The sequence below is a fragment of the Castanea sativa genome, chromosome 1 (genome assembly GCF_040712315.1).
Source record: "Castanea sativa cultivar Marrone di Chiusa Pesio chromosome 1, ASM4071231v1".
NCBI lineage: Eukaryota > Viridiplantae > Streptophyta > Magnoliopsida > Fagales > Fagaceae > Castanea > Castanea sativa.
The window spans coordinates 6,196,908-6,268,996 of record NC_134013.1 but is presented as its reverse complement, the minus strand read 5'-3'; the positions used below and the strand labels follow the sequence as shown (position 1 = coordinate 6,268,996).

The window sequence follows — 72,089 nt, the reverse complement described above, 5'->3', positions numbered from 1 at the left end:
TGAATTTTAGCCCATACCTTTAACACCTCTCCAAACTCATTTCTTACATAGTAAGACTATATAGCAGGGAAGTCTGTTTTGTACCGTACCGGCCGGTACGGCCGGTATTTACCGCTCCGGCACCTTGGCCGGTACAGAAACAAAGTTGTTTCGTACCAGAAAATATACCGGCTATATCAGGTCATTTCGGCCATTCCGGAGGAAAATTTCAGATGCCGGCCGGTAAATGCATATCGGACCGGCAAAAAAACTATGTTTTTTTGTCACTCTCACCTTCCACCAGCGAGGCGGCGACAATCTCGACATTCTTGACCTCAGGTCGGGATCGTGGACTGATTTGGCTGCTGCTGCTCCTACATCTTCATCATCTTCTTCTTCTTCTTCTTCTTCTTCTCCTCTCTCTTTCTCTGGCGTCTCTTTCTCTCTCTCTTTCTCGGTTTTCATTTTGTTTTTTGAAACTTTCCTTTTTTCAAACCTGCCGGTCTGCCCAAGAAAGTCTTCATAGCATTGATATTTTCAAGCACCAGATGGTAGGTTGGCATTTATTGAGTGGGTGGGTTTTGAGGTTTTTTTTTTTTTTTTTTTTTTTTCTTCTCACTTTTATATTAATGATGATAACTCAAAAAATATATATATAAAAAATTGTCAAAATAATATATTGAGTTTTTAGAAATATAATTTTGTATATTATATAAAATAATAAAAAATAGCGGTAAATTCGAAACTGTACACCGGTATTGACCGGTATCCGAAATATATCGTACCGTAGACCAAACCGGTACAACCTCCGGTACGGTATTGACTTCCTTGCTATATAGTCTTACTCTATTGCATATTCATAGACTTAGCGTTTAATAGATTGGGTCCAAGACTCCAAATATTGCTTAAGTGTGTGTGTATGTGTGCATATATATATAGATATATGTGTGTGTGTGTATATATATGTATGTATGCATGTATGCATGTATGTATGTATGTATATAGTATGACTATATAGTCTTAGTATATTGTATATTCATAGACTTAATGGGTCCCTTAATATTTTAATTAAATATAAAAAGGATGAAATTATGCTATTCGCAACAAATTGACTGTAAGGTTTGAAATTTGGACTCATTGTTGACTGATGTGCGAAATGAAAGTTATCATGTTAGGATATTCGAATTTGTAAACTTTTTTATCTTATCTTTAATTGCAAATTTGCAATTCTTCAAAAATTATTTTATTTTATTAAGATGCATCTAATTTGCATATAGAAACAAACATGATGTTTATTTAAGTTGAAGATTCAGCCTGGATTAAAAAGCTTCATTAGAGTTTAAAGTATTTTCTTTTCTCTTTTTAATATTTTGAGTTTTTGACCAATTGTCGAATACCCAAAGAAATATTATATACATATCCACACGGTTGGAGAATGAGGACACGGTGAACTACATGAATCATCAAAAGTGGTCGGTCTAAAATATTCTTCCTACGCAATTCTTAGTTCCTTCTTCCATTTGTTGGCCAACCAATGCATATTTTAAATTGAGTTGAAAAAAACTATGGGTATTAGTCATGGTTAATTAACTTAATTTCCACTGTGACGCGTTATTCATATAAATAGCAATTTCCATTTTGATAGTGATCGGGGAAGGGATGGGGTGTCATTAAAGAAAGCTAGAGTTTAGAGACACAACATATTTTACAATTTTTTCACAATTTAATAAGGGAGTAAATTGTGGTTAATGGAAATATGGATCCACCATATCATCATTTATTCGTCCACTAATTAAAACTTGCAACCTTAACAAGTTTTGAAAAAGTAATGTGTACATAGATTTACTCGGAACCATCAGCACATTACTTGTTCTACTTTTGTTATAAGACATGAGAAGTAGAACCACATTTTTTGTTATCCAAGTATACAGCTTGGTCTTTTACATTCATGTTCCTAGAAGCTTCTATGTTTTTTTTTTATTGGGTAAAGAGAGAAGTTTCTATGTTGCTAAGTAGACTTTTGCTTGTATTTTCTATGGACCAATTCTTATATACTTCTCTCTCAAGCTGGCTCTTTGACCATGAAGATAGAGGTAGTCCTGGCCAGAAGTTTCTTTTGGTTTCTGCCCTTTTGGCTAATAAAACTGGTTTCACTTTTTTCAGGAAAAAGAAGAAGGAAGTTGTACCACAGCTTTGGAAATTCAATAAGTTTATAATGTTCAATGCGAGTTGGGTCCAATTATGAGTTTGATTTTTATTTTTATTTTTATGTTTTTAGCCTACCTATTTTAGAGTTGCATTGCTCCTATGCAATTAGCCCTTTTGCAATGTGTTCGAACTCCAAACATACAATGAACAAAGAACAGAGATAATAAAGTGATAGTCATGTAATGTAGGCCATTAGGATTAACAAATATCTCTTACGACACTGACTCAGTATTAATAATTATCTCATGCATCAAACATACACATCAATTTTCTTATAATATGTTAATTCGATAATCATTCATTAATAATTAGAATCCTACATGATTGTGATTTGTGCTAGAGATAATGCATGTATTCGATATATAAAAAATATTTTATTTCACTTGAAACATAGATTTCAAGTAGCATTTCTCATCATTATTGGTGGAGGCATATAGCTATAAGGCTATTTTTGCCTCCTCAAGCTACAAGATATTGTGCACATTGGTGGTGTCATAGCCAGAAAAATTTTGTGACATGCTACTGTAAACAAGTACTAGTACCTGTTTATTGTAGCAAGAAGCCAAATGCCTTTGATATTTTTTAATTATTTTCTCTACTTTTTTTTTTCTTTCTTTTTTTTCCTTTCAACTCCTCTCTCTCTCTCTCTCTCTCTCTCTCTCTCAGATTCACAGACCATATCAAATGTCCTCTCTCTCTCATCCTTCTCTGCCCAGCTTCGCCGACCCAAGCCCCAAGCCTTCATTGTCGTCCATCTCTCTTCTCTCTTTTCGATGATTTGGTTTTTTGTGTGTTTTCATATGGTTTGGTGGTTGTGGTGGTGGCGGTGGTCGTGGTTGATTTTGGCTATGGCAGTGGTGGTGAATGATTTTGGCTTTGGTAGTGGGTTTTGTGGATTTTGGTTATGGGTTTCGTGGTTTATAGTTATGGATGTGGCTGTGGCAATGGGTTGTGGTTGTGGTTTTGTTTTTTTTTGTTTTTTGTTTTTTTTTTTTCCTGTGTTGTGCTGTGGTTGCTAGAGTAGAGTAGTGGTTGTGGCCGTTGGTGGAGATGGCTCTGGTATTTGGTTTTTATTGTTTTATTGTATTGTTTATGTTATTTTATTGTGTTGAAACCTAAAATAAAATTATTGATATTGAGGTATTTTGTAAAATAAGATGATAAAATAAATAAACTAACTTTTGGTGGAGCCAAATTGCTATATTTATGGCTCCACCAATATGGCTCCACCAATGGGAATGCTTAACAGAGAGAAGATATCTACTAGGCTCATTCCAGGCCACTGGCTGTAATGGTTAATGCTTAGCTCCAAATTCTTCAATTGTGGTTGAAAACTTGTAGTGGCCCACTACTTGATATGATGGATTTGGTGTCCATTTAATGGGTTTTTGGGCCATGGCCTTTTAGGTCCGCTAAGAACAAGGACATCATCGACAAAAGTCACAAAACCATTAATTTGATCTTCTTTAATTTTTTTTTTCCCCGATCAATTTATCATATTTTATAAACGGGTTGACTCCACATTTCGTTCAAAGTGCTCATATCCGAAAAGGTTGGATATAAGATCTAATTAGCACATAATTAAATGTGCTAATTAGCCATTATAGTCAAAGTGTTTTCCTTGAACCAATAATTATGTGCTAATTAGTCATTATAGTTAAATGTGCTAATTAGCCATTATAGTCAGAGGACTAATTAGCACTTTGACTAATTAATTAAGGATAAATATAAAGAGTGAGAGTATTGCTAGAAATATAAACTTTTTTACAAATTATTGATGCAGTGAGTGGTTATTGGTAAATAATAAAATGATATTAATAGTGGGCCTAAATGAAAACTAATAAAAAGTTAACCATATCAATAGTTATAAAAATGTTGTAAAATAGTTTGTGACTTTAGTATTACTCTAAAGAATGGTGATCTAACTATGTGACTATAATGACTAATTAGCTCATAATTAAATTAAATTGTCATTGGGGAAAATAAAATCTTCTATATTGTATTAGTCAATCCAGCTACATGGTTGAAATTAATTAGGGAACTTATAGCTTGTTTGGATGGGGGAGAGTAGAGTAGAGGGAGGGAGAATAAGTTAAATTATCTTATTTGGATATTTTGTAAGGTAGGGGAAAAATAGATTGGGAGGGATTCTAACTACTTCTAACCTCTCATTTTTAATTCTCCCAAATTAGAGAGATTTGGAGGGAGAGTAGCGCATAGAAATGTTTAACCAAATGAATTACCAAATTTACCCTTAACATATTAATAAAATTACAAATTAAGAAAATGCTAATTATTCCCCTTCTCCTTATTTAATTTTAAAAACATCTAAACAAAGTGAAGGACAACTATTCCTCTTTTCTCTCCTCTCCCTCCAAACTTCTAAATATAGCATTAAGATCTAACACCACTAAAATTGTATCTAAATGTTGTCCCTCAACTTTAGCCCATTAGAGATTTTAGTCCTTGAAATTTAAAGTATCACTTTTATTGAGTAATAAACTTAGAATCATCACTTTTTACTTTGTAGTTTGGCTACATGTCATCATTCCCCTTGAGATTGAATAGATTTTGACAGAAACTAAAAGTGATCACTCGAAGTTTACTGAGTACTAAAAACAATCATTTCAAACTTCAAGTATTTAAATCACTCATAAAGAACCTTGTAGTTAGGGATCAACAATGTATTTTTCTCATAAACAAATTTAGTCATTAAAGTTTAAAATGATTTATTTTAGTCCATAACAAATTTAAAGTGATCACTTTTGCCACAATAAAAATAACATGAATAAAATCAATGAATCAAATAAGGAATCAAACGCCATCTATTTAATTTCATACTAGATAATCATTATGCATAGCTTCAAACTTGAGTTGCTCCTATGAACATGCTTAAGTCAGCTAGCTGCCTGATCATAGACCAAGATGACATTGAAAACCTGTCAAATTTCTATTTCATGCATAGTGATTTCATTTTTGAAGTATTGGTTTTCATTTTATAAAACAATTTTTTTATATTTCAAAATTCTAACTGAAAAGTAGGCTCATTGGACCCAAAAAAGAAAAAGAAAAAAGAAGAAGTTATTTATTGAATAACAGCGAAAGGAACTCTGAAAATTACTTGAAGCACAAGAAATTCTAAATATTTCAAATTTCTAACCCTCATTGATAAACGATTAAATTGTAGATAGTAATATACCACCATCAGTGTGCCTATATGCTTTAAGTAAATTTAACTCCTTGACTTTGATATTTTGAGGTGACATTAAATTGCTTTAATAAATCCCCTGCCATTAGAAAAGACAGCTCAAAGTCTAATTGCTAAAAGTGCAATTCTAAAGAACCTTATAACTTGTGATAAAGTTACCAACAATGAAATTTTATATGACAAATTTCATTTTTTTTTTTTTTTTTGAGGGGGGACAAATTTCAAATTCTTTATTGTATAAAACAACCCAAACAAAGACTTTTAAAATCAATGGATTTAAAATCAAGGTATTTTAAATCAATTGATTTAAATTTAAATTTTGCAATCCAAACACAATCTTAGGATAATTTAGGCAATGTGGAACTGAGTTCATATATAGATATTGTTGCAAAATTTAAAGCAAGAATATAAATTCCTATTATTTCCTAAATTTGGTGTGATGTGGATTTTCATTTGCCAACAATGAATGAATGTGCCAGGTGATGAGGACAGTACAGCTTCCCTCGTGCAAATGTCCCAAGCTATTTAGAATTGCAACTAATTCTAATAGATATTTGGCATGGATTTGGAACAGCATGTAATAAAGTCCATAACTATAAATTTGGTTCGACCATCAATACTCCAGAGCTTTGTGCCTCTGCAATTTTGGGCAAGACTCGTTTTTGCTGGAAGCAAAATTTAATGTCCCCTTAAACACTATTCCAATTGCAGGTGCACTTGTTTGAAGCCAAAAAAAAAAAAAATGTAGGTGCAATTCTTCTAGTTCTTTGAAACCACACTTTTTAAAATATATATATAACCCTTTATAATCTCTCTTTTACTTTTACTTTTATTTTTTAGGTACAAATATTTTCAAATAGCCTATTTTTAAAAGGTGGAAAAATAAGATACCAATAAGTCTTATTTCCCTTGCATTTCTAGCAATATGATCATTCATTGTATTATAAAACTGGCATGTTTACTTCTAGCATACTAGTGCACTGGAATTTGGATGTGATACAGACACAACATTTATTTAAAAATGGTTATTTATTGGTCTTGTATCTCATTTAGCACATTGAATTAAAATTGTCTTGACTTGCGTCTAGTGTTCTAATGCACTAAAGTAAATGTGATACTAACACAACACATGTTTAAAAATTGTCACTTATCGGTCTCGTGTCTTGTTCAGCACATTGAAAACACTTAATGAAAGTGTTACCTACCTTATAAAACTATACATTTATTTGTCAAATTTTAATGCTCACACAGTCACACTTACCTTGGAGCTTTTTTGTTTTTGTTTTGTTTTTTGGTTGTTTTTAAATTGTTTTTTGGGCAAGTAAAAGTAACTTACTACGAACTTCACATAGTTAAGCAAGACATATGAACCTTAAACTTCGTTCAAAAGAACAAAATCAATGAACAATGTTCAAAAACGCATGCTAACCAAATATAATTCTGGTTATGTAATTTTGAAAAGCAGTTCAACAAAAAACAGTAAAGGCAGGCGGTTAATTTCACACTTTAACAAAGTAATAAAAATGATAAACATGAAGAAAGTAGTTATTATTACGGTGATATATCAAATCTCTCTCACAAAGTAGTGGAAGAGATTTGATATTTCACAAGGATTTGATATATTACTGTGAGATAAAATAACAACCGAGGAGAAAACAAGAGACTACAAAGCCATGGGAAATATTCCTTTCCTTTAATCATTGAACAAGCAATAAGCTTGAGGAAATGATTTTATATAGTTTTTTTTTTAAGGCTTAATTAGTTTACAATATAAACCTAGAAGAAAACATAATTCTACGAAAAAACTATAGGCAGGTGGTTAATTTCACATTGGCAAAGCAATAAAAATGGTAAACATAGTGGGAAACCATGAGACTAATTTCCTGTAATCATTGAACAAGCAAAAATCTAGAGGAAATTGTTTTATGTAATTTAACCCAAAAAAAAGCTTAATAATTTTACAAAATATACCTAGAAAGGAACACAAAATTAATTAATTCTAATGACCCCTTACAAAGAAAATACTCAATTCTGGCCCTGCTGCACCATCTGGATTTATCATGTACAAAGATTCAGAATCCTTTGATCCAACAACTCTTTCGAATCTAGCCCTTATGTATGTCAATTCCCCATCTGCTATGTCTTTCTCTGACTGACTTGGAAGAACCCCAGCACCCATTGACACACCTCGCAAATGTTGCATCACATAAAGTTCATCATCTGACATTTGTTTCCTCCTAATAGAGTACCCCATCTTTCTTCCATTACAGTAAACTGCCCAAACAAACTCCTCCAACAGTTTCTTCTTGTGAGTTTTTGTTTCGCTCTCTAGCGCAATTCTGACTATATCTGACCCCATTTCCTTGTGAAAAACACTTGTGTGCATTGGTAGCTCTATCACAAACATTGGCATGCATTGAGGGTCTTCTTGTATTGCTAGAGTTACTCTTCCTTTACGAAAACCGAAAAGAGTCCCTGTTGTTGCATTGTCTTTGAGCAAAGGCTTTCGAGGTCTTCCCAATAGTGCTACCATTTTGCACCCTGAGGTTAACATGGGGAAGAGCTTGAACATTTTCAAGAGACCCCCAGAAGACTTTGTGCGTTTCTCATTTCCTGGAGTAGTTGTGTGCCGGAGCAATGATAGTATTGCTTGGTTTTCCATTTGAAAGAACGGGCTAGAGTGAACAGGAGGCATTATTGGAATACTGGGCTTTGCTTGTGGTGTTGGTTCAAGGAAAGCATTAAAGGGTTTGTTGGGGATGATTGTCAAGAAGTTAAGGATTAATATAGAGAGTGGTACGGGGTGTTTAAAGTAGGGTAGGGAATTCATCCAAATATATTAATAAAGAAAAAAGAAGAGAAAAGAGAGAGAGAATAATAGTGGGAACACAATATTCCTCGAATTGCCGACAAGATTTATTGTAATTAAAGTAACATCACATCACTTTCTCGAGCTTATCACTAACCTTATTTTCATGGTTTGGCCAACACAATCTATCGTGATTGAAGCAACATCACCTCGCTTTAAGTCTATCCCTAACACCATGTAGATGGTTTGAGTGTAGGGCTGTAAACGAGCCAAGTTTTGCCGAGTAGTGCGTGTTTGAGCTTGGCTTATCAATAAAAATCAAACACTTAAACTTGACTCGAGCTCAAGACAAGCCTAAAAACAATGTTTGAACTCGAGCTCATGAGAATGCCAAAAAGCTTGAGTTCGGCTTGGCTTGACTTGACTTAATTAATTATTTAAGCCAAGCTTGAGCTTAATATCAAGCTCAAACACGAGCTCAACTCAAGTGTTTTAGCTTGGGATAAAAAAAAATGCATTATCAAATGCTTATATCACCAAAAATAAGTAATCTAAAAGAATAATAATATATAATATACTAATTTTATTATGCTTCTAATTCTACCTGTGATTAGAAATCGTTCAAATTACAACTTTATATAATTAAATTCATCAATTCATCATTCATTGGCAATAGCTTGAGTAATTAAAACAAAATGTAACTTAAGTTTAAAAGTGTTCCATGGTTAGTTTAGAGGGAGTGTTAAAACAAATTAGAGGAAAAAAGAAAAATTAATGGGTAGTGGTAAGTGGTCTCATGTGGACTATGTTATCATCAAGATATGTGTAATGTCATAATAATAAGTTTATTTAGTAAACATATATCAAGCTATAAATAAGCTAAAACTCGGCATGTTTTGTATCAAGCCCTATTGTACATAAGCTTGTTCATGAACAATTGTTTTTGCTTGGGTTCAGCTTGTTTATCAAACAAGCCTAAAACGAAGGCTTAAGCTTGACTTATTTATAAACAAACGAACATGAACGAGCTTTTTATCAAGCCAAACCCGAGTTGTTCATGAACAACTTGATTCATTTATAGCCCTATTTAGGTGGGGAAATTTATTTTATTTCAGAAGAATGGGTTGAAATGAAATGAATAGGAAGACTTCATCAATTCTTATGTTTGGAAGTTTAACCAAAGAGAATAAACTAATTTCATTCAATTCCCAATAAGCATTCCTCTCAAAAATGGAAGGAACTCTCATTCTTTCTAATAAAATTGATGTGAAATATCAATTTTATTTTCATTTTATGAAAAAATAAATAAAGTATGAATGAGTACATTAATAAAAAAATTTATATTTATTAAAGGATTTTTTTTTCTGATGTGTTTGGAAGTTACTAAAATTTTTATATTTATCTCATTTGCATTCCATTCCTCATTTTAGTAACTTCCAAACACATCAGGGAAAAAAAAAATTCCTTTAATAAAATGGATGTGAAATACCAAAAAAAAAATTTTCATCTTGTGAAAATATAAATAAATATGAATGGTATATTAATAAAAAATTCATATTTATTTAATTTCCATTCCTCTTTTTAGCAACTTCTAAACACATTAGAAAAAAAATACAACATGTTCCATTTCATTCAAATTTTTTTTTTTTTTGAACTCGATCTCAAACATAGTATTATTATGCACTAATCACAATAGATTATGTCAATAATTGTGAAAAAAAAAAAATTATGCGTTGGATTTATTTGTTATAGTAGGAAGTTGGTTGGTCACTACTTGGTTGGGCTGTCCTTTGGAATCTTTTTGAGGTGGGGATGGAACTAAAACACACCAAGTTGGTTAAGAGAAAGAGAAATGGGGACTATAAAAAGTTTGATGTGACCAAGTTTAGTGATGAAAAGAAAAAAAAAATGAGTTGAATGAATGTGATAAGATAAGGGAGGTCGGACCACACAAGAAGGTAGGGAAGGCAAAGAAGAAAAACTCAAAAAAGAAGAGATAAAAGGACTGTGGAAACGTTGGTTTGGCATGTGCTTCTCTGATCATCACATATGGTATCAACATCACACCTCTTTTTGCTTTTTTCCCCAAACCCATCTAATTATTGAGGTTCAGCTCATCTTTCCTCCAAAAACGTATCTACTACTATTTATCCATGGAATTTTTTCTTGCTTGCAAATCACTCTCTCTTTCTCTTATTAATTCACAAAGAGTCTTATTCAGTAGCATGTTAGAAAAAGAGGGTCAATTATATTCATTTCATTAGTACTAGTACTACTTTTGTTTAGAGAGTCATTGATAATTTGATAACAACACTCTATTTTAGTGTAAACAGCTGGCGATGATATTTTCCTATTTAAATTATATTCTCAGCACACTAAAATGTAAAAATTGTCCTATTTATTGTAACAATGTGATGTGTTCCGGTTCAGATAATCTTTATATTAGAGATTATTACATTTGCATTGTTAATGTGATTTTTATTTCAGGTTGTTTGAATAAGGATTTAGATGAATATTTATGCTTATGCCCCATCAACTAGTATTAGCTATAGGATTTGTTGATTGATCAGGCTATTTATATTTGACCAATTATTAGGTTATAAATAGATGAGAATTATTATTTCAAGAGAATCAAAACACAAGTCTAGAAGCTTGTCTTGGAGTCTTTGTTTTTCCCTCAAAGTAAACTCTTTTTCTTATGTGCCAGTGCTACCATTATTTGTTCTTATAAACACCACACCATAATGTCCAAAACCAAATTCCAAAGGAAAGGGTCTTTATTTTCTTTGCGTAACCTACAATTATTGCTGATGAATAAAAAAAAAAAATTAAAAAAAAAAAAAGGTATGACATGACTAATAAAAGGAAGTAGGCAAGGTTGGCATCACCATGGTACCGTGAACCATGGACAGGTTGAATTTTTTGTTATGTTAGGCACATTTGGCACACTCAAATCTGATTTTTGGGTTCTGGGCTTACCAGACTTTTGACATTTCTTACTGCACGATGGTTTCTAAAGTTTAACCTACTCATTTTAGGCTAACAAAATTAAGAAAAAACCTATAAAAAATCCCAGGCTTGTCATCATAAATGTATTGGTTATGATAATAGTTGAGTGTATATACAAAAGAATTATCGAATAGAGTATTAATGGATTATATATAAAACTTAACATAGAATTAACATATATTTTGTATTAATAGATAAACTGTTAAGATTAGATAGGTATGGCTATGGCATCATATACTTTGATATTGTTCAACTGTACAGGATAGTTACATATGAAAGACAATGGTAATTGGCTTGTTTATCTATCATTATCTAATCCAATAAAAAGCTTTAGGGATGATCTTTATTTAGACCATCTTCTGAAATGGCTATTGAGGCACCATATCAACAATGCCCTTGTAATGTTTAGATTAAAAAAAAAAAAAAAAAAAAAAAAAAACCCTACTCATAGAGTTCATTTCACATCGATGCAACATGAAGTATCAATCCTAAATGCACATGTCATATTATGACTAAAACTGTAATACACAATGACAAAGATCAAATTTATTGATAGAGGGATCCATAAACTCCCTAGATATTTGAGTTGATTGAACAACATTAACAGAGAGCATGAATTCGGATAGTATAGAATGATGTGTGGTCGACCTTCATTAGTTGGAATCAAAGGCATGCTTGTTATTGTTATAGAATTTGAATGAATGAATGAAACTAATATTTTGGGTTTAGAAAATTAAGGGACTCTTTTGATAATTCAGGATGATGAACACTCACCCATTGCTTTTCTCATTCTCTGCCTGCTTTTGAAATCACTGTTTTAAGATTTGAAATTATTTTAAGCAATAGAAAAAGGAGCTTCAAAGCCTTCAACTGACAAAGTGATCTAAAATGATTCTCCAATATAAGCTGCATTTGTCGTTTGCCTTAGAATTATTGTCCCTGTGATGGGAACGTCAAGCCCACTTCACTTTTTACCACTTCCATCATGTGTGACCCAAAATGCCACTGGTTTTCCATATTAAAGCACAGCTTTGGAAAGAATTTGACCTTTATATTGATTGTCAATTGTCAAACTATGAATGACAAAGACCAAAAACACTTTGAGAGAAAACCTCTATCTTGTCAAGCAATGATTGATATGGATTAGTACTTGATAAGTTTTAGCCATTTCTAACAAGTATTTTAAAAATGCCTAATCACGAGTTGCCTAATCACGACAGCACACAATACTTCATGATTTGAGTGATTAGAGCTCGGACAAGTTGTGTAGCAATTAGCAATTGGGTCTTCTCACTTTCTGCATCTGATATTTTCTTTCATGTATAATCTCAAAAGTAAAGACAGAATGGGCAGGTGCATATAATCTTCTTCGCTTTGCGTTTGGATTATATTACATTAAATATATAATGAGGTCTTTTTCTACAAGACATTAGCAAATTGCAAATGGGTTCTGCTACTTGCCTACTAATTCAGGCCCCGATTACCTGAATCTAGCTCTCTTTTTTTGCTTCTGTACTTGTTTATTAGACTACTCTAGGTTGTATAAAAAATGTGAAAAGAATCTCATCCGGCTTCATGATTGGCATTGATACATACTAATATTGAATGACTTTCTTTCTAGATATTTTAGTTATTATTGTTCTTTAAGATAATGGGAACATATAAATCAATTAAAAAAGAAACTCTCTTAAACCAAAAGCTTTCTTTAAGCACAGAGTAGGATAAGCCGCAACCCAGCAAAGTGATTCAATATAATTGTGGCACTTAATTGGCATCTGCAGGGCCCTCTTTATTTAAAGTCTGGGCATAGGGTAATTGTATATTATTGGCATTGCTGCCAATTCTATGTCAGCCATGCTCAGAGTCTTGAGTCAAAAGAAATGATAATTAAATATGGCCCCCTGCTGCAAGGTCAGAGCAATTGGTACCAATTGCTCGCAGATTATATGAGATATACATGTATATATAAAGGCTAAAGATGAAGCTTGTGGCGCCCTTGTGCAATGATAATTGAGAAGTACTTATAATTGTATTGTTGATTTGGAAGATATTCTAGAGAAGAAGCCAACAGTGACTTGATGGAAGCTTCTATGGTATGAAATGATAAGCATATATATTTTCAAGCATGCTTTTATTTGTGGGTTGGCTTTGAAAAATATATTTAGAATACCAAATAATGATATGTGGAGTGCTCTTATGATAGGAGAATTTGGAAGCTCCAATCAAAATAGAATGTTTATATGCATCATTTAGAGAATTCCTTGTTCTTGTTTTTGATGCTGACAATTAAGAATGGTGCTATTGTTGTTTTAAATTCTGGCTTGTAGCTTTTTAGATGCTTGTGTTTGTATTGTACTATGGTGTTGTTGTAGTTGTAGGTTTGTGGTTCGCATCTTCTAGTTGCTTGAGGTTGTATTATGCTGTCAAACTTTTTTTGATTAACTTTGTAGTTTGTAACCTACCTATGATTGAATGAAACCTTTCTTATTCATCAAAAAATATATAATTAGTTTCTTCTGGAAGCAAAGTTATTGGAAAAAGAAAAGGCAATAGTGATGCTTTGGATCTTACAATTTTATATTTACAAACTAATGTGCACCATTTATAAAAATAATAAATCTGCATATTCATAAAATTTGATGACTACTCAGGTAGCAAATTGTTACTAGTAAGTAAAAAAATGATATCAGTAGTAGGTTTAGATTAAAAACTTGTCAACTCAATTATTGTGAAAATTGTTGTGATTGTAGATTTTTTTTTTATATAAAATAAATCCACCTATTATATTTATTGTCACATCACTTGGTAAATATTATGTTAATTTGTAGATGTTATGTAGTAAACTCTATAATATCTTAAATATTTTCTAAAAGGAGTAACAATAAGCAATCTTTTCTAACGTTCGATCATTTTCATGTCTCTCTTTTCACAACTTGGGATCTCAAATACTTTACTATTAGGGGTATGTGGATTTGGGAGTAATGACTTTCACAAGTTTGCAAGACATTTTCTATTTTAATCCTAACAGGAGTTGAGTTGGATGGTACCTCTTCATACCTTAAGTACATGGAAAAATGCAAAAGCCTAGATTCGAGGGCCGGGGGAGAAAGGGGTATTTATAAGTATTTATGTAGTATTTCTAATCAGTTTTTTTTTTTTTTTTTAATGTTAGCATCATTTATTTATTAAAAAGAGAGAGAGAGAGAGAGAGAGAGAGAGAGAGAGAGAGAGAGAGGATGACCCTAACCAGTGCGAGACTCGGCCTGCTAAATGCTGTTTTGGGCCTAAAATAACAGTCCTTGATGAAGCCCGAAAAGAAAATAATTGGGCTAGCAGCACATGACCCTAGAGTGACATACAAAGTCCCCCGCTTAAAAAGATATATGGACTACGAAACATGGGCCATATGAAATTTACTGCACACTTTTTAATATTGTGATTGAGAGTGTGAATCTGAGCCCAACCGGACCTGGGTTTGTTCAATATAGTTGTCAACGAGATCCAAGATTTATGCTGCAGCGGGCAGTAGATCAGCACGGGATACACTTAAATGTGAGGCAACACTTCAATTTTTTGTGGCCCGTAATATTGTTAGATGGGCTTTTATAATATCTATGGAGAGAGGGAGAGAGATGGGTTTGAAATTTCCTCCCATCTTTTATATTTTGACTAAACTATATTATTGGTCCTTGAAATTTACCCTGTGAGCTCTATTAGTACCTTAAGTTTCAAGTGAGCGCGATTGGTCTCTTAAGTTTAAAAAATTAACAATGTTAGTTATTTTATTAACTACTGTTAGTTTTAATGTCTATATGGCTAACGAAACATTGACTTGTCTTCTTATTAATTGGTGTGACATTTTTTTAGATTAAAATGCTAAAACTATTTCAAGATACACACTTTTACTACAAGATCTTTACAAATGTGTAACTATCACATATAAGCTATTTTGAAGATAAACTTACAAGTCAATTTTATGTTAATAATAATCTATTCATATTTAAAATAAAAAAGCAAAACACCAAAATATTTAAAACAAAAAAAAAACCAATTTTCACTGCCAGTGTCTCTTCAGTGACCACCCACCCAGGCAAGCTGGACTGTCCATCTCAAGCGACATTCTAACCAAAAACTCAAAAACTCCCCAGATCTTACTTTCTTTCTTTTGGATGTTTTTATGGTTTTTTGAAGCATGAATTCTTTTATTTTATTATTAAGATTTGGATCTTTTGGGGGTGATGGTTTATGAGCAAAGGAGGAGCATAAATAAAAAAATAAAATAAAATAAAATAAAAAGAAGAAGGGAAGGAACAAAGCTTTTTGTAGCCTAGTGTGTAGGTGAAGGCAGATTTTTTATATGGACAAACGGAGAAATTCTTTGTAATTTGCAATGGCCACTATTCATTGACTTCTAAGAAAGCCATTACTTCTTCATTATTGTCATCATCTCCTTTTTCTCTTTGGTGCTAGTCTAAGTGCTAGTGGGCGAAGATTAGAGCTTGAAGCGATACTGACAATGAGAAAAAGAAATTAATGCTAACAATAAACAAAAAGACTAATATTAAAAAAAAATGCCACGTCAATTAAAAAGATGCCACATTAGCATTAACACTAACGGCGGTTAACAAAAATATTAACAACGTTCACTTGAAAGTTAAAAGAACTAATTGTACTCATAGGATAAACTTTAGGGACCAATAATGTAGTTTCACTTTATATTTTCTTTCGTTTCGTTAATTATAAGTATTATTCAACAAATAGAAAAGAAGAGAGAGAAAACACTTTGATAAAAAAAATTATCAAAAATATTAAGAAGACAAAAAGAGAGAGAGGACACAACAAATTCGCATATTTAACGGCCCATAGGCTACATCCACATGGAAAACCCATAATACATATTTTATGAATTACATTGAAACCTTAAAGAGTTATTTATTTAGAATTGGAGAATTAAAATATAGGTTTTACACTGCATCTTTATAGAATTTAATCTCTATTTATAAATTTTAAACCATCCAATTGTTATATTATATTGATTGCATTACAAGTAATACAAGTAAAATTATTTTATTTGCACACGAAATAAGATTAGGATTACTTTACTTGTATTCCAAATAATATTTGATACAATCAATCTAAAACAGATTCATATAATATAATTTTTTTTTTTTTTGGTTAAGAAGAGGATTCGTAAAATATACTTGGGTCTTGAATGGGATTAGGCATTGATTTCTTTAACAAAATAAGACAAAAATATATAATCATGCGTGGATTATTTCTTTGCTTATTGTTTTGACCAATAATAAATAATATTTTAAATGATCAATGCAAATAGCTATTAGATCCGTTTCTCAAAAAATTAAGAAAAAAGAAAAGTTATTAGATTCTAATCCAAATCATACAATCTTAAGGTGCTATAATTTTTAATCAATAAAATGGGGATAGGATTTAGATTATGGGATTGGTAAGATCATGACGCTACCATAAATGAGTTACACTTTTTTTTTTTTTAGAAAGAAATGAGTCACTATTTTTTTTTTGACTCAAGATAAAATTTTTACTCTAACCTAATCTAAGTGTATATATGTGTGAAGCTCTCTCTCGGCCCTTACCCCCCACATCCCACAAGCACTTATACCTGTGGAGTGACCATCGCACCAAGGGTGTGTGGTGGTAGTCACTATTGAATAATGAAAAACTTTTAAAATCATTTTGATTTGCCCCCTTGATAAGTCACTAATTAATAATTAATAAAAGTGTGGTTATATTTCGCGACTTTTTTTTTTGGCTGGTTTTATTATCTATACTATTATTTAAAGGGCTTCCCCTGTTTGGATTTCTCATTTTATAGTTCAAAAATACTCCTACATCCTTATGTTTAAGTAGAGACAAAACTAAAGGTCAATTCGGTAAAAATGCAGCTCTAACTCCCACTAAAACATTGCCTAAAAAATAGGATCACTCTCCTATTAATTTTCAATATGATTAATTCACTTATAAATTAGATTTTTAAAATAAAAATGATATATTAATAACATAATTAAATACTTTTTTTTTCTACAAAATAGGACCACTAAAATTAAATTGAGTTATCCACTTATAAATTAAAATTTCAAAACAAAATTATATATATAAAATAAAAAACACGTTTTTTTTTTTTGCTACAAAATAGGACCACTAAAAAAAACCTCACTTATAAATTAAAATTTCAAAATAAAAATTATATCTATATAAAATAAAAACACGTTTTTTTTTTTTGCTACAAAATAATACCACTAAAAAAAAAGTTTCATTGAACACGCAAAGTGCGTGTGATGAGGCTGGTAAAATATAAAGATATAGCTGTGACTTTTTTTTTTTTGGTTGTTTTATTATAAAATACTATAAAGATGTAATTATTTCGTGACTCTTTTTTAATGGTTTTATTATAAAATATAACGTGGTCTCTAAGTCAATATAAACGCCAAATGGTTTTTTGGTATAGGCAGGAATTGAACCCTAAATCTCTTATTTGATGGTAAGAGATTTTACTAGTTAAGCTAATTGGAGCCTACTAATGTATAATTTTTCCTTTAAAGATAATTTTCCGTATTTTCCTGTATTTGATAGCATAAGAAAAAATAATATGGATACCAATTGTTTGTTCTGATAGAAAACCTTGTGTAAATATAGTTTTTCATATTTTTCAATATTTGGTTGTATAAAAAAAAATGAGTTAAAGGAAAACTATCTTTAGTAAACATAAAAACTATAGCTTATTGTTAAAGAATATTTTCCACTAATTTGATTTATAAAACAACTTTATCTTACAACAAGTTAAATAAAGGAAATTATGGGATTGTTTTTCAACTCATTTAAGGTTGCTACTAAATATAGGAAACAAGATAGTTTTATAGAAAATGCTTTTTGGAAAATGACTCATTTTCTAGAAAATATCATCGCTGAAACAAACAAAAGATTCATTTCATATTTCACTTGATTTTTATAATTTTTAGTTAATATTATTAGGCTGAAATGTAAAACTCATATTTTAAGTTTTACCAAAATTTGATTCTCAAATCACCTCTAAAAAGGAAAAGTTTTCCTACAATTCATTTTAATCCTCTAATTTTGCTTTTATTAATTTCAATCCCCTAAGTTTTAAGTTTATTTTGTTAATGCCTCTTTGTCAACTTCTATTATTTTTTTTTCATAAAATGACAAAGTTTGGCTACAACTTATGCTAAAAAAATCAATAAGGCTACGGATGATAAACTTATTTTTTATACGTAACTATAAACTACAAAAACTTGAAATTTAATTATTTGATTGATGACGTCGTTATTAATATTTGATCTTTATGAAATTTTACAAGCATATAAGATATAATAAGAAATTATAATCTAATGGTGGATCTCTTAAAGTTCACATAAAAAAAAAAATATATATTGACTGAAGTTGTAGCCATTAACTACAACCAAGTCTATAGTTAAACTTTGATCATTTTGAAAAATATTTGTCAATAATTAATTAAATTGTTTATAATTAAAATATTTAAAGGAAAAATAAAAAATCTGGACAATTTATTGCAACATTTAACAAATTTGATGGAAATGTCTTAATTGAATAAATTTAAAATTTAGAGGACTGAAATGAACAAAAACAAAGTTAGAAAACTTAAATGAATTATAGTGAAACATAAAAGGTATGTTTTGCATGTTATCCTATTTAATAAAAATATTATGAGTCTTATGAAAAAAATAATAGCATTATGAGATGACTTAAAATAATGCAAAAAAAAAAAGGATTTTAATTTAAAAGTTTTTAAAATTTAGGATTTTATACAAAATCATCTGTGTTTGTTCGTTTGGTTGCCTGTATACTCGGATTGTTTAACCTAATTAATTAACCAAGTTCTTACTTAGCTTTATTATTCAGATCTAGGTTAAACACATACAATCATATCACTAAGTACGGATGAAATACATACCTCCACAAGTTTCGTCCTTTTATCTTGCTAATTTGGCTTTTGTTTCTTAAAAATATTTCAGTTTTTATTTCTCAAAAAGAAAAAAACAAATCACTAAGTGTGGAAAAGTAAAGAAGACAATCGATATGATGACCTAGGAAAACTAATGAAATCGTCTAGTTTCAAGATAAAAAATTTGGGGAGGATTTAACCTAAACTATCCTCAATGCAACAAATCTACTATGATAGTTAGGAAGTGTTTACAATAGATTTTTCTCTAAAACTAAAGCTACCTCTTGTAGTACTTACTAACATAATTACATACAGTTTCGAATCTATGAACTCTTCTATTTGAATTTGTTAAACACAAACGCACACGTTTGTGACCATTAACACCCATGTTAGTGACTCTGAGATTATATTCAAAATTTTAAATTATCAGCTATGTATGATCTTGTCGCAGCAACTTTAGATCTACTGGTTCTAATAATGTGTAGATGGAATTTCAATAGTGATTTTAAAATGAGAAGACACAGTACTTTTTAGATCTCATACGAGCACCTTCAAAGTCTCTTTAAAACGTGTCTTAGAGTTTTTTTTTATAAATACAAGAGGAATTATATCTGAAACCCTAATCACCTAATGAGCTTAATAGACTATTGGGCCTTAATAATTAAATTATGTAGAATTCGTCTTTCAATTAGTCGAGCTAGACATGTTCCAAATTCTTGAACACTTTTCTTGTATTCTAGACTTGCAACATCTTAAGTATTGTCTAATATATCTTATAGATTCTAAAAATCTATATTTAGATAAGTTTGTGCTTACATTACAGTTTGCCAATTGTTCAAAACTTTTAGAGCCTAACAAACTGCAATTATAAGAGAGAGAATCATGGAATTTTATTACTTATTTATTTTAATATTGCTGGCATGTTTCTTACCACAGCTCTAGAGCATAAAACGACAACACGACAGGTCGTTTACGAGGATTTTCAATTTTCAAACCAGTGATAAGGAGGGACTCTCTCTCAGTCTCATCAGTCACTCTCAGATTCTTGACAATTTGATTAAAAAAAAAATGGAATTATTGCTCAGTGTTTATCCGATAAAAAACGGATAAAAAATTGTACTACAGTCCATGGCACTCTCTTTTATATTGCCTCTCACTCGCTTCTCTCATCATTATTCTTTCCCACTCAATTCCAACTCCAAGTCAATTCACATCGCTCGAACGCTCATCTCTGCCATCTCCACTCCAACAATGTCAATGTCCTCTTCTTCTGAAGTTTCCAAAACCGCTGCTCCATATGGATCGTGGAAGTCGCCGATCACATCCGACGTCGTTTCCGGCTCCTCCAAACGACTCGGCGGCACCGCCGTTGACTCCCTCGGCCGCCTCATCTGGCTCGAGTCTCGCCCCACCGAATCAGGGTCTGTACACTAAAAGTGTCGTTATTTATTGGATTGTTCTTTGTTGTTGTTGTGATCGTAATGTGTTTGCGTTTTTGTGTGACTCAGGCGATCGGTTCTTGTGAGAGAGGCGGAGAAAGCTGGGGAAGAAGCGGTGGATGTAACGCCGAAGGAGTTTGGAGTTCGGACTTTGGCTCAGGAATATGGCGGTGGCGCTTTCCGTGTTTTTGGTGATACGGTCGTTTTCTCCAACTACAAGGACCAAAGGCTCTACAAGCAGTCTTTGGATTCTAAAGGTAGCTTACTGTTATTTTGCATGAAATTGTAAAAAATTAGAAATCAAGTGGAGAATTCTAATGCTAGTTTGGAAGGAAGAGTTGATTTTGATGCTTTAGTTGAATTCACAAATGTACAAATTATTAGACTAAAGCAATACAGCCATGGAAGCTCAAAATTGAGAAAAAAGGATTTCATTATTAATGGCTAAATGATTAAATTCATTATTTTCTAATTGAGTAAGCTTCTGGGACCATTAGTAATTTATCGTGGGATCACATGCATGGGGGAGTATTAGAATAATATTTCGATGATTAAGTTAATCATCTTCTAATATCTTAAACTTTTGGAACAATCGGTAATTTAGCTTCTTATTATTTTCAGTGAGCAATAATTATCTTATGCATCCGTTACATGCATCATCTCTCACTAGGCCCCACATGCTATGAGAGGAATTGTGAGAGGAAGGATGCATATATTTCGGATGCATGAGCTACCTTCTCTTTTTTTGTGAGGGTGCTAATTGCTATGTAATGCTATCTGCTAATAAATGTTTTAACTCCAAGCTAGTGCTGATATAAGTATTTGGTGGCAAGCAGATTCTTCTCCTGTACCACTTACCCCGGACAATGGCAAACCACTAGTAAGCTATGCAGATGGAGTCTTTGATGCACGCTTTAATCGTTATGTCACTGTACAGGAAGGTATATTAAATATTTTTGATGTACTGTTGGTCTTGTATACTGTTGCTGTTGGTCTATTTCATCAATGTGTGCTCATTATTACTTGGCAGATCGTCGTGAAAATAAATTGAATCCATCCACAACAATTGTAGCAATAGGGTTTGGCAACAAGGATATTCAGGGTAAGAATTAGTAAGCAAATGATGGTTTATGTGTGTTTGTGTGTGGGTGTGCGTGCATGTTGAATCTGCAGATTATGTGCTTTGCTATCACGTCTTCAAGGGGTTTGAAAGCTTTTAGGTTTACAGATTGTCATTTGGTCTTTCAATTATCTATTGTTGTCAATATTTGATGTTCATTTTCTCCTGCTTGGATCATAATATATACAGAGCCAGAAGTATTAATTAGTGGAAATGATTTCTACGCTTTCCCACGTTTGGACTCGAAGGGTGAAAAAATAGCATGGATTGAATGGAGTCACCCTAACATGCCATGGGATAAAACAGAACTCTGGGTTGGATACATTTCTGAAACTGGGTAAGCAGAATTCCTTTCATGAGTTGATAGCTCATGTTTAAGTATCTATTTCTTCCCAAGAAGTATCTTATTAGGTATCAAATATCTCGGACTTTATGCGACTTACTGTCACCTGCTGCCAGGGGAGCAGGGAGATTGGTGCTTCCCTGTTGTGGCTTGACTTCCGCATGTTTGTTGTCATGCACAAGTCATGAGATCTGTAAAGGCAAAAATAAATGTCATCAACTGACATTATTGAATATTGATAAACTATCATCACTTGTCCCAAAAATTTAAGCTAATGGGAAAGGGCGAATTTAATCACATAACCATTATTCTAACTCTTCACCTTATGTGTGGGCCTAGACTCCTCCCTCAATAAGTAGGATCAAAATCGTGAAATTTTTAACTTTTAAATGGGAGGTTGGGTGGAGATAGGATTTGAACTCTGGACTATTTGCTTTGATACCATGATAAACTATCACTTGTCCCAACTTATTAAAATAAAAACTATCACTTGTCCAAAAAGCTTTAGCTAATAGAAAATGATGAATATAATCACTCAAGAGTAATTCTAACAAATATCATCAAAAGTGGTTCCAACTTCCTATTATAGAATGATTATGTATATGCATTTTAATCCTTTTGTTTGTTGAAGTGAATTAGACTCTATGGTTAGTGTCAAACCTTCGTGTATGTAATTAAACCTTTGTGTGTGTGTGTGTGTGAGTGTGTGTGTAGCCAAGCACCTTCATTTTCACCCAGCTATGTATTGGCATGCTAGACTCTGTTTTTTGTACATGTTAGTCGGTTAGTCCCTTCTGCTGTAATTCTCATTCCTACATGCTCTTCCTACTCATTAGTTACTTTGTTTTAACAACACCACAATCTGTTATTTCTGAAGCTTTTTTTTTCCTGATAAGATTTACATAAATGTTATTAACATTTGGTTAGTAGTGTTAACTTTCCTTACCTTGTCATGTAGAGAGGTCTACAAACGCATCTGTGTTGCTGGCTCTGATTCTACGCTTGTGGAGTCTCCAACTGAACCTAAGTGGTCCCCTGATGGTATTTTGTTAATCTTCTTGGGTTGATGATCAAACTTAAATACAAAACTTCATGGTGAAGTTATTAAATGTTTAACAAATGAACTCCTCAAATTCTCTACTAATAGGGGAAGGTTGTACTTGCCTTATCTTTTCTTGCCAAAAAAAAAATACATTTCTGTTCTGAAAATTGTGGTTGGATCAGTAGCCTTTGGAAGTTGTCCCCTACAATTCATCTGAGGAATTGTATGGATTTGGATCATTCGTGATGTGGAAGTGTGGGTCAATATGGAGCGTAATTGCATGGATGGACAATATTCATCAAAGTTCAAATTTGGATTGCTGTTGATAAGCTCACAATCCTTGTCATCAATCCTATGACATCAATATTTAATTTCTCATTCTATGACAAATTCTTAGCTCTTACTTTGTTCTATGGAATTCCTTTTGGATGTTTTTCTCTTATTCTTCCATTTACTAGGGTATAACACCCCCCCCCCCCCCCTTTTTTTTCTTTTTTTTTCAATGAATTACTTATAAAAAAAATTGGGCCATGGAATACCCTTAAGCTTCTCTTCTGCTCCTTTGGATTCTAGTATGATAGGCTAATTCATTATTTTTCTGAAGTCTCGGGTAGGTTTTTCAGAAAATGATGATTCATAATTACATGCTCAATGGTTGCTATGAAATATTTCTAAATTTCTAATGTAACTATTTTCTGTAGAAGTTCTAAACTTTTTGTTGCATCATTACTTAATATAATATATTTCATTTGAATTTGTGCAGGTGAACTATTTTTTATTACTGATAGAAAAAGTGGGTTTTGGAATATCTACAAATGGGTAAACTATTCACGTTAATTAGTAATGAGGTTACCTAGTTCATGTGTTGTTCCATTATCCAGTAAATATTTTAAGGTCATATCTTCTTCATGTACACAGAATGCTGATATTCCAGTTTGTTATGCTTGGCAAAATAGTTTGTAATTTTGGCATTATCTTTGGGTTTTATAATTTAACAACTCCATTGTTCTTTATCATTTGAAAGTTTAGGGAACTTCTTTGATTATTAGAATTTATTGGCTTGACTGCATTATATTTTGTTAATTGTGTCAAAGGATTTCCGCTTGCTGCGAGTTCATGTCAAATTTACATAAGACTATGTTGCTTAGAAACTTCTTTTTTCAAAATTTCAATACCATGGATTTGTATTTATGTTAGTTGTATCATGAAAAGTGGGTTTCCCAGATGTAAAGGTAGCATAAACTCATATAGTATTATTAGGTAGACAATTAAATAAGGGAATCTGAAATTGTTGTTAGATTTTATTTTCCTGGTATTGTGCACTACTGAAGTTGAAATATCAAATGGTTTGACAATGTATAGCTTCCTATAAATTTATTGGGCTATTGTTAATTTTTTATTGGAATTAACTCTCGTTCTATTTATGCGTTGGATGTCTGAAATCTGAGACTTTGAATCTGCTTGCACAGTCTCCACTATTTCAGAAACTAATTAGTTGAAACTTGAGGGCCTCCTCATTGTAGCGAGTTTTTTCTTTCAACTTGCAACTTCCAATCCAGCAGTCCCATCAGCGGAACTCACATGATGGGCTTGATAGTACTGCCAAATTATCTGGGAAAAAAGAAAAGAAAAGAGTTGGTACAGCCAAATCATACACTGAAAACATTGAGAAGATAAAACTTGCATATGTTTATGGTGTGACCAGAAAATACTTAGGCAATGCATATGCATTTATGAGCTTTCCTGGCAAAGCAAAGTCTGGTGATTTTTGCATCTCATTCATAATGTATATTGTAACCTAATAGATGCTTTTAATTCCCTTCTGTATTCACATGAGAGACTCTTGTAATTTATATATGTTTGGAATCTCTTAGACATAGTGTTTCCTCATGCACCATTGGCATTGCTTGAACTTGTTTTTTGGTCACACATAACTTATTTGGCGTCATGTGGAATTGATTACTTGTCTTTTTTCCTGGGTAGCAGATTGAGTCTGAGAATGAGGTAGTAGCTGTTTATACCGTGGATGCTGAATTTTCTGGACCTTTATGGGTATTTGGCTTGAATTCTTATGAATTCATTCAGAGCAATGAAAAGAAAAATTTAATTGCTTGTAGCTACAGGTATACCTGACAAAGCTCCTAGTTCATTGTTGTATGGGTTTATCTTACTTTGGCTTGTGATTTGTGATGATTCTATTTGTTTTTGTTATCGTAATAAAAAAATTGTACATGCAGGCAGAATGGGAGGTCATATCTTGGAATTCTTGATTATGTTCAAGGCTCATTGTCTCTGCTTGATATTCCTTTCACAGATATAGATAATATTGTACTTCCCGAATCCTTATCCTCATTATGATGCTGTGCTTGTTAAGAAGGTGTCTTGATGATGGTTGTGAGATGTGCCTATTTGTGTATGCAGACTTCAGGAAATCATTGCCTGTATGTGGAGGGAGCATCTGCTGTAAATCCATCATCAGTAGCAAAAGTACTGTCTCCTTTTACCACCCTTGTATTGCAGATTCTGCTATTTAAGATCAACAAATACAGGCAAAGGCTATTGTTAAGAGATTCAAATAATTTATATTTGTTTCATGTCTTCTAACATTCACTTTTTATCTTTCAGGTGATTCTAGATGAACATAAATCTAGGGCAGTCGAATTTGAGATTATTTGGAGTTCTTCACCTGATAGTTTAAAATACAAGTCCTACTTTAGCTTGCCTGAGTTAATTGAATTCCCAACTGAAGTGCCTGGTCAAAATGCCTATGCATTCTTTTATCCACCAACAAATCCCGTGTACCAAGGCAGTCAGGGAGAAAAGCCCCCATTGTTATTGAAAAGCCATGGTAAGTTATGGTTAATCTTTTTTGAGCAGGATTGGCGAGTTATTCATGATTTCTGATTTTCCACTCAACAGAAGCATGTAAAATATGGGGCCATTTCCCTCACTACAAAAATCTACACTTCCTAATGCAGTTAGCACGAAGAAAATTTTATTTTAATATAGTTTAATCTAATTTTATAAGTGAATTGGATTTTTTATTATCAATCCATGGATTTTATTTTAAGTCTTATTGGTAATTAGGTCATTAATTGGGCTTTGAGTTAGCGTTATTTTTGTAATTTAATAATTGGGCTTTGACCCACGTCAATTTGGTTAGGATTTAGCATAGTAGTTTATATAGACGTGCTGTTGTATTCCTATGGAGACAAGTTTATGATGAAAGAAATTTCTTTTGGAATTTTTTCAATGCCTTAGTGTCAATTCCTTGGGTGCTGACTCTAGGCAACCCTAAGTGCTGATTCCTAGGTCCTTTTTTTTTTTTTTTTTTTTTTTTTTTTCTGTTCTTGTTGATTCTCAATTGGCTTTGAGAATTTGTGCTGCATCACTTCCCAATTTATAATGCCTTTTAGGCATGCTAATCCCAGATAGCTGATCCTTTTATTTGGAACTAGTACACACACACACACACTTATACAATATTCAATCAAATCCAGGTTGTTTATTTTTATTTCAGGGGTAGTACTTTTATTGTAATTTTATAACTGAACTTAAATAGATTCTTTCAGTTATATCAGTAACAATAAAGTAGTAGAAAATTCTTGAGAAGGGGTTCTTGAAATTTCATCAACTAGGTTTTGTAATAGCGTAAATGTCATATGAAATATTGCAGGAGGCCCCACAGATGAAACGCGTGGAATGTTAAATCTGAGTATTCAGTACTGGACTAGTCGAGGTTGGGCATTTGTTGACGTCAATTATGGTGGAAGCACTGGTTTGTCCTTAATCTATCATAGTTAAACTTTGAATTCCAGATTTAAATTATCTCACTGCCAATTTATTGATGGAATTTGTTATACACATTCTAATTCATTAATTTTAACTTTAGGTTGAGGCAATTCTGTTAAATCTTTCAATTTTTGCTGTTTAACAAATATGCTTAGGCTTTGTTGCAATCAGTTTCACCTATTGAAGCAATGCATTTTAATTTATATCTGTACATTTTATTGATTCATGGACATTGTTTTGAAGGCTACGGCAGAGAATATCGAGATCGGCTTTTGGGGCGCTGGGGAATTGTTGATGTCAATGACTGTTGTAGTTGTGCTAAATTTTTGGTAATTGTGTTCTTTACATTAATTTCCTTCCCAGATTGACATTGATGTATACCCTGTCAATTCATGATACTATACCTGTTTTATTTAGGTGGACTCAGGAAAGGTAGATGGGGAACGGCTATGTATCACTGGGGGTTCTGCTGGTGGATATACAACCTTAGCTGCTCTTGCTTTTAAAGAAACGTTTAAGGCAGGAGCTTCCTTGTATGGTGTAAGTGTTACATTGGTGAATTGTGATATGGTTTCTTATGTAGTTTTTGAAAGTAGCCATTAGCAGGATTTTGCTAATGGTTAATACTTAATACAGCTCTTGATTCAACTCTTTGGTTTAGTTTGTGATGCATTGCTATAAGTTTCTACTGAAGGATGTCCATATTATGTTTCTTATTTCTTAAGAGTAACAGAATGCACTTCTGTTCAAGATGTGCTTACGAGGGTTTATGGTAAATAAATAGTGTTTCTGTGCAAGGAAATGACTTTGTTGCCAATGTGGGGGGGGGGGGGGGGGAGAAGGGGGGGGGGGGTTGTGTTTGTAGCTGTATCTGTGTCCCCATTCAATCAAATATAAAGTGTAACAAGATTTGTTTTCTTACTTTATGCTATAAATGTCTGATTAAGGAGCTGCGTGGTTCTCCGTGGGTTTTTGGTTTATATTCTTCTCAGAAAGAAGGCATTTAGATGGAGGTAGAAAACCTCATGTAGCCTTGCTCAAGGATCGGGAATTCCTCAATTTTAGTCATTTCAAGAACAATTATCTACCAATAAAATAAGTTTTTAGAATATCTGTTTATGAAATGAACCTCATATCTGAAATGTTTATTATTCCCAAGTACCTGAACTGTTGCTATCTGACTAATGTATGCATTCAGCCCTTAAATTTTGGGTTTGTTTTCGTTTTGGTCTTTTACGTTTTAAAATTTTTGATTTTGGCTCTTCATGTTTCATTTTGTTTTCATATTGGCCCTACTATCCATTTTTATTAGTAATCTGACTGCCAATAATATGTTTTTTTTACTTACAACAATGAAAATGGTCAGATTACCAACGAAAATGGACTACAGGGCTAAATATGAAAATGGAATTAAACATGAAGGGTCCGAATGAAAATTTTGAAACTTTAAAGGCTAAATTGAAAACAACCTCAAATTTAAGGGCCAAAAGTGTAATTTGGTTGCTGCTATCTTTTGGAAACCAAGCCCTACCTAGTACCTGCACCTGTGGACCATAAATAAACTGCAACATTATTTCTTTCCCGTGCCTATAATAATTCATTTTTCATATTTTTTCTGTTCTTTTCTTTTCTCAATAATCTGTAGTACTCATCTACACCATTTGAAGCAATATCTTGCACTTAATAAAAGTGGTTTGGTGGAGCTAATTAATTTCTGGTCTGCTTCTAGTTAAATCTTCATTGACTGTGCCAGTGGTGTTTGGACTAAATGGCATCTCCTGCATACTTATCAAGAGTCGGGGGTGGTTTCACAGGTTTAATATTGTGCGTGTGTGAGTTGTATATACCTGATAGGCAGACACACTCCCACACACTATACTGTCCAATCAGTCTCCACTGGAAAAAATTAGTGATATCAATGAATTATTGGATCTGAATATAACTTTAGAGCCATTATTGACTATTCTAATGAGAGCATCAAATACTGTGTTGAAGGGTGGCATGTGATGTTGACCCAAAGAAAGTTGGCTTCAACAGTTCAACTTGCATGACTTGTCTCCCAACTGCTAATAGAAAGCAGTCTTGGGTTCATGCACATTCATAAGTTGGGGTGGTAGTTATGTTAGTATCTGCAATTTATCAGTAAGGGTAAGATTTTTGTTTTTGATTGGTTGTAAAGGTAAGAAATTTGAAATATTCAAATCTATGTAGTGCTTTAATAATTTGTTTAGAATTTCTTTGGTTCTTCTGTGAATGTAATATTATTATTTATTTTTTTTGGGTCCAATGAGTTTTTTTTTTCTTTTCTATTTTGAATTTTAAAATAAGGAAATTGGTTTATAAGGCGAAATTAAAAATATGAAATCGCTCTGCCGAAATAGAAAATTGACAGGTTTTTAATGTCATCTTGCTCTATGAACAGGTAGCCGACTTAGGCTTGTTGAGAGCAGAAACTCACAAGTTTGAATCTCATTATATTGATAATCTTGTTGGTAAGTTAAAAAATGACATTTGACACCTTTAAATCTCGTTATATTGATATTCTTGTTGGAAAGTTAAAAGATGACATTAGAAACCTTATTATATTCATTCATTCATTTTTATTTTATTTTTGATAGGTAAATATTCGTTCATTCCTTTTATTTATGTCATTTATGTTTAAGCAGTTAACTGATTGCAGGAAATGAAAAGGATTACTTTGAGAGGTCTCCGATCAATTTTGTTGATAAGTTTTCCTGCCCTATAATTTTATTCCAAGGATTGGAGGACAAGGTAAACAGATTCCCCTTTGCTTTTTCATTGTCTTAAATCTTTTCTGTCCTTAAGAATAACAAAACATTGGATATACAAGTACAGTATTCTGGAGTCCTCTTGATTAAATATGGTAGTTCTGATTATAATTAGCCTTCAAGGTTGAGTTTTGAAAATCTCTTTTAATTTTGCAGGTAGTACCTCCTGATCAAGCTCGTAAGATTTACAAGGCATTGAAAGAAAAAGGCCTACCAGTTGCCCTCGTAGAGTATGAAGGAGAACAACATGGTTTCCGCAAGGTATTAAAAATTATTACAAGTTTATCTAACAACAAACTTGTATGATAGGCAAACAGTAAGCTTGATCTAGTATTGTATGCAGGCTGAGAACATTAAGTTCACACTAGAACAACAAATGGTTTTCTTTGCACGACTGGTTGGACACTTTGATGTTGCAGACGAGATTAATCCGATCAAAGTCGATAACTTTGACTGAGCTCTTAGTGAAAAGGTACTTTATTCTGGAATATTTGGCATTTGCTTTTTATGTCATAAGCTTACTGGCCAAGTGTTTGTAGTGCCATCTGACAAGAGCAATCAATTTGTTGGTTTCAATAAAAGCTTCTGGATCTGCTATAAGTTTGGGTGATCGTGAGGTGGCCACATGCACATGCAATACCTTTATCTTGATATATAGTAGTTCTGAAAACTTAAAGAAATCTGCTTAGACATGTTGTCTTTTAATTTTAAATGAGCAGATAGAGATTATTGTTCCTGGTGAATTATATGGCATATTTACTTGAATGCCTAATACATAGTTGGATATTACTTTGATATGATGTTGAATTATTCAGTAAATTACTTTCCATTAGAATGGACAGATCAGAGTCCAATTACTAGAAGTGCAATTTTACAGAGCCTTATAATTGCCTTGCAGATCGTCTAGGATATTTTAGGTCATGTGGATTGATTTCATATGTACATTGTTGTAAAGTTCAAAGCAAGCATTTAAAAACCTTTGTTTCTAAATTTGGCATGATATGGGGCCTTCATTAGGTGGTTCTCCCCCCCCCCACAAAAAAAAAAGCAGCAATCCATTCTGGTAATGAAACTGCCAGATCTGGATGAATCTCTCTCTTTGGGATATTTGGTGTTGTTCAATAGTACATGATGAGGATAGCTTTCCTCTAGTTGTGAAATTTCGTAACCTTGACTGTACATGATGAGGACAGCTTCTCTCTAGTTGTGAAATTTCCCAACCTTACTTGTTGCAACTCCTGGTGGATATAGTTTTGTATGTTTTCTGACTGGAGCAGAATGTTGCTTATGCTTATGCTTCTGCATTTTTATTTTATTTTTTTGAGTATGTATGATGTTTGGTTTTGAAGTAGTTGAGGTTGCCTTAATCACTATTCGAATTTTAGCTGCCATTACTATTTAAGTGAGTTAAGTGCCCATTAGTACGGCTTATTTTTCAGATTTCTGAAAGCAAGCTGTTTGAAATATAGAGAAAAGTGTGATTTTAAAAAGTTGTATTTTGAAAAAGTGCTGTTAAAACCGTCCTCCCTATGTGAACTTTGTGGATTTAGGTTGCTCATGCATTTGTAGCTCTACAGTCATTGATTGTATTATAAGACCAAACGTTTACATAGCAAGTTTTAACGCTGTTTAACACTCATCTTATTTGTTAGTGTGGGAAGAAGGGGGTGTGGAAGGAATTGAAAATTTTAATAACAATGCCGGTCTCAAATTGGGTGGCTGAATCAACCTTCCTACTTCTAGAAGTAGACCATGCTTCTGGTGAATCAATTATTTTTATTCTAAGTTCTAACATGACATCCTATGAAAGATTCAAAGGTATAACAATAAATTTTATTTCTAAGATTTCATCCCTATCTAATATCTGGTGCTTCGCTTGTGAACCATAAAATAGCTCCAAAAATTGTGACAAATGTAACGTAATGACATCTCTAACTATCTAGATGGTTGGAAGTAGTCTAAGCACGTAGAAAGTTGATAAGATACAATATTAAAGTATTGTTTTTCCATTATAATTATAATAAAGTTTTCTGATAACACCGTTCTTATTCTAGTAGACAATTACTTCTTTAATGATAGTTTCACAGGTAAGTCATCAACTTTTGTCTTTTATTTACCTTTTATTTTTAGTTTATTATCATCTTTGGCAAATTGATAAAACTACCTTCTGGCCTAGGTGATGCCTATGTATCAGTAATGTGTCTTCATTCCTTCAGATTTAATGAAAACATTCGAGTTAAATAAATTATAGGGGTGATTGTAAACATGACAGGCAGGAAAGAGAGGGTTTGGTCATGTATGTTTCCGTTAATTGCTCTTGTAAATCTAATAATTTCATACTATTGGAGCAAAACAGAGTTGTCAGGTTCTTTGTTACCTGTATTAGTATACTGTATACCTATGGAATGACAATTCAGTCATGCTTGCAAGGATTAGTATAAAGAGTAAATATTGGTGAGCTTCACATTTTCATGAATGCAGTATGTTTTTGCACTGCACAATAGAATTATGAACCACACATTTAGTTCATTTGAGAATCTACAGTTGTGGGAACAAAAAACTATTTTTATACAACAAAAAAATAGGAAAAAAAATTCTTAACAATCTGTCCAGATTCATGAACGTGCAAGTGTTCCAAAGCCATTTGCGAGTGCATGGATGGCGGGATTGAATGACAGTCGCCCTAGAATCCCCTGTTTGTATGGCAAGAAAGTTTTCTTCTTCAAGTCCTCTGATGCTGCTTTGTTCTTGGTGTAATGCAACTCATGGGCTGAAACTGGTCCCCTTCTCTTGGGGCCGGTCACTGAACCAGAATTATCTGTGGACCGGAAGCTTGCTATCTTAGTATCTTCATGTCTCTTGTACAAAGCTGAGTACTTCCTGAATGGATCTTTGTCTGTTGCTCGCCCTTCAGATGCACTCCGAAACAACAGAAAGTCTTTTAGGCTCCATTTCTTAGAACTCTTTGAAGAGGAAGACAAAGAATTGGCAGCAGAAATTGATGCCTTTGAATTCAATGATGATTGTTTAGTGCTTTGTTGTGTCTTTTCTTCTGCTGCTTCTTCTTCTTCTTCCCATGGAACATCAACGACCCTGATAGGAGAGAGTGACCTTGTTGCTTTGCGGCCTGAATTCGAGGATGACTTGGCTGGAGTTCTCTGTCGCCCTCTTTCTTGTCCCGCTTGCGTACGTGTGTTTTCCACTGCCTTCACAAACGGGTCAGTATCTTTCTTTCTTCTAGGTGAAAAGGCACCCAGAATCATCTTCCTCCCTTGTGATATTGGTGATCTAGGTGACCTCGGAGACAAAAGTGGGCTTTTCAGGCTTGTGTACTCATTAACTTTATTGCCAAGTTGAAGCCGAGGTGGAGGCTTTAAAGGCCGGATTTTGCCACCATCAAAGAGCTCATCAGCTGAGAGAGAAGCCTTCTCTAAGTCTGCACTAAAATCAAAAGCAAAAGCATCCTCATCCTTGGTGCCACTACTCCCCTTAGGTAACTTAGGTGTACCAGGCTTTTCTTCCCAGTCGAAAGGAACCATGGAAGGCACATTTCCTTTTCTTTCATAGCTTTCATTCATCCTTGAGAACTCATTGAGGTCCTGGTAAAACTCAGACAAGCGTGTTGGACTTGATGGAGCACTGAAGTAGTACTCACCAATACGTCTAGGTGTAGAAGGAGCACTCAAGTGTGGCAAAGAAGGACGCGAATTATTGAAGTCGAAATCCATTCTTGATGCTGGTATCACCACCTCCATTTCTGTAAATTTTCCTATGTTTTTGGTAGTAAAGAAGAAGATACAAGTTGCAAAGGATCTTAGCAGAGACAGGTGAATATATAAAGGAGGGGTAGGAAGGAGACAAGAAGGGGCAGATAGGTAGATAGACAGCGCTAGAGATTGTTGACCGTTTGAGTCATTCTGTAGGAGCCGCCTTTTAATACTTTTAGCAAAAAAATTGTCACTTTCTGTGAGTAATATTATTCTTGTTCCACATGGGTATCCTAATTTTGCTGGAGTATCCTGCCAAATAAACAATGTTGGTAATAAGAGTGGACAATTTAGTGTCATGGGGACCCATTAACATACGAATTTTCAATGAAAATAGGGGGTAGACGTGGGGGGAAATTATGGATATACAGATGAAAACGTAACGAATACCATCACATCTGCCTTGAACCCCAATCAACGGAGTCTTTTGCATCACTTGATTCGTAATTTCCTTTATTTTGTGATGTGGGCAAATGAATGAGCCGGCAAGCAAATTCTATGCGAGTACAAATGAAATGCGAACAACAACATTACTAGGATGTGTGGAGCTCTTGAAAGGCATGGTAAACGTGTCGTGCAAAGCTTGTTGGTGATATGACGGAATGAGACAATATGATATAAATTATAATAGTGAAACTCGTGGAAAGAACGGTTTATGAATGGAAAATAATAAAAAATGCGTAAGTTTCTTCGCAATAGTCAGTTGGTCACCCCATTATGTACTTGTAACTTATAAGCGTCTGTGTTACAAATGTTAAGAAAAATAATCGAAAATTACCCCTAAAACCCCAACCAAGAGCTGAGGAGAAATAAAATTACAAAACAAATCCTATGTTTTCTAAGAAATAGCATTGCAAATCCACCTTAAAGACCCTTAGAAAACACAAGACTTGTTTTGTAGTTTTATTTCTATGTTTTCTAAAGGGTAAAATCAGATCTATGAATGAGAAGCTCAAAACACCTTAAACACATCGTTTCAATTAGAGCTGTAAGCAAGCTGAGCCAAGTATTAAAAGTTTTGACCTTATCATGTAATGTTTTTTTTTCCCCCTCAAACACTAGTTGAGCTCGAACACATTACCAAACAGGATTACATGTTCAAATTTGGTTCATTTTCTTGTTGAATAAGCTCAAGCCTACTCAAGAGTTACTTGATTAACTTATTCTTTATTCATATATTAAAAATCATGACTAAAATTTCTTATCCTTCCATAAATTGATGAATTTTACTACAAATAAACAATTTATATTATCAATAAACTATAGATACAAATTTGATATTATATAAACCTAGATACAAACGTACACAATCCATACTTAAAACTACATAAGTATATTTTTAGACAAGTATACATATAAAAAATATAATATAATATAATTAAATTAAGTCTGCATGTTTACAAGCTTGTTCATAAACATATTAAAAACTTGGCTTGTTTAATAGTCGAGCTCAAACTTGTGCTTGAGCTTGACTTGTTTAATAGTAGAGCTCAAACTTGTGCTTGAGTTTAGCTTAATTGCTAAACAAATGAACATGAACAAAGTTTTTTCCAAGTCAAGCTGGAGCTCGAGGTGTTCATAGACAACTTGGTTCATTTAAAAGTCCTAAGCTCAATATCCAAGAGGAGGAGACTACTCAATACTTGTGATTTGTTAGAGATATATTAGACATATTAGCCCAATGTAATAGGCCCAAGTCCACTCCTAATTGTACTAGTAGTCTAGGGTTTAGTCGCCTATATATACTCATGTTAGGGTTCATTGTAACACAGGTTATTGTACTACATTTTTATACAATAAAGATGTAGCCCTTAAGGAATTCCTCCGTGGATGTAGGCCGACAAGGCTGAACCACATAACCTTCATGTTCTTGGTGTTCCTATTCTATGATTCCCCTTCCACATCCACTCTAGCATATTCAACATGGTATAACACATCGCATATATTTAACATGATCTATGCTTAAGATCCATCATTTTAGTTCTAAATGAGCTTAGATCCAAACTAGTTTGAGTTAGATCAACGCTAGAAATTCCTTACAAGCCAAGGACGGAGCCATTATTGGACTAGGGGGGCCAATAGCCCCTATCCAATTTTTTTTTAGAATGTTATTATATATATATATATGTGTGTGTGTACTAATTTTAGCAATTTTATTTTATAAAATTACATTTTGTTTCCCTTAAACAATATCATTAATTCTTTTAAGAGTAATGCTATACTTATAAACTGTTTTGGTAGCAAATTCTTATTAGTTTGAATATGGACCCACCACTCACATCATTTTTTTACTTGCTAGTAACTACTTATTACATCAGTAATTTATAAAAAAGTTTGTAATTCTAGCATTTTTCTCATTTTAGTGGCCATAAAAAAAATTTATAGATCTAAAATCTAAAACAAAATATACAAGCCCCAAAAAATAGCTCAATAACAAAAATTACTTGTAGTAAAACTAAAAAAAATTAAGTTGAATTAACCAATTTTATATATAAAATAAAAATAACCCCGCCCTTTAAAAAATTCTAATAAAAATAATATTGTTCTTACTCAAAAAAAAAAAAAAAAAAAAAACTCAACAACTAAATAATGGTAGAGTCAAAGGTTAAAACTGCCATACACACAGTTAACAGTAAAGCTACCCTTAACTCAAAGTTTTGGCTTTGCACTTGGTACAAGCACTTGAAGGGGCAGCCAACAGCCACCAATGGAAGATATAATTTTCGATAAAATTTATCAATACTATAATGTATGTTAAGAATTGATATAGTGATTTAAATTATTTTATTAATGCTTAAATGCGGTTAAATAGCATTTTAGAATTTAACTAGGTTGGTTGTATCCTAGCACCATAAAGTAAAGAGTTGAATTTTGATGGATGTGGATTTGCCAAGTTCGTAGGAGGAGTTTGAAGTACAATAGTCATTGGTTGGATGACATCTAAACCAAAATGCTTGTGGAGGTTTAGGAAGGCTCACCCAATCCTTATACTACCATCAAGCATAGTTGCATGCTACTATCAAATTATACCATTTTTTTTTTTTTAATTTAAAATTTGTTCTTGTTAGTGTTTCATATCTATTGATAGAGACATGTGCTTGAAAATTGAAATAACGATTGACTAATTCATTACTTCTAGATTTTTGTACTCTTGTCTTGTTGTTCAGCAAGACGGCTGGTTTAACGAAGCTCAATTTGGTGGTACAGTTAATCTGAGATTATTGGTCGCAATTCGCAAACAAAACATAAGTTGGAGAACAAGTTGAGCCTCTTTATTTGATTATTTCTAGGCAAACAACCAGATTTTCTTCCTCCTAAAAAGGTCGTACTTTTCTGCCTAACACTCTAATTAAGCACGTTTCTTAATCAAAAATTTACATCATCATCACGGCCAAAACTACTATATTTTCCCTAGTAGTGTGCTCCAATTTACAGCTCACAATGGTTTGTGGCCTGAGTGATCGACACGATGTGTTACAAAAGAATAAACATTAAAAAGACCATCTAGAAAGAAAAAAATGACATTAATGGGTCTTTACGTTATTACGTATAGCTAAAATTAACAAATTTCTTTAATATTTGCTAATAAAAATCAGGAGTTCATATAACTTGTTTGAATCAGGAATTAGTATACTTAAGAGATTAGTCAAGTGACCTAAATATTAGCAATCTTCACCATGAAATAACAGCTTCCTCTATAATTAAAAAAAATAAAAAATAAAAATTGAGAGATCTTAATACTTTCTCAAAAATCTACTTCAAATTGAATATTTTTCTTAGATAGATAAATAGTGGGTAAAAAGAGTTGGGGTTTGAATCACATACACTTATAATCAATACATGCAAATGCTCCATAGCAATGTGGAATTAAACTCCCAAGGTACTAAATTTCCTAATAAAAATTTAAAATTTACAGAACTTTGTTTCTATGCTATATTTAAATATATATTTTTGTATTTTTTAGCATTCTTTAATTAGATTTGGACTTTTCGATTTTTATACTCAATAATTCATTTGGCATAAAATTAAAAATTAAATAAGACACGTGACGCAAAATTGAGAATCCAATTAAAATCTAATTAAATTTTCTCTTAAGTTTTAACAATATATATATGTGTGGGTGGGGTGATATTTAGATATATTGTCCCATCATGTATTTTTAATGAAAAATCAACTAGTTGGAATTATTTGGAACTTTTTGAAGGTCAAAAATCTAAGTCAGACAATGATCTTGTCAAAGTATTAAAAGCAATATAAGGTTTTCCCGAGGTTAGGAACTATAATATCATTAACTTAAATGAGTAAATGCATTAATTTTCCATTACAGAAATGCATTATCATCAATGTAGCAAGCAGAACTGTAAAGGCTACTACTATTGTCCTTTAAAAAAAAATTGCTTATATTTATAACAAGACTTAATTTCATTTATTATCCTCAACTAAGATTGAGTATAACAAATAAGAAAGTTCTTTCAATCTCCAAAAATAATTCTTCCTATTTCACCCTAAAAGAGGTTAACTTGTGTAATTCAATTTTCATTTTAACTATATTCAACACCTATTGTATATTTCTTTCAATCTTAATATGTTGAATCATTTCTGGCGTTTTTAATAGAGACATCTAAGGTTCAAATTTCCATTCCTTCAACTATTGAAAAATAAAATTATATATATATATATATATATATTCTTTTCCAAACTTTAAGCAATCACAATACAAATATCTAGTATCTCTAATGTTTTAGCATTTATCACATTAATTTTTTGCTTTACCATGTCCATACCCATATCCATTAAAAATTCACCTTTTTTATCAATGAAGATTATGTTAACTCCAATTAATTATTTTAGTTTATTTGTTTATATACAAAAATTTCCATTTTTTTTTTCGGTACAATTGTATTTTATATTAATTTTCAGCAAATAAATAAGCTTTCAGAAAATACCAATTCAAAGTCCAAAAGCACATGCAGTATGTAATAGGTGCCTAACTCCAACTTTGATTCACACACTTATGAACCAACAACATAAGTAAAGGTCGTATGTAACACACCTATGGCCCATCTGTTTTTCTCATTGGTATGGGCCTCAATGCCACCGTCATTGAATCCCGGCCCACAAAAAAATACAAATGGTCCAAATACCAGCAATTCTATAGCATTTCGATTGGGCATGTACTGTATACAATTCAAAAGTCCCTCTAATACAATTTTTTTGGACACAGGGCACCATGGGCCATTGCTAGGCCCATATATATATTTATTTGTTTTCACTCCCTGAGTTTATAAAGCTAAATCACAAGCAAGAACGTGAGCAACTTAACCATCTTGATCAAGGTTTAGCTTAGTAATTGTGACTCTTCTACCTGGAAAAATGCTTCATTATTTGGTCAAGTATGGCTGGTAGTAGATGACCCCATATCATAAAAAGAACAAAGTAAGGACCACTCAACAAATTTTCTTGAACGTAGGACAAATATTAGACCAAATTACACAATTTTTTGGGGTGCGGTGGATCCGTAGATACTTCAAAGTTATCCAATTTTTGTAGCTGAATAATACTTATCATTAAAAAGAGAAAGGAAACTACAAAGGAGACCCATCAGTACATATGTACATATATAGCTTTGGTTTTGATTGCACAGTTCGATAGATTCACTAATGTGCTCAAAAAAATGGATGACTTGTACAAATGTACATATAGGGAATTAATTGATGGGAATGGGACTGTGAGAGTACAAAGAAATTTGATTACTCCGAGTTAATTAAGGAGACTCGTGAATATATAATTTAACATCTTTCTACAAAGTCGGCTTAGGACAATTCCATTCACTTACACAATAAATGTTTACAATCCAAAATTATAACCATACAATTGTGACAAAGATCCAAAACAAATGGTTAATTGGTATCGATCATTAAGGGGTTGGCAATGAATCACAATGATGCCCTTAACAAGAAGCTAAAAATGGCACCAAACTCTGCCGTCATCGATTTAAGGATAAAGTTTGATTACAAACTTGGTTGTAGCTAATGATTATAACTTCCCTTAATGTCTTTTTATTGGAATTTTGACAAATCTAATATAATACTACATGGTTTTCTTACATTCTCCATGTTTGTAAAATTTCTTGACAATCAAAAGAGTAATAGCTATATCATTAATCTAATGTTTAAATTTCAAGTTTTTGTAGTATAATATTATGCATAAAAAATAAGTTTATGGATTGAATAATAAATAACATCTGATTAACATGAAATTTGACATGCGAATTAAGAACACTAGCCTCATCACACACGCTTCGCGCGTGAGATGAGGCTTTCTTGTTTTTAAGGGGTAGTAGCAAAAAAATAAAAAAATTTATGTTTTTTATTATATATATAATTTTTATTTTGAGAATTTAATTTATAAGTTGTTAAATAAATTTGAAAATCAATAAGAAAGTGATCCTATTTTTTAGGCTATATTTTAGTGGAAGTTAGGGTTGTATTTTTACCGGGTTGTCCTTTAATCTTGTCTCTACTTAAACATAGGAATGTAAGGGTATTTTAGAACAAAAAAAAAAAATCAGAATTGTCCTTTAGTTTTTTTTTTATATTATATATTTAGATTTGTTTTTGGATAAACGTGGGGTGTTTAACTTATTTTTATATTTTTTTTAAAAAAATATACTTATAGTTGCTTTGAAAAAGTGGGTTAGTGGAAGAGTATTCTTATTTTGTAGGCAATATTTTAGTGCAAGTTAGACATGTATTTTTACCAAACTATCCTTTAGTTTTGTCTCTACTTAAACCTAGGAGTGTAGGGGTTGGAACAAAAAAATCCGGTTCAAATAGGAGAAGCCTCTTAAATAGTAGTATAGATAAAGAACATACAATTTAATGATTAAAATTTTAAAATATATGACCATGTTAATTTTTAGCGGGAGTAACAGTCATCACCTACAACAAAATTTGTGATTTAAATGAGTTTTCCCAAAAAGAAAAATGGCCCATCTTTGGACCACAAGCCAATAATTAGAATATTTTCTATTAAGTAGGGAATTGCATCGGTGGCTTTTTTTGAACGCTGGACTTGACAACTTCATATGGGCTTCTTATCCTTTTTTTTAGGTTCTAAAGTAGAGCATGGAAGGCGCAAATCCCAATCCATGTTCATCAACGTGTCAGACAAAGTGATGGTCAGTGATCTGTCACTGTTTACGCCTATTCTGTAATGATATTGGCGTTGTTTCATCTCTCAATTGTCAAAAATGTTGTCCAGCTCTTAAGAATAGATAATAAACTTATGTAGTTATGTGTTCGTATGGTCCCTTTTTTTTTAATGTGCTCACATGGTTTAGCATTTTTGGAAACTTATTTAATTTATTTGCTTAATAACAGTATTTAAAATCCCACGTTATTTTTGAAAGTATTAGTGTTTATTTTCGGATTTATCTACTTTCAGCAAATAAACTGGTGGTTGAATTCAAGGAAATCCTTTTTTAATTTTTTTTCAACTTAGTTGATATCCATAATTCTTAGGTGAAAAAAAAAAGGATTCAACGATATAGTTTAAAACCCCATATGAAAGGATCTAAGGAAGAAAGCGTCAAAAATTGAATCAGGAACTTAAAATTTTTTTTTTATTTGATTTTTTTCTAAAACTAACTCTTCACAAATCATAGGTACATGCTGAACCCCTCAGTGGAAGAGATCATTCATCTCAAGACTACTTACAATGAAACCATATATACATCTAGTTCACATACACATTCTGTAGCTGTCTATAACAAAATTGTAACCTGAAAGCCCTTAAAACCCAAGCAATAAAGAATTTAATTGAAGCAAGAGTTTATTATGTGTATAACAGGTACCTAAAATTGAACTCATATGGCATAACTTGGATAAACTGTGAAAAAGGTTCTTTTTTTCCACTCTCAAGGCACTTAATTGCTTCTTTGGCAAGTTCATTTGGTAACTGAAGGCAGATCCAATCAAGCAATGACTCCAAGTCCTTTGCAAAGTCAGGTAAATACCACTCCAACAACTTTGGGATTGCAAACTTTGCAGCTGAAACTCCAATTGCAGCCTGTAAGAACTCTTTTTTAGCCACTTCCAGTTCGTTCTCAACCTGAGATGCGGTGTACACTCTCACCTTCATATAGAGTAGTTCATAAATCAGTAATGCATCATTGTATGGAACTCATTTAGGCACTAGCAACAGTTGGAATTGAAAGAGTCTTGATTTAGACATTATTGGGTGCTAGGAACATATTAAAATTCTTGTATTAGTTGAGAAATTGTCACAATGAAGGTCAGGAAAGCAGTTACAAAATTTATTTTCACTATATATATATATATATATATATATATATATAGAGAGAGAGAGAGAGAGAGAGAGAGAGAGATTTTTATGCTACCAAGTATAAACAAGTGCATTGGTGAATCTATTGTTAGTTTTAAAGTTTCATTGAACTTGGGACCACTGAAGAACTTCATTAAATTTTCTCAAGATATATGTGGGACTAAGATTGATAATTGAGGAAAAGCACTACTCATAAACTTACAGCAGGTGAGGACCAGCTTCCACAGGATAGTGCAAATGTCACCAACGGTTCAGATAACTCTAATCCAAATCTGCTTCTCACTGTCTTCTCATCATTTTTTGCTCCCTTTGAAAATGTCTGGTGGGATTAAAAGTCAGAAATTTGTTGAAAGAATTTTTATTTCGAGTTGGAATTCTTGTGATAGACTAGACATGCTACTTACATATTTTGAGTGGTAAGGCAATCTCAGGATGAAATGTTCGATAGTTATTGCATTTAGCAAGTGTCCCCCCACATTTATTGTGGCCTGAGTAGCAAGCAATGGAACTGCATAAATAATTGGCTCTATCCATGTAATGTTATAAATTTTAAGTTTTGTTTACAACTAACTGAATTCTAAATAGAGACATTCAAGTACTTGATTTAAATACTCTTTGGCTCAGGTGGCAGTAGATTAAATATATTGTTACTGTAGCAAGAAGATAAGGAGTTTCTGGATAGTCTGTACCTTCTGCATTAAAGCAACAACCATCTCAGGACTTTCTGGTATGCCATAATCTAGGAATGCCTGAAGCAATACAGTATAGTGTAAGGCTCTTTGTTTTACACTTAACAAAGGTACAGAAAAATGCAAGTGTAGAACATAAACTATCACTGACTTAAAAAAAGAAAAAAAACTTTCATTCATGTGGACCTTGATATGTATTCTCAACAGAACAGTTGACATAATGAAACAAGTATTCATGTAAAGGATTCACATACATTCATCATGCAGGAATTGTAAATATTGATCCAGAATGCAAGCTTCTCCTGATGAGTATGGCTTTCTAAGTTGACAGAGGCAAGTTTCCCAAGAAGTAGTCTGAAGAAATCAGAAAATAAATTTAATGCGACTCCTAGCACACTGTAGATATCATGAGTAAAATGAGAAACTACCCTAGTTATATGAAACAGAGAATTTACTTTAATCTGCTGAGTAGAAACATAGAATTTGCTGTTCGGTTGAGATTGATTGAGCCAGCTTCAATTTGACATAATTTCTTGTATGGACCAATGTCTCTCTTTCCAAATTCTGAACAAATACCATAAGGGTCCCAATAATTCGTTTCCTCGCTGCTTTCTCGAGCTGCTAATGTTGAAAAGGAAGGTAAATTTTCTGCACCACTTCGATTTTTTGTAGAACCCAATCTTAGGAGAATGCTTGATAAGCACCTCAGAATATTTTCAGAAATTCTGTTTGGGCTGTCATCTCCTGACAGTCTGAGTCTTTCATCAAGAGTTTCCGCTTCTAGACTTGCTTGGTCTTTTACTCTGCGTTCTACCTGGACATTTGAAAATTGATATTCGTTTCATTGAATACAAATGAATAAATAAGTAAATATCACCCCCCCCCCCCTTCCCCCAATCAAAAAAAGACCAAGTGAAATTTAGTGAGATTAGTACATACTTGTAAATTCTGAGGATTTAACCGCTTCTCTGCTGATATATGGCTTATGATAGGTCTCTTAACTGGAGTTTTAGTTGTTTGAGATTTATGCATTGAGGATCCCTTTTGGTTCCTTGTTGAATTAGTACATGATTGGTCCTCTTTTCCCCGACCATCATCTGGGATGAAAGAAGTGGACAAGGCTTCAAATCCTATTTCCAGACACATGCAAGTTCTAATGTATATGCTTTTATACATTGAGTTAAGCAGAAAGCTTACCAGAAAGAGACGGTTTATGCCTCCTTAGGGAGGCAGTGGAATCAACCACATTTTGAGTTGAGAACTTGCCTTGCTCCGATTTGTGATTCTTAGAGGGGTATGGGGCATATGAATCAGCTGAATTCTCCACACTTCTTTTCGTGGATGAAATGTGGACAGCTTCCTGATACAGGTCCTGTCTAAAATGCACAACTTGTTCTTCAAGCCGAACCACTTCCTCTTCCAAGACTGCCACCTCAGCCAGAAGTTCCAATGTCTACCCAAGTGAAAATCCATCATTAAAGAATACGATTTCTCATTGAAAAAAATATGAAAATGCTCAGACAAACTATTTGATTTCTCTGTTCTCTACCTTAAAATCTATCAATTCAATTCAATAATCTCTCTCACTACCTTCTTGAACTATGATTATTGTCACTATAAGCTTAGAATCTAACCATTGATGAACTAGTTCACTTGAATTGAACTCTTTGTTAATAAACATAAATAAGGAAAATTTGTTAAAACATAAAACAGAAATGGAATTATGAGTCCAAGCAGACTGTGAATTACTAACATTGATGAACTGGTTCTCTTGAATTGAACTCTTTGTTAAGAAACATATATAAGGAAAATTTGTTAAAATATAAAACAGAAATGAAATTATTGAGTCCAAGAAGATTGTGAATTACTAACATTAGCAGGGAGATAAGGGGGAAGACGAGGTAGAGCTCCCAAAGGTCTATTGAAAGCCCTCTCCAAAGCTCTGTGAACATTCTCTTCGTGCCTAAGCTTCTTCTTAAGCTTATCAACCTGAAAGTCAAAGTTCCAAACTGAGTTGTCACAAACAGAGGAAAATAAATGAATTCCAAACAAACTAACAAAAATAAGAAAAGGGTCTATGAGAAATTGTATTTATACATCTTGCTGCAAAGCAATTTTTCTTTCCTCGCTGGAAGTCCGTCGACTCTGGGTGGCTTTTGCAGCATCATTTTGCTTTCTCCCCTGCATATCCAGCTTCTCCTTTAAGACAACAATGACACAATCAGCTTCAACAAGAAAAAAAAAATGCAATAGGCCGAATTACATGTATGCATAAAGTTTTTTTTTTTAAAATTGAAAGCATATATGGAAATCTATGACCATTACAAGCTACGCAAACAGTGAAAGGAATAAACACTTTTTATTGGGAAAATTCTGTGAGGACATGGATTCAATTGCCCAGATATAAAACCATGAAAAAGACACCTTTCTCAGATTCTCATAAAAAAGATTATACTTTTGCAAAATTTCTGGAGATTTGAGTTTCAACTGAAGCCATATTTTCAGGTGAAAACTGTAACCCCCACCAAATGTGAATAAATTACACTTCACGGATTGGAAGTTGCAACATCTACAGTAGAAAACCGTTTTTCAAAAAGCATACACTCATAATCATATAAAATTAACTTCGAAGCATTTAAGGATTACTTTTTCTTGTTTCATAGGAGCTTTCATAGACTGAAGCGAAGTTCTGACTCTGGTATTCATGTTTTGAATTCTCTCAAATCTGCAACAACATCACCAAACCCAATTCAACACCATAACTAACAATCACAAAAACAAGGAATAGCAATAATGAGATAAAGAAACAAATTCAAAGCACACCATTCCAAAAAAATACTCTACATTGAATTTCTTTCAATAGAGATGATCAGAGTCAGACCTTCATCAAAGTGTTTCAGTTCATTGACTTCTTCACAAAAAAGCAAGAAACTTGAACTAGTTCAATGCCAACGCAAAAAGGCAGTAGTAAATAACAGCGCAGTGATCACTCCAATCTCCGCATTCCTCGTTTACAGTGAAGTAAAACCAAAGAATACCCAGATAACAAACGGTCAAGTTTTCGTGGTATACGACTTTGGATTTTGCAAAAAACACAGAATTGTACGTGTGTACAATCTATATTGTCTAGCTAAGTCTATAGCTGTATCTTCCACCGTTTCTTTATTTTAAGAGAAGAAGAAGAAGAAGAAGAGAGAGAGAGAGAGAGAGAGAGAGAGAGAGAGAGAACGTGTCAGGTAGCTTTGGTGTGAAAGGTAAATTGGTTGGCTTTCTTTGCCAAAAGGCCTAAGTGCAAAGCAAATGCAGGTAAAGCGCAATATAGTACCCAAACGCAACAAAATGCTAACGCACTATGGAGACTCTACAGTCAGTTACAACTCTTCTTTGCTTGTGTCACTATGAAATCAACTTGCAACATCGCTTTATAATCCAATTGTGGTAGATTCTGTCGATTAAATTGGATAAATATAAAATGCGGTCATAATTGTCTTATGCATTTGATATTTGCATCTTTTCTTTTTATCGTAAGTAGGTTTCACACTGGTACATATTCTTTTTTCTCAGAGTGTGTGAGTCCCACATGATGTAGATTACATAGCACTGTGAAACTGACATGCTCTGAAAGTGAAAATGCATATATGCAATAAATATCTTACTATTATTTAATAGTCATTAGAAAAATTCTGGTGTCACACTTAAAACCATAACTTTGCCCACAACTCGCCCATGTGGCAAGTTGTGGTTGGTGGAGGGGTGTTTCTACGTAAACTCACCATCACTTCTTTACCAACCACAACTCGCCACATGAGTAAGTTGTACACAAAATTGTAGTTTTAGGCGTGACATCAGAATTACTCTAGTCATTAAGTTATTACAAGGAGCTTAATAGAAATTCTTTATCCTGTATTAGATGTCTTATTTTATGTTCTATTAATTACGATAAGGTATTGATTTTTTTAGCTTTTTGTATTAAAAAGAAATTACGATAAGGAAATAAATTAAAGAAAAAAGGTGTAGTAGATTGTGATTTTTGGAATAAAAAAATAGAACACTTGAAATAAAATATTTTATCATTGCATCATTTGGATGAGTTGGTACCTCTCTAAGTGCTTGAGGGAGCAAGGAACAGCATATTTAGTATTTAAATTTTTCTAACCATCATTAAAAAAAAGAAGAAGAGAGGGTAAAATATTTTTATTCACAAAGGAGCTCTAATTTCAACTTTTTTTTGAGAAGAGGTAAGTAGCTGTAATTTTAACTTAACTAATAGTTGGTGACACCCAGAATTTTCTCTGTGACTTCACACTTCTTTAGTTGCCTTTTTGAGCAATGTTTCCAAAATACCCCTTAACTATATGCTTGGATATACAAAGGAAGTAAATGTAAAAGAGAAGGAACATTAGTGCTATTTTCATTAAATACTAAAGTTTTGTTTTATTATATGTTATTGCATTTTTATACGTATATGATGGGGTTGACTCCAAAAGCTTTATCACTAGTAAGTCCCAAATTGGTAGGGCTTCCTAAAATCCTATGCCTTACTGGTTTATCGATTTGGAAGTGAACTATGAGATGGATTGATTTAATTAGTAATTTAAAAATTATGGGCTGGTATTTGTAGGCAAAAGCTGCCAAAGTCACATGTTTGCCAACTAAACATATTTTTGCGTTTATGTAAAAAAAAAATAAAGCTTAAAGCTGTCAGCTGTCAGGACATTAGAGTTTAGACAATTTATGGCTTATGAAAAAAAAAAAAGACTTAGTTCATGTAACATTAACATGGTAATTCATGATTCTTATTTTATTAAATCCACAGTCAGCTCATGAATCCAAAATATAAAAAATTCACAGTGGGGGTTTAAGAAATGCATTGTAAATTCAATATGAAACATGTGGCTATTATTATAGAAGATTTTTTTTAATTAATTATTCTTAAAATGAGTAATTGAAACCTCTCGCTATAGTGTCTTTTACAGAAATTTTTATTCCTTTAGTAATCAAAATTAAATAATAATAAAAATAAATTAAAAAGTATAAGGTCAAGTGGAAATAAACTCACAAACTAGGTGTCTTAGCAAAAGGAACACCAATCCTCTCCAAATTCAGAGAAAGAGAAAAACTAAGAATAATGAAGAGATGAAATTGAGAAATTGAGTATATTAGAAAGAGATTTGAGAGTGAAAAACTGTGAAACAAATAAGGTCAAAACTAGATAAGGAAAAATAAAATTTTTTCCTTCCTTAAAAAGGGTTAATTCATTTCACCCGCATGTTTCCCGGACCTATTGCCTCAATGGATCAAGTTCGGGTTGTCTTGTTTTTTCATGAGTCCAAAAATCCTTACCCATACTTGTTTTTATCCTTTAGTTTTAGTTTTTTTTTTTTTTTTTGAGAAATAATTGTAATATGCTGCTAATCCCGCAGCTTGAATCCTTTTTTCCCTAAACCCCCAAACATTTTATGCCAATTCAGCTACAAGGCCTTTGATTTTTAGTTTTAGTTGGATTAACGAGTTTGAGTCCAATTTTATCATGTCTACATAAAGTATTAATTAAATATTTATTGGAGTTGAAATTTAAACGTTATAACTTTTGAAAAATGATTTTAGAAACCATTATTTTAGAAAATAGTATTCCCTAACTTTTTTTTTATTTGTTTCGTTAAGAACTATTCCATAGGATAAAATTTAAAGTGTAGCAACCCAACTTAACAAACTCAATCAAACGACTCATGTTCTTTGAAAGCAATTAATGCATTCATATTGCTGGGTGCATGTACATCTCCATTCTCTTCATCGAATAAGCACTTTTTTCAAATGCCCAAGTTAAAAGATTTAATAAGAATTGGAATCTGGATATTTAACCCCACATCGCGTGCATTGTCTGGCGTTCTCTTTAAGCTTTCCTCTTAACACCTCCCATTCCAATTTCCCATATCCTTCCTTTTACAGAATAAAAATTGTTGAGATGATATCCACGACGTTTTCATAATATTTTTATAATAAATTTTAAATGATAGGTTGTTACCGGTGAGACAAAAAAAATTATTTCAGTGGTGAGTTTAAATTAAAACTACTAATAATTTAGTACAAAAGATCTATTGTAAAAATATTGTAAAGATATTATGAACGTAACACTTCTTAAAATTATACTTTCTCCTATTTTCTCTTTTTCATTTCTTTGACAAAGAATATAATTTATACTCTATTTAAAACTTTTTAATCATCCTTTTATGGGAGAGAGAGATGTGCTCAAATTTTTTTAATTTTTTTTACTTTCTTGTATTTAATAACAATAGGATAAGAACATAAATTTATTTTTTTTTCTTCACAACAATTGATTTCGCTTGGTATGACTAGCGAATGATAAAAATAGTGTTAATGATAGATCTATGTAAAAGTGATGTTATTTCAATATTAACTTTCTCTTTTGGATAATTCAATAGCAAAGAGCAATGAGATTTAAACTTTGGATTTCTCAATTTTTCTTTTTTTTTTGAGAAGTAGATGTCTCATTTTGAAAACACCATAAAATGCTAATAAGATAAGCTATAGTGCTATTAACTACTTTAAATTTAATTTACAACTTTAATAAGTTGTGAAAAATGTTACAAGAAATTATAACTCTAACCTTGCTCATTAGATAAATAAATATTCTATCATAGGTTCTAGTTAGCTCAATTACTAAAGTTTCTGTTAGTTGAATAATAAATCTGAGTTTCAATTCGGGTTTCAATTCCCGTTTACATAAAAAACTGATTAATATCTTGGTCTGATAATAAAAAGCTATTATCAAGAGTGAACGTCATAAATTGAAAACTTTCTTAAAATAAAAAAAGAAATAAATATTCTATAGCATACAGTTGTTTGAGTTTGAAAGAAGACGGCAGCACACACACATGGAACGGGTGTTGAAACGGCAAGCTATCATGATGGGTAGTACCAGAACTGATAAGGGAATGGACTCACCAACCGCCAACCACGTGATCACTGATTGTGACTCCCAACCCAATTAAGCAGTCAAGCTCAGACACATGAGATTAACTGCAATTCAATGCTTAATAAATAACATTAGACTTAATTGCAGCTATTATGTTAATAAACTAAGCCATTTGTTGAAAATGACATGGATCTCCTCACAGAGGCCTTTGATAATGCCAGTTATGGAGATGGTAGTTTAGTCTTTTGCTTGTGCTACAAGACAAGGGATTGGTAAAATGAGACAACCAGAATCAGCTAGATTTGAAGGCAATTATGTTGAGCTTTTACTTAATCATCATTCCATAGGATCATATTCTTTCTTTATGTAATGACAATTGAGAGAGAAAGCTATGACAACTGAGTCTGAGTCATTGACAATCCATGAAGACTATGATATGAAAATGACTTTTTTTCCTTTGTGAAGCAATTCTAATTACAGAATTGAACTTTTTATGTAGGAATGATTACAATTGAATGAAAAAGAGAAGGTAGGTATAGATAAATAATAATGGCTTGCTTTATTTGTAATGCAAATTAAAAGTAAAGTAAAAAATACAATGCCTCTTTGTATGGTGAGGATTACAACTTTGTCAGGTACATGTACATCCAAATTGTAATCACTTTTCTCTATCTGAAGAAAATGCAGACCTCATTCTGGTCTGGCAGCAAGCCAAAATCTATGTCGGTTATACCAAATAAAAAAAACATGTATGGACCCTAATCATGCAAAGCTAACAAACAAACAAACAAATTGGGCAACAAATTAAGTTGTTTGAGGAGTCCACATATATTTCAGAGCTAAGGCAAGCAATTTACCTATCCACATGAGCTGTGATATTTCCTCCAATTTTATTATCTAGTTTTTAAAATTCTGTCCATTCATTTTTTACATAAATGGATTGGACTTTAATATCGGCAATGGTTTAAATAAATATTAAAATAGTGGATTTTGATTAATTCAATTAGTAAAGTTATTTGTTGTTGAATAAAAGATTTAGGGTCTGTTTGGATAGAACTTATTGTTGAAAACTGAAAACTGAAAACACTGTAGCAAAATAATTTTAAAATGTGTGAATAGTATCGCGGGACCCATTTTTAATGAAAAAGTGGCTGAAAAGTGAAATTTGTGGGTCCGTGAACAGTGCACGAATGCACTGTTCACAGAAGATTGGGTCAACAACTGCGGCTGAAGAAAAAAAAAAAAAAAAAAAACTGAAAATGCAAACGCAGCATTTTTCAGTGGAATCCAAACGCCCTCTTAGAGTCTGAACTATGTCTACACTAAAAAATAATTGATGTTTGGCCTATGTTAGAGAGCAATTATTATAGAGTAGACTCTATAGGTGTGAAATTCTATTGTATTTATAATAAATAAATACCAAAATGGTATAATTAATGTTTACTTAATATTTTATAATGTGGTCAAATTCAATTTGCTCATTTTATTTTTTAACTGACTGAATTTTTACTCATTTTAAAGCGTGTATATTCTCGGCATCACTCCGCTATAAAGAAGATTAAAAATAATTGAAATTTCTAATATTGGACAAATTACAACTTGAGAAGAAATGAAATTTCTCATTCAGATTTTCATATTGCTCCATATGAGCTGTGATATTTCCTCCAACTTTATTGTCTAGTTTTTAAAATTCTGTCCATTCATTTTTTACATAAATGGATTGGACTTTAATATCGTCAATAGTTTAAATAATTATCAAAATAGTGGATTTTAATTAATTCAATTAGTAAAGTCTTTGTCGTTAAATAAAAGATCTAGAATTTGAATCCTGCCTACAAAAAAAAAAAAAATTGATGTTTGGCCTGTGTTAGAGAGTAATTATGAAAGAGCGGATGCTATAGATATGAAAGTCTATTGTATATATAATAAATAAATAATTAAATACCAAAATGGTATAATTAAGGGTTACTTAATTTTTGTAATGTGGTCAAATTCAATTTGCTCATTTTAAAGTGTGTATTCTCGGCATTACTCCGCTATAGGTAAAAAATAATTGAAATTTCTAAACAATACTAGATAGACTACAAGTTGATAAATGAAATTTCTCATTCAGACTTTTATATTTATGGATTTGAATTTGTTGCAAACTAAGTTGCAGCAACTCTTGCAAAAATGTACATGTATTAATATCTTAGATAAACACCTGTTCAGGCTTATATTTAAATGAAAACTTTTATTTCAAGATTGAATTTTTCATTAGATGACTACTTAACATGTGTGCATTTTGCAAGAATTACTGCAACTTAGTTTGCAGTAAATTCTTGGTCTTCCTAATTAGACCTTGCCTTTTGCTTAGTTTGAGCTAGCAACCACTACTTTCATTGCAAGTGTTTCTTTACCACCTAATAAGATCTACATCTTTTTCTTTTCTTTTTCTCCCCCCAAAAGAAGAACATCTAAATCCATTTATGTTGACCAAATTGATCTAGTTGTTAGAATAGTTACTTTTTTTTTTTTTGGGGGGTGGGAATCTAGAGTAGTTTACTCAGGAATAGTTGAATGGATGCACTTGTACGACTGCACTCAAAGATTAATATTGCTTCCCTAGATATATATATCATATGCATGTAATTGTAATTGCAATTTATATAGCCTAGACAGGAGTCTCTCTGTTTATAAATTGGCTTTGACCAATCACAGTTCACAAGAAGTTCATAACCAAAAAAAATGGCGAGGGGAGAAAAATAACAGTTGTTGCGGGATCCTCGACACACAGATGTAGATCCTTCTGACAGATGAAAACGAAATGTCAATAGCGAGAATTCCAATTAATTGAAAACAGTTTTTTTTTAAGGAAAAAAAATTGTTGTTTATATATATTGTTGATTTGATTTGATAGGAAAGGTTTCAACTCAAAATTTACTATGCGTTAAGACTTAAGAGCTTGTAGCTTAATTAGTTTACACTTTTTGGTATTTTTAACGGAAAAATTCAAAGTTCAGATACTCCAACCCCTGATCGATGTAAGAAAAAAAAAAAAACTCTCAAAATCTATATCACATGCCAAATCTAATAAAGACCAAAACTTAGATACCTGCCTTAGGTATTTTTCCTTAGGTACTCTCTTTAAATTAAGTCTCACTTCTAAATTTTGAAAAATCAAGCTTGAACTGCTTTTGAAACGGTCTTATATCTAAGTTTTTCCCTAATAGTATTTGGTCAAGTGAAAAATTTAAGTGAATGGAAAATAAGCCCATTAGAGCAAATTAAAAGGTGGTTTTCGCATACACAACAAACCACCACAAAAAAAACCTCTCTCAAAATAGCTTCTCTCTCTTTGTTTTTTCACCCTCCGTTGATTGACCATTGACTAATTGTTCATCACTATTGACCTTTTTTTCTATATTACATTTTTCTTCCCCTCATACCAATCATTTTTCCACTTAATATTTTGCACATATTCCAAATTTTTTGTTTTGTCATTTGGGGCTCTCAAATGACCCAAGAAAAAAGCTTTTCTATTTAGGGTCTATTTTTATGAATACAAGTTTTTGCTTATGTAATTACTTGGAATTATAAAAATATTAATGAATTTCCTAGTGAGCCAAAAAAAAAAAAAAAAAAAATTTGAATGCCGTAACTGTACCCAAAAAAAAAAAAAAGTGGCTTTTCCAGAACATGATACCAATTGAAATGCTAACTCTCAGGTCATGCAGAGACTATTGGGTCACTGAAATGGAAAGACAAAAGTGTTGTAGTCGCAGAAAACAGTGACACTCTACTTTTTGTGGTAATTAGAGATGTCTACGGCCTCTGTTTGAAAGTTTCTTTCTCCTCTGAATTGGTCTGCCACTCTGCAAATGCAACACTATTTTGAGTATTTTCATTGTGGAACAAGGCATTCGACCCTAACAAGTAACAACATAAGTAAAATTAATACTGTCTGTCGTGTGTAAAATAACTATTTTTAGCCCCTCTAATTAGCTATGAAATAGTATACTTCAATTTTTGCATAGTTACCTAGCAGGAAAGAATAGTTTATACAAGGAAAGTCCACAAGAGTAAGAGGGAAAGAAAGGAAAGCAAGCTCCTTTTGGTGGGGTTAGGGAAAAGCACATAGAGAAACGTAAATGTGAAACAAATGTCGGTAGGTCCATTTTCAGGACCAGAAATTGAGGAAATAGTACTTCTATGGAGGAGCCAATAGAATCATTGCTGGGTCATATGAGTGTGTGGCCTGTCTAGAATCCTATCACCTTGGCTGGAATCACCCTATTTTGGATCTGAAGGACTTCATAAGTTGCCAAAGGTGATGTTTCGAGAGTAAATTTAATCTATAGGACTTTAATTTTTAAGATTTAATACTATACAAACTGTCATGTCATTTAAAATTTTGAATGACTTTAGTTTTTACGATTTCATATTATACAGACCGTCATATTATTTAAAATTTCAAACAATGTATTTAATTTGATTCATGAAATAAATTTCAAAGCCAAATAATCTTTTGACTGTGCTCATTGTGCAAGAGATTCCATAAGGACCATAATATACCCCACACCATTTCTTGCATAAAGACATCTACTCATGCATGTCTTCTATAAAGTGCACGATTTAAATTACCTTTTGAAGCTTTCCAGTGTGGGGGCTTTTGATGATGAAATGAACATAATATCATGCCACTAAAATCATTGAACCTCTTTTGCTAAAGTTAGCTAAAAGCTTAGCTTAGCAAAGGTTGTCATCTTTCTTTTCTTTTCTCTCTTGTCTTTTTCTTCCTTTTCAATTTCCATGGCACCACGTGTTAAGCATGCTTTTGTTACAACCAACACCCCGAAGTAGATCAAGAAATGATTTAATTATGTCTGGTTTCTCATTCAAGGTTAATAGATAGGGGGTACTATCATTGCTAATCTCTATCAATTTGATGTAAGAAGTAAAAGGTCCCTCGTAGCAAAAAGTTTTCTGGTTACAAAAATTCCCATTTTGATATAAATGAGAATTGAGAAAGAGTATGAGAGCCCTTGAAATTAGAATCCAAAGCATTTAATATTGAATTGAGCATACTTTTTCTTACTTTCAAAATAAAAATCAATATGTTCTAATCATACCGGCAAGTGATCATAATTGTACTAGACATTCCTCTTCATTAATCACATTGTACGGGTTAATAAATGTAATGATGTACAAGTAAATAAATGAATGTGATAAACAATTGAGATTCTTGGATAAAAGAATGAGAATTGATGTAGATAAGAGCAAACAAGCGTGTTAAAATACTGGCATATATATGATGGTCGAAGATTATTGCAGACCTAGCTTGAAAATTCCTGCAATACGTATTAATCATGCATATATTGTAAGTCAAAAGATGGCACAGGCTTTAAAAATGGTCCTACACTATCCTTGGAAGCTGGTGTGGTGAGTGTGTGTCCATGGGTTTCTGAAGTCACATAATTTTAATGTCGGAGTCAGGCCAAAATAGAAAATAGAACCATCGGAACTTTGCAGTCCTGATAAAGAGCAAAAGCAGCTATATGCTGAAAAGTCTTTCTTTTACATGCAGTGGTGAGAATCAAAAGCCACTTTGTCTTGGGATCCAATAGTTCGTGCTATGTGCTATGTATGAACTATCAATATTATATAAAACAAAAAATTTCATCATTTTTTTTCCAAACAATTTGATGTGATCTATTATAATTGGTGTATAATAAAAAATGTGTTAATGTTTATTTTATATGAAAATGATGTTATTTCAATAATAATATACCGGCTTAACTGTTATGTAGAAGATGGTAAGTTTTTTTATGCGCATCAACTATTTGTCCCGTATGTCTATCTTTCTGTCCCCTTCTGGATCATTTGAAGAGACACCAACAAATCTCTATTATTGAATGATAAAGCAAAATGGTGATCCTTTGATATGAAAAGTAACACCTTTTTTTTTTTTTAAAGTTCTTCTTATATATGTAAGAGTAACTCAGTGGTTGAATAAAAAAGCCAATACTTTGCTACAATTTTCACTCGGATAAAGCATATGTGTCCTATTCTTAGCCGACCATAGGTACACCAATAAGTTTGGTAACTTACTTTTTAAACAGTGACTGAAAATGCCTAATACATGAGCATTTTGTTACTCAACCCCCCCCCCCCCCCCAACAACATTTATTGAAAAAAAGGCATTAGGGTTTGTTCCAATGAGCTCAAATGATAACATCTTTTATCATTGAATATCTTGAGTATTGAAAAAAAAAAAAATAAAGCATTAAACAATCATACCCATCGATGCTTAATATAAAAGAGAATCAAGTGTAACCACTTACATTAGTAATAAAAAACCAGAAAAATGTATGTATTATGGCATTTTATGCCCAGACTTTGTTACTCATACTTGCCAGACTGAAAAATGCATAATTCATATATATATATATATATATATATATATATATATAAAACTTTGTGGCTAATACTTGCCCCATAGATCTAATAACACAATACTTTTCACAACTAAAGATGTGGTTTTATTGTAATTTTTGCATTATAAAAGTGGTATTAGTGATAAATTTAGATCATGCATGTGATATAGCTCTAATTACAAGGTAATTCTAAAAAGAAAGTAAAAATAATTGTATCTCTAGCGTTACTCATACTTGCCTAATCGAAAAATTAATGCATAAAACACAAGCATCTTTGTGATCAAACTTTATAATTCGTATTTGTTATGATTTAATTTTTTTTGGATGTGATTTAATTTTAATTGTTAAGAAGACATTAGGATCGATGTTAGTATATTCCTATCTTAGAAAGTCAAAATCGTGAACTGCAAAATTTTCTTCCTAAAATAAAAATTGAAAGGTAGGGGACAAAAACAAGTTGACTTGTGTTCAATGAGATCAAACTGTTCGGTAACAGTAGAAGTTAAATCATCTAACTGGTCTTACAGATCTACTGGAGATCATTTAATTCTTTAAAGAATTACAATAGTGGATTACAATGAAAGAGTCCAAATTTCCATTAAGTCAAGACAGGTAATAAGACAAAGCCAGAGAAAAAACATTGAGAAAACTACATATGCTACACGTAAATAAACCAGTCTCATTAACTGTGTCGTCTTGTTTTGTTTTGATTTTGCCAGCTTTCATTATGAAAATGGTCCCCGTAAGCGTGTTCATCAGGTACTTCTCACTACATTTTCCTTTTGGTTTTAGGCTTTTAGCTCTTTTTCCCAGACCCCACTTCTGAACTTCTAACGAAAAGCTTCATCGAATCCCCGATTCAATGATAAATGGATAAGGGTTAGTTAAGACGTTTCTTGTAAGCAACATGCTACATTGAGGTCCAAATATATTGAGAAATTAGCAAGGTTCTTGCATTTTGAGGACAAGTGTGGATAAATAGGTTAATATAGGATAATTAGGTTTGTATAGGCACTTGTTAGTGGAAAATCTGAGAGAAATTGAACATATATGATATAAATTAAGAGCAAAATTTAGGTACAGTACTTCAATACTGTTCCTTAAGTTCATCTTTTAAAATTCTACTATGTGAATTTTTTTTTTCATGGGATAGATATGTATTTTTTGGTTAAGTAATCACATAGCTGAATCTTAAGAGGGGGAGCTAAGGAACAACATCTAAGGTACTGTATCTAAGTTTTGTCCATAAATTATAGTATAAAAAAAAGACACCAATAAAAATGGAGGAGGAGGATTATAACTAAATAGTTGTATTGAAAAACATAATAGCTAGGGGATTTGAAAGAATTCATGAAAACAATGTTATAGAGTAAGGAATGATCGTGAGGAAATGCCTTTTGAAACTTCACAACCGCATATGATATTGAAGAATACTTAGTTCAAGAAGAATGGTCTACATTTAATTACCTTCAAAGTGAGACAAATGTTTAGGCAAATAGATTTTATCATTACTTGAAAAGTTGATAGTAGATGCAGTAAAAATGATGACTCTATGAGTGATATCAAGAGAGTGTAACTCATTTAACGTATGTTAGTTGTACTAGCACTACAAAAAAACTGGCCTATTGCGGCGGGCCTATTGCGGCGGGTGCGAAAACTGCCGCTATAGGTCGCCTATTGCGGCGCTTTTTCGGCCCGCCGCTGTACATGAGATCTATTGCGGCGGGCCAATGGCCCGCCGCAATAGACCTAGTATATTGCGGCGTACTATTGCGGCGGGCCAGTAACCCGCCGTAATAGACCTGCTTTAGCGGCCTTCGGCTTAGATATAGCAGCGGGTCAACGACCCGCCGCAATAGACCCTGAAATTGCAGTAGGCCTATTGCGGCGGGCGCAAAAACCGCCGCTATATGTCACCTATTGCGGCGCGTTTTTGGCCCGCCGCTGTAGATGAGATCTATTGCGGCGCTTTTTGCGACCGCCGCTATAGGTAAGGTTTTTGTATAAAATCAAGTTTTTGTAGTTTACAATAACACAGAAAATATGAGTTTAAAGATCAAATTGTAAATTACACCCAATTGGCATGCACATTAAGAACATATAGAAAATGTAATCTAACGGTTGGATTTTCAAAATTTGAATTTAATAATAAGATATTAGTTGGTGTAACATTTTTTAGAATTACATTAGATGTAACTTGAACCCAACCCTATATTTCTTAATTCAATGTGAATTTTGACAAATCTACCGTTAGATTACATTATATTCATAAATTTTTCATGCTTAAAAAATTTCAAGGTGATCAAAGATTAATAGTCATGTCATCAATCAATTGTTTAAATTCAAGTTTTTGTAGTTTAAAATAATGTATAAAAGATGAGTTTAAAAATCAAATGGTAAATTACATCCGATTGGTATGAAAATTGTCATGTATGTTAAGAACATATAGAAAATGTGATCCAACGGTTGGATTCTCAAAATATGAATTCAACAATAAGTTATTTCTTGGTGTAACATTTTTTAGAGTTACATCAAGTATAACTTGAACCCAACCCTATATTTCTTAATTCGATGTGAATTTTGACAAATCTACCATTAAATTACATTATCTTCATATATTTTTTATGCTTAAAAAGTTTCAAGGTGATCAAAGATTAATAGTCATGTCATCAATCAATTGTTTAAATTCAAGTTTTTGTAGTTTAAAGTAACGCATAAAAGATGAGTTTAAAGATCAAATGGTAAATTACATTCGATTGGCATGAAAATTGACATGCATATTAAGAACATATAGAAAATGTGATCTAACGGTTGGATTTTCAAAATATGAATTCAAAAATAAGTTATTTCTTGGTGTAACAGTTTTTAGAGTTACATCAAGTGTAACTTGAAGCCAATCCTATATTTCTTAATTCGATGTGAATTTTGACAAATCTACCTTTGGATTACATTATCTTCATATATTTTTCATGCTTAAAAAATTTCAAGGTGATCAAAGATTAATAACCATGTCATCAATCAATTGTTTAAATTTAAGTTTTTGTAGTTTAAAGTAACGCATAAAAGATGAGTTTAAAGATCAAATGGTAAATTACATTCTATTGACATGAAAATTGGCATGCCTATTAAAAACATATAGAACATGTAATCTAACAGTTGGATTTTCAAAATAAGAATTCAATAATAAGGTATTGGTTGGTGTAACATTCAATAATAAGTTATTGACCGCGCATTTTTTTAAATCCAACCGTTTGATTGTGACCATAATTTACCAGAATGAACCTTTTCATTACACTCTTCAAATCCAACAATTAGATTTCAAATCTAATAATGGCACGTGATGGACATGTGTTGTGTACTTATATTGGTATATATATTCTCTCAATCTGACCATCCAATTGGTCTCAAATTTTACTAACACCATTATATCATCATAATCTTCAATCCTAATGATCAAGATTTGAATATGAATTTCACCAAGCCTAGTGGTATCAGGACCATCTATTCAGTTTGATCAGGTTTGACCAACTTTAACTAAACTTTGACTGCTCATTTCTCTAAATCCAAGCGTCTAATTGTGACTATAATTTACCAGAGTGAACCTTTCATTACACTCTTCAAATCTAACAGTTAAATTTCAAATCTAAGAATGGCACGAAATATATTAAATATTAATTTGTACAGATTATTTCAAGAAAGTTCCTAGTTTCCTAGTGGCAAAGACACGCGCATTTCCACCAGACAGCCCATAGTAAGAGCTTTTTTTTTTTTTTTTCCTCTCCTTATTACCAAAACTATAATCATTTTAAATTATATTTATTATAATCATTTATTATAATTTATATATTTATTATTATATTTTATATAAATTAAAAAAATATGTAATTTATATAAATTATTATAATATACTAGCATCATCACACGTGTTTTGCGCGTGTGATGGGGCTTTTTTTTTTTGGTACACGTTTCTTTTTTATGAGAAATTATATTTATAAAATGTGGAGAAGATAAATACGTTGGGAGTTTTTTAAGCTATTGAGTAGAAGTAGGAATTTATTAAGAGTAGGAAGGCATTTCAATGTAGAAGTAGGAATTTATCATTTTTGTCAATTTACTATTTTAATCTCATTTTTAAGTTTTAGGTAGGGGAATTTTTTACTATAAAAAAGTAATAACTAACTATCTTTTGTCAATTTACTATTTTAACTCCATTTTTAAGTTGTTGGTTAATTAATTTAGGGGTATTTTTTACGGTAAAAAAAGTAATAACTAATTTTTTGAATCCTCTTAATATATATATAGATAGATATAATTTATATATTTTAATTATATTTATTTAAATAGTAATAAAAAAATCTAATTTATTATAATATAGTAAAATATATTTATTATATATACAATTAATAAATATATATTTTTATATGTAACTTGAATATGTGCTCACATCACTAGCTTGGTGGTCTGCTGCACGTGTTTTGCCCAACTGGTCACCAGTTCGAGGCTTGGCTTTGTTTAGAATTTATTTTAAATTTTAAAACCCTTATTCAGATTTTAAAACCCTAGCAGTAGCATCATATAAATATTTCTTTACTTTTCTTCCAGCCGCCCCCTTTCCCAAATTCTTTTCTCTTCCACCAGATTGGAGCGGAACCGCCGATTGTGGCTACACCAGCAAAACTCCGCTGCCCTCAAAATTCAGGTTCGCTTTTTTCGCTTTTGCTCGCTCTTGCTTTCGATCTTCAAATTTAGAGTCTCGGTTTTGTTTGCAAATTGATTCTGGTTTTTGAGACTGTGTGAAGTACTATTAGGTAATCGATTTTAGATGCTTGCATTGCTGAAATTATCTTCGTGCTTTTACATGTGCTTACTTGATCTTCGAATTTAGTTGTTTTTATCGCAAATTTGTTCTGGTTTTTACCTAAGGAACACAGTTTGGTAGAGGCCATGTGGTATTCGGTAGTTGGATTTTGAGACTTAATTTTATTGCTTCTTGTTGCACTTTGCTCTTCGAATTTAGTCCATTTCTCACGAATTGATTATACTTGTTACTTAGGGAATTGAAAATTTTGTAGTTTCTGTGTGAAAACTATTAGGCAGTGGATTTGAGAATTAATTTTAATGCTTACAGTTACATTGAAACGGATTCATTTTTTTCGTGCGTTTACGTGTGCTTATTTGATCTTCAAATTTAGTTGTTTTATTGCAAATTGGTCTTGGTCTTTAGAGTAAGGAGCTGGAAATTTGGTACAGGCAGTGCGGATTTCGAGACTTAATTAGAATGCTTATGTTGCTGCATTTTTTTTCCAGTACTCTAACGCTGCTTCAATCTTCTAATTTATTAATTTTGTCATAAATTGTTTATAGTTGTTTAGTAAGGAAGTGAAAATTAGGTAGAGGCTGTGTGAAAAGGGTGTGTGATATTTGGTAATGGATTTGAGACACAATGCTGTAATGACACATTTGTTTATGCTTTTACGTGCGGTACTATGATCTTCAAGTTTAGTTGTTTTATCGCAATTTGAGTCTCGTTTTCAGGGTAAGGAGCTGAAAATCTGGTAGTGGCTATGTGAAAAGGGGAAGGTGTTATTAGGTTAATGCTTAAAATGACACATGTGGTCTCTGATCTTCAATTTTAGTTGTTTGTCATTGCAAATTGATTCTGGTTTTTAGTGTATGGAGCTGAAAATTCGGTCGAGACCATGTGGAAAGGGTGTGTGATATTTGGCAATGGATTTATAGTTGTTTATAGTTGTTTAGTTGCTTTTACATTTGTTTATGATTTGAGACTCAAGGATTTAGAAAAGAAGACGTTTATATTACTGCACATAAAGTTTTAGTTTTTTTGAATTTGAAAAATCTTAGTTCAATTTGGTCAGATATAGCTTTATATTATATAGATGTTGTGCATAGTTTAGCGGAACTCTTTTATTTTTTATATTTCCACTATAATTTTGAGATTTAAACTAGAATATCATCCTAATTCTATTTATCAAAATTCTTTTTCTTTTTCTTTTTCTTTTTCCCTTTTTTCCCTTTATTTTATGTGTTTGGGATTTAGGAATTTGGATTTTTGTCAGTAGTTCCTTTGTTTTCTCGGCAACCAAAATTTTAGTAATTGAATGAGTTTGTAAGCCATGTTTGGTTGCTAAGAAAAATTAGAAAAGAAAACGAATTATTATATTATTGCACTTAATGTTTTAGTTTGTTGATTTTGAAAATTCTTAGTTAAAAAATGATTGTTTTATGTGTTTGGGGGATTGTTTTGAATTTCAGAGTGAAGAATTGAAGGCAAGGCTGAAAAAGCTTGAGGAATTAGCAGAAAAGAAAGCATATGCAGAGCTCGTTAAGGATATTACACCGAAGAAGGATGACTTTGAGCCTTTCTCTTCTTACAAGGATCAACTAGGCTTTGGTAAGCTTTCTTTTCTTTTTCTTTATTTGTCATTTAATTCTTGTGCTAGTCAAGGGTTTATATATCCTCAATAGGAAATTTGAATGTAGAGAAACATTGAGTTTCACATCGAATTCAATTATAAAAGCACAAATATATATGAGTTTATTGAAGTTGTGATGTTATTTTTGCAAGATTTGCCCAAACGTGGCCGCTTTGACATTATTGATGAATAAACATAAACTTTTGGTTTTGGGTGACATTTTGTATTGGTTTATATAAACACTTGGTTGTCCACTTTGAATCTTTGATATAATTATTTAAATTCCATTTCAATTTGCATGGCCCCTTTTTCCCCTTGTCTAACTATTGAATTCAGCCATATTTTATTCTGCAACTATCCCAAATGATAGAGCCAAATTCTGATTGTTAGAAAGATCTTTGAATTTTTTGTTTTTGTTTGGGGCAATGCAAGTGAAAGGAATGGAAGCATAGATTGTGAATCTTGTGATAGATTAACTTATCAAAGGGTGGTGGGGACTACGGATAGGTTGACTGAAGGTCGTGGTCAAGGCTTACTAGTTACAAGTATTGAGTATGAAGAAATATTATGCAATGCAAGACTTGTTCTTACCATTGTGAAACTTTGGCTTCTTAATTTATAGCTACTTGTGAGAAAAACTTATAGTGGAGATATATTGTAGTGGGAACCCTATCCAAAATACTTGGGGGCTTGTTTGAATATAATGTGGTAATTCAAGTTTTTTTTTTTTTTTTGTGAGAATCCTGTAGCCATTACCATTAGGGTTTGAAGTTTGAACATTTTTTTTTTCATATATGGTACACAATTTATCAATATATGGAACATTTTTTTTTCTCAATGCCATATCATATATATACACAAGTTTAGGATGTAATAGAGAAATGTAATAGACATTTTTTGCCTTGGTAATGTTTTCTTGTCATTCTATTCTATTTATACGTACTACTAATTGAGTAACCATATTTTGTATGTAGGATGTTCCTTTGGCCGAACATTCTCCAAGTCTGCCAAAATCGTCAGCCGCATCCTATCAACCAAGCAGCTTATAAGTTTTATCTTGGTGTTCGACGACTTTTTTGTGAACAAAGAACTATGGAAGAATGAGGAAGCATTTTTTGCAAGTGTTGAAGGATATTTGTTAAACACTCTGGAACTTTGATTATTGTATTAGCTTAATTTGAATGGTTGTTTTACTCAAAAGACCACATCTTTTTTTGTTAATTTTATGATGGTGGTTATAGACAATGTTATGTATTTGAGAATATATTTCTATGCAAATATTACGTTAGTTTGGAGACATTTGTGGTGTTGTTAATTAATTATATTTGTGGTATTGTGTTAGTAGAGCTAAAACTACTATAGGTTCTTTGTAACAGGTTTCAACAATATATTTGATGCAAAACAGGTTCTTTGAAACAGGTTGTCTCTTGTAATTGATGTAAACAGTAGTTTCAAAGCCCACTGGAAAAAAAAAAAAAAAAGAACCTATAGCGGCGGTCAAAAAGCGCCGCAATAGGTTCCCATTTTATCTATTAAATGAAACCCTATTGCGGCGCTTTCTGACCACCGCTATAGGTTCAAACATAGAGCGTCAAAAAGCGCCGCAATAGGGTTTCATTTAATAGATAAAATGGGAACCTATTGCGGCGCTTTTTGACCGCCGCTAAAGGTGAACACAATAGCGGCGGGCACGACCCGCCGCTAAAAGTCATTTGAAACAAATTTGAACGGGCTTATAGCGGCGGTTTTATGCCCGCCGCAATAGACTAAAACCGCCGCTAAAAATCATATCTATAGCGGCGGGTTTTTGTACCGCCGCAATAGAGATACTGCGACGCGACAAGCCTGGCGGGGAGAACCGCCGCAATAGCCCCCGCCGCAATAGGTGAAATGTACCTATAGCGGCGGTTTTTGGGCCTTTAGCGGCGGTTTTGGCCCGCCGCAATAGCCCAGTTTTCTTGTAGTGTAGATGAAGTGGAGAAGGGCAAATATGAATGTAGAATGCCTATTAAGTTAAAGGAAATATTTTACAAGAACACTGTAAAACTAGTTATACTATATGATAACGAATGTTGATCTATTAAGAAACAATACTTTCATTAAATAAGCATAGTTGAAATGAAAATATTAAAATAGATAATTGGAAAAAAATATATAAAATGAAGAAACTCATCATTTAAAGATAGGAGAGAGTAGGGACAATTGTTGAGAAAAGAGTTGTAGGGAATCAGTTGAGGTGATTTGGTCACGCGCAAAGGAGAAATTAATGTACGTACTAGTAAAGAAGAAATAGATGAACGCTTAAGATAATACTAATAGAATATAATTTTAGATATAATAGAATAGTGGGAAATAATACATATTTTCTCAAGTTCATTAGTTTGGTGAGGAATTATAGTTGGCCGATTCGATAGATGTTTTGCCTAGATCTGGAAGCTTATTCTTGTTTACTGCAATGCACAACTACCTTTTCTAGCACGAAATAAAATATGAGCAACCCCACTTGTAGCCAATCTTCGTTGCATGCTTGTAGCCACTACAACACAAGTACGTACACACTAGCGAAAAAGAATATAATTGTCAGAGAAATGATCTAAACAATAGCGATATCAGCAAGTTTTCATTTGTATATATCATACTATCTTCCTTTAAAATAGCAATATACGTAAAGCACATGTTTACCAACAGCTTGGATGATTTGTTGACAAAACATTATCTCGTAACTTGGTCGCATTCGAAATTTCAGAAGCTGGTGATATTGGACCATGCATGTGTATAAATTTTCATTGGTATAGGACTTCTTCAACATGTCATGAGAATCTTGTTCTCAGTAAAATTTTGTAACAATTGTGTTGAACATTTGCTTAAATATGCTGGAATAGGCGCAGAAGCATAATGTAGGAATACAAGAACACGAGTCCATGGAGGAAATTTTTATTGGTTAAATCTTTATTATATGAGAGTGTAGTGCAAATCCCATGTTACAATGAACCCTAACATAGATATTGTAAGGACCAAAAATCATGCACAAGCCTAACAATAATAGTGTTTAATAATTCAAGGCTCAAAACAATGAATTTGTAGAGAGGGTATTAACAACAAAGTTTATGGCGTTCCGATCCCCCCCCCTTTTACTCTCCTCTCTTATTTATACTCCTTGCCCTTACTATCTCAGCCATACACCTCTCATCTACTCAACCCCATTTACTGACACTTGTCCATTCCCTTGTAGTCGGTAATGGAGAAAAGCTCTGACTCTGTGCCTTGTACTGTTCAGGTCATTTCCACATTAATGCAACGGATAAAGCTGGTACTCCCTATTCAATGCGGCTAGAAAGCTGAGTGCAGAACATTCAATGCAATGTTCATAGTTATCTATCCCAACCCAGATATTTGTAATATACCCCATACCTCACCAATCTACCTTTCGTACTTTTCCGGACCATCCCACTCCATCCTCGAGCCCTTGACTTTTGTTCTCCTCTATTCCTTGTGCTTCCCAGTATGTCTTCGGGTCTTTAGGTCTTCGGGTCCTCACAACAGCCCCTTAAAACTTGGGCTATTAACCACAAATTAATAGCCAAGTTTTAACTCCTCGGATGCACTTCTTACGTGCATTTTGCTTTCACACGTACAAACGTCTTTTCGCTACCTGTGACACGCTCCTGACGCCTCGTAGTCCACGATGTATCATTTATGGTGTCAAGCGGTTCCCTATCTCCGCACGTTCTACGGCTAGATTAACATCGTATGGTTTAGATTGCGCTCTCATTTATGAGCGGGAAAATTACCGCCCCTTTTTTTTACTCTTATAAAAGCAAACCTTGGGGCTGGCTGAGGTTCATTTTGGCGTTTTGAAGGATTAAAGGAAAAGGACCTCCCGAGGAGCAGTTTTAAGCATTCTTCAGAGGTGTGTCAGTTCTCTTATTGCTTCTCCTTCATTGTTTATTTTTTCTTTTTTTGTCATAAAGTTTAATGGGTAGATACGCTAAACTAGTGAAATGAGACAAAGGCTGCTTTTAAGGCTCAATATAGGATTCCTGACGATGTAGATATTCAATATTATGAGGAAGGAGATTGGCTAGTTTTACCCCGACCACCCAAGTCAGTTTTAATTCCCATGATCGCTTTTATCGAAGGCGGAATGGAAATTCCCATGGGTAGGGTGACCTGGGATTTTCTTATAAACTATAGACTTACCCCAGCTCAATGTTCTCCCAATGTCCTTAGGATCTTAGGATGTGTAGATGCCCTAAATCGTAAAATGGGGACTAACTTAACCTGGCATGATGTAAATTGGGTGTACAATTGCCAAAAAGGGGAAAAAACCAAATACTACATGAAGTGTAGGGTCCTAACCGTTAGGTTGATCTCCTGCTTGCCTGACTCAAGCAAAGGCATGGATGAGGATTACCTTATTATCTCGGGGAATTGGCATGACAGATTACATTGCCCTACCCAAGATGGGGTGCAAAGTAGGGTTCCCGAGGACCGACGTGATACTTAGGAATATCAATTGTCTTCTTTTAACTCTTTCTAACAATTTTTATCCCTCACTGCAGACGACTACCACACCGCTCCAAACAAATCCTCTGTGAACCTTCAGGATCTGAACAGAATTCTCCAGTCGGAAATATTTTTGCACAGGGACGGTCAACTTAGAGCAGCCCACGTCATTCTCGGCTACACCCCTTCCACCAAACGTTTTCAAAGTCCAAAAAACGTAATCTGGGCCAATGGATCTTCGTTTAGGTCAAATTGACGTTGCGGTGCCTGGCTTCTTACTACCTACACTCCCACCAGTAGGAACACAGGATGCACAACTCCCCGCCCCTCTCGCAGCTAGACTACTTTCTCCCAAGAGCAATCCACTGATCTTGCGGACGAGGAAAAAACTTCAACTTCCGAGCTGAGTCGCCTTGAGGTGACGGATAAAGACTTTGAAGTTTTTTATCGTGAAGATGCCCCTCACGACTCACAACTTCCTTCAACAAGCAACATGGGCTTCCAAGAAAAAGAACCCGATCTCCTGGCTTTGCTACAAGCCCATGCTGGCAGATCTTCTCCTGCTATGACCGTACCTCCTCGTCCCATCACCCCAGCAGTGACACGTACTCCTCCCCCCGAGGTCGTGGAAAAGAAAAGGAAAAGGGGTCAAAGTGGCAAAAATATCATAGAGATCGAAGAAGGAGAACCTCGACCTCCCTTCTAAGGATACTAGGGCGGGAAAAAACCACTCTAAGAAGCCCGCTCATACTGGATCTTCCAAGGAAACCAATGGCGATCCATCAAGGAAAGCATTTGCTTGGCGCCCCAGCTTTACCTTAAGCTCAGGCAACCCCGTACTTGATGATGCCAATCTAAGAGATCCAAAAAAAGGGAGCTCAAGTTTGGTGGCTGAGTGTTTGGAAAAGGCCCTATGCCTTCCTGAGGACATGGCTGAGCTGCGGTCTTTCCGCAAAAGAGAAGTATTCCTGTCTTTAAAACAAGACTTGGCTAAGGTATCTTTCACAATTCTATATCATCTTATCTTTATTATTATTGAAAGCGTTACTCATATGACTTTTGTAATTGGTGTACATTATAGGCTGTTCAGGCTTCGTTCATGGCTGAGGAATGGGTAGATCATTCCTTGGACTTAGCCAAAAAAGCTGAGAACAACGCTGAAGTCGCTATGAGGGCTCAAAATGAAGCAGAACAGAATCTGAAGGAAACTCTCATTCGACTGGCCAAAGTGGAAAAGGCTCACAAGAACGCAGAATCTGCCTTGCAAAGCTACGAGTCACAGGAAAATATTGCACTTGAAGCCCAGAAACAAGCCCAAAACTGACTAGCTCTCACTGTGGTGGAGCTTAAACAAGTGCAAAAGGAATTAGCGTCTAAGGAGCAGGAAAAGGCTGATGCTGAACAAGCAGCATATGATGCCGGTATGAAGAAAGCTGCTAACAGCCTCACAGCTCAACTCAAAGGTGTCACCCGTGCATTCTGTCTAGAAGTTTGGGGTCGGGCCTTAGACGCTGCCGGAGTATCTACCGAATCTAAGCTCCGAAATCCCGGCAGCATGTACTACCCTTCTGCTTTACAGCTGGCACTTGCTCCTCCCAAACCAACGAGTGACTCCAGTTCCATTCCTCCCTCGTCTACAAGCACTCCGGACCCAGAACCTTCCTCTGTTCACTCCAAGGGCAAGGAAATTGTTGAGAACCCTTCTCCCAACACCGAATTGGTGAATGAAGAAAATGAAGCTGATACAAAGGAGGTGGGTCAGACAAAAAAGAAGAAGAAAGAGAAGGAACTAGAGAAAAAGAACACTAAAGAGAAACAAACAAACACTTGACATATGAGCTCAAGAGTGTGTTAGAAGTTGTTTAGAATTTGATGTTGTTGCTTTTTAAACCTCAACAGTAGTACCAATGGTGCATATTGTTTATTGTCAACATATCGCGATGCTCAAATATTAAATTTTTACCAATGGTGCCGATTACAATTCTTTACTGCTAAAATAATAACTTTTCATGTACACATAAAACCCAACACGATCATCAACTTTGCAATGCAAGCCAGAATACTATCTATGGTACACCTTTTTGTTACCCTGACATTTGGAATGCCTTATGTATAGTGTTAATTTCTCTTAATGTTACGGCCTAAGAAGCTGGCTAAGGACTAAGCTCGGTTTTTTTTTTTTTTTTAAACGGTGTTAATTTTTCTTAAGCTTGTGACTCGTAGAGCTGAACAAGAACTAAGATCAATTTCCCACTTGGCTTTTTCTTAGGGTGTTAATTTTTCTTAAACTTGTGGCTCGAGGAGCCGAACAAGAATTGAGATCAGTTTAACACTTGGATTTTCCTAAGGGTGTTAATTTTTCTTAGACTTGTGGCCCGAGGAGCCGGACAAGAACTAAGATCAGTTTAACACTTGGATTGTCCTTAGGGTGTTAATTTTTCTTAGACTTGTGGCCCGAGGAGCCGGACAAGAACTAAGATCAGTTACACTTGGATTGTCCTTAGTGTGTTAATTTTTCTTAGACTTGTGGCCCGAGGAGCCAGACAAGAACTAAGATCAGTTTAACACTTGTATTCTCCTTAGGGTGTTAATTTTTCTTAGACTTGTGGCCCGAGGAGCCGGACAAGAGTTAAGATCAGTTTAACACTTGGATTCTCCTTAGGGTGTTAATTTTTCTTAGACTTGTGGCCCGAGGAGCCGGACAAGAGCTAAGATCAATTTAACACTTGGATTCTCCTTAGGGTGTTAATTTTTCTTAAACTTGTGGCCTGAGGAGCCAGACAAGAGTTAAGATCAGTTTAACACTTGGATATAAGTTATTCCAATAAAGAAACACAAACTAATAAAACAAAACAGGCCTACAACTTATACAAAAGAAGGCTCTTCCTTTAATAGTAATAACGTCGTAAGTTGCTTACATTCCAGGGGCGATGAACTACTTTTCTATCTAAATCTTCTAAACGATAGACCCCCACACCTGCTACAGACATAATTCTATATGGTCCTTCCCAATTAGGCCTTAACTTACCCCAGGCAGGATTCTTTGCTGTTCCCACCACTTTCCTCAAAACCAAATCTCCTGGTACTAAAGGTCTCGACTTCACTCCTTTATCATATGTTTGCTTAAGTTTCTGTTGGTAGTTGCCCATCTTCACACTAGCTACTTCTCTTCTTTCTTTAATAGTATTCAAACTATCGCATAGCATGTCATGATTGCTCTCAGCATTATACTGATCAGATCTCAAGGTGGGAAAACTTGACTCCAACGGGATTACCGCCTCCATTCCATATGTCATTAAAAAGGGTGTCTCGCCTGTTGACCTTCGGGGGGTAGTACGATAAGTCCACAACACATGAGGCAACTCCTCTACCCATCTTCCTTTAGCATCGTCTAATCGCTTCTTTAACCCCGCCAAAATGACCTTGTTTGTAGCCTCAACTTGACCATTTCCTTGAGGGTAGGCCGGTGTTGAATATCCATTCCTTATTCCCAGATCCCCATACTACCTACGAAAAGCCTTGCTGTTAAACTGAATTCCATTGTCGGAAATCAAAGTATGCGAGACTCTAAAGTGAGTTACAATATTCTTCCAAATAAACTTCTTAGCATTTGCATCCCTGATGTTAGCTAATGGTTCGTCTTCCACCCACTTAGTAAAATAATCCGTGCCGACAAGGAGCCACCTTCTATTACCAATTGCCCGAGGAAAAGGTTCGACGATATCCAAGCCCCACTTAGCAAAAGGCCATGGGCTAGATAATGGATTTAAGACTCCCCCTGGTTGATGAATGTTTGGTGCAAACCTTTGACATTGGTCACACTTCCTTGCATACTCCTAGGAGGCCTTTTGCATATTTGGCCACCAATACCCTTGAGTCATGGCCCTGTGGGCTAACGATCTTCTCCCAGTATGACTTCCACATATTCCCTCATGCAACTCTTCCAATAAAGGCTCCATAGCTTCGAGATGCACGCAGAGCAGATATGGCCCCGAGTAGGAACGTTTATACAACTTATGCTCCTCGGAAAGCCAGTAACGGGGGGCACTTCTCTGTACCTTCTCTGCTTCCACTTTGTCCTCGGGTAACATACCATGTTTTAAGAAGGTCACAATCGGATCCATCTAGCTCGGGCCAACGTGAATGCTGTGAACCCTAACTGCCAGGATGCCAGTAAGACTAGAAGTCATCAAATCCTCTACCATTACCGTCCGCGGTAACTTCGAGCCCAAGGATGTGGCTAACATGGCCAACGAATCGGCATGAGCATTCTGCCCCCTTGGAATTTGTCTTAATTTGAAACTTTTAAACGTGCCTAACACCCCTTTGACTCGGTCGAGATATTTTTTCATTCTTTCCTCTCTTGCCTCAAATTCTCCATTAACTTGTCCGACGACTAATCTGGAATCACAATAGAGTTCAACTATTTCTCCTCCCAGATGCCTAACCATTTGAGCGCCTGCCAGGAGAGCTTCATACTCGGCCTCATTATTAGTGGCTACAAACCCTAGCCGTAATGACTTTTCCATGACTAATTTCTCAAGGGCGATCAACATAATTCCAATCCCTACACCCTTTCATTTAGATGCTCCATCTGTATAAACTTCCCAAAGAAGGACACTCCCAAGCCCAATAAACATCACGGCTAGCATAATATCTTCCTGCCTAATGCCACCCTCCGTAAATTCAGCCACGAAATCGGCAAGAACCTGTCCTTTAATAGCTGTCTGAGGCATATACTTAACATCATAGGCTCCAAGCCTTGTTCCCCACTTAGCCACGCGACCAGTGTAATCTGACTTCCTCATAAGAGCTTGCAAAGGCAATTGGGTAAGTACCACTATCGTATGGGCTTGCAAATAATGGGGAAGCTTCCTTGTTGCATGTACGATGGCTAGAAGAGCCTTTTCCAAAGGTAAATATCGCCTTTCGGCCTCTTGCAAAGATTTAATAATGTAATACACCGGTTTTTGAATTCCATCATCATTCCGTACTAGGAAAAAACTTACAGCATAATCTGTAACTGCCAAATAGGCGTACAACACCTCTTCCTTCTCCGGCAGTGATAGTATTGGCGGATTCGCCAAATATTGCTTCAAATCCTCAAAAGCCAAATCACACTCATCCATCCACTGAAAATCTCTCCATTTATGCAAAAGGTGATAAAAAGGTTGACACCTGTCCGCAGATCGTGAGATAAACCGATTCAATGCCGCAAACATTCCAGTCAGCTTCTGTACCTCCTTAGGATTCCGAGGAGGATGCAGCCCCAAGATAGCCTTAATCTGGTCAGGAT

At 33.4% G+C, this 72,089-nt stretch overlaps 4 protein-coding genes and 1 long non-coding RNA gene across 8 annotated transcripts; 2 read left to right on the top strand and 3 right to left on the bottom strand.

The window, feature by feature from the left end:
- Nucleotides 1-7,304: 7,304 nt before the first annotated feature.
- LOC142640499 (protein MIZU-KUSSEI 1) lies at nt 7,305-8,189 on the bottom strand. The gene has a single exon (XM_075814627.1). It carries the CDS (start codon nt 8,088-8,090, stop codon nt 7,395-7,397), a length of 696 nt encoding a protein of 231 aa, XP_075670742.1. The 5' UTR covers nt 8,091-8,189; the 3' UTR covers nt 7,305-7,394.
- A 12,082-nt stretch (nt 8,190-20,271) lies between these two features.
- On the top strand, nt 20,272-30,555 carry LOC142642292 (uncharacterized). 3 transcript variants are annotated; one of them, XM_075816658.1, is made up of 19 exons: nt 20,272-20,594; nt 20,682-20,869; nt 21,449-21,553; nt 21,643-21,714; nt 21,922-22,069; nt 23,034-23,116; nt 23,881-23,936; nt 25,104-25,240; nt 25,355-25,445; nt 25,539-25,604; nt 25,743-25,965; nt 26,794-26,895; nt 27,153-27,238; nt 27,327-27,449; nt 29,332-29,401; nt 29,590-29,681; nt 29,855-29,959; nt 30,042-30,170; nt 30,281-30,555. In XM_075816658.1, exons 1-18 carry the CDS (start codon nt 20,302-20,304, stop codon nt 30,153-30,155), a joined length of 2,154 nt encoding a protein of 717 aa, XP_075672773.1. In that variant the 5' UTR covers nt 20,272-20,301; the 3' UTR covers nt 30,156-30,170; nt 30,281-30,555. The 3 variants fall into 3 exon arrangements, with proteins under 3 accessions (XP_075672773.1, XP_075672764.1, XP_075672758.1); XM_075816649.1 differs by having other exon boundaries at nt 30,238-30,441; XM_075816643.1 differs by having other exon boundaries at nt 30,042-30,555.
- A 1,563-nt stretch (nt 30,556-32,118) lies between these two features.
- On the bottom strand, nt 32,119-33,726 carry LOC142642306 (uncharacterized). Its single transcript, XM_075816670.1, has one exon. It carries the CDS (start codon nt 33,451-33,453, stop codon nt 32,314-32,316), a length of 1,140 nt encoding a protein of 379 aa, XP_075672785.1. The 5' UTR covers nt 33,454-33,726; the 3' UTR covers nt 32,119-32,313.
- Nucleotides 33,727-41,062: 7,336 nt separating this feature from the next.
- On the bottom strand, nt 41,063-45,895 carry LOC142639305 (uncharacterized). 2 transcript variants are annotated; one of them, XM_075813513.1, is made up of 12 exons: nt 45,382-45,895; nt 45,147-45,225; nt 44,598-44,699; nt 44,373-44,489; nt 43,698-43,953; nt 43,440-43,597; nt 42,956-43,314; nt 42,755-42,854; nt 42,501-42,560; nt 42,216-42,299; nt 42,014-42,130; nt 41,063-41,601 (listed from the first exon to the last, which is right to left on the bottom strand). In XM_075813513.1, the coding sequence occupies exons 2-12, from the start codon at nt 45,204-45,206 to the stop codon at nt 41,302-41,304; spliced, it is 1,713 nt and encodes a 570-aa protein (XP_075669628.1). In that variant the 5' UTR covers nt 45,207-45,225; nt 45,382-45,895; the 3' UTR covers nt 41,063-41,301. The 2 variants fall into 2 exon arrangements, with proteins under 2 accessions (XP_075669628.1, XP_075669630.1); XM_075813515.1 differs by having other exon boundaries at nt 45,345-45,409.
- A 14,525-nt stretch (nt 45,896-60,420) lies between these two features.
- On the top strand, nt 60,421-63,756 carry LOC142621970 (uncharacterized). Its single transcript, XR_012841851.1, has 4 exons — nt 60,421-60,552; nt 62,127-62,265; nt 63,262-63,663; nt 63,707-63,756. It is a non-coding gene; the product is annotated as an uncharacterized LOC142621970 (long non-coding RNA).
- Nucleotides 63,757-72,089: the final 8,333 nt, after the last annotated feature.

What these genes read in the sequence shown, in the direction of transcription:
- LOC142640499 (XM_075814627.1), bottom strand. Translation starts at nt 8,090, where the DNA reads ATGCCTCCTGTTCACTCTAGCCCGTTCTTTCAAATGGAAAACCAAGCA.
- LOC142642292 (XM_075816658.1), top strand. Translation starts at nt 20,302, where the DNA reads ATGGCACTCTCTTTTATATTGCCTCTCACTCGCTTCTCTCATCATTAT. An exon ending in ATCCATCATCAGTAGCAAAA is followed by an intron (nt 25,605 to 25,742) that starts GTACTGTCTCCT and finishes TTTATCTTTCAG; the next exon opens with GTGATTCTAGATGAACATAA. An exon ending in AACAACATGGTTTCCGCAAG is followed by an intron (nt 29,960 to 30,041) that starts GTATTAAAAATT and finishes TATTGTATGCAG; the next exon opens with GCTGAGAACATTAAGTTCAC.
- LOC142642306 (XM_075816670.1), bottom strand. Translation starts at nt 33,453, where the DNA reads ATGGAGGTGGTGATACCAGCATCAAGAATGGATTTCGACTTCAATAAT.
- LOC142639305 (XM_075813513.1), bottom strand. Translation starts at nt 45,206, where the DNA reads ATGAATACCAGAGTCAGAACTTCGCTTCAGTCTATGAAAGCTCCTATG. An exon ending in CTCCTATGAAACAAGAAAAA is followed by an intron (nt 44,700 to 45,146) that starts GTAATCCTTAAA and finishes GTTGTCTTAAAG; the next exon opens with GAGAAGCTGGATATGCAGGG. An exon ending in GCATAAACCGTCTCTTTCTG is followed by an intron (nt 43,598 to 43,697) that starts GTAAGCTTTCTG and finishes CTTTCATCCCAG; the next exon opens with ATGATGGTCGGGGAAAAGAG.